This window comes from Polypterus senegalus, chromosome 5, assembly GCF_016835505.1.
Source record: "Polypterus senegalus isolate Bchr_013 chromosome 5, ASM1683550v1, whole genome shotgun sequence".
NCBI lineage: Eukaryota > Metazoa > Chordata > Cladistia > Polypteriformes > Polypteridae > Polypterus > Polypterus senegalus.
In genome coordinates, this window is record NC_053158.1 from 41624388 (window position 1) to 41696476 (window position 72089).

General features: G+C 38.6%; 1 protein-coding gene and 1 long non-coding RNA gene across 2 annotated transcripts; both read right to left on the bottom strand.

Moving 5' to 3' along the window:
* Positions 1–6792: 6792 nt before the first annotated feature.
* LOC120529965 lies at positions 6793–32415 on the bottom strand. Its single transcript, XR_005633835.1, has 3 exons — positions 32210–32415; positions 29738–29795; positions 6793–6865 (listed from the first exon to the last, which is right to left on the bottom strand). It is a non-coding gene; the product is annotated as an uncharacterized LOC120529965 (long non-coding RNA).
* A 3663-nt stretch (positions 32416–36078) lies between these two features.
* Positions 36079–51478, bottom strand: bpnt2 (3'(2'), 5'-bisphosphate nucleotidase 2). The gene is made up of 5 exons (XM_039754537.1): positions 50732–51478; positions 50151–50313; positions 45380–45475; positions 42967–43128; positions 36079–38337 (listed from the first exon to the last, which is right to left on the bottom strand). Exons 1-5 carry the CDS (start codon positions 51068–51070, stop codon positions 38072–38074), a joined length of 1026 nt encoding a protein of 341 aa, XP_039610471.1. The 5' UTR covers positions 51071–51478; the 3' UTR covers positions 36079–38071.
* Positions 51479–72089: the final 20611 nt, after the last annotated feature.

A 72089-nucleotide genomic window follows, 5' to 3' on the forward strand; every position in this document is an offset into this window, starting at 1 on the left:
TACAAGTTCTTTATATCTGTAACCATCTAGTCTGTTAAAAAGTATATTATAAAAGCCAATATCAATAGCCAACTTTTTAATGACTAACTTTGTCCCTAATTCCTTGTTATGTCCTTTGTTAAAGAAATCAGTGACACATAGAAATGTTCAGGAATTGTGCACTAATTCCAAATTTAAAGTGGTCATTTCACAGCCTAAAAGTTACGTTACAAAGCACAACACTTAATGACCCCTAAAACGCAGGAACAGACTCATCTAATGTCCTCATTATAATATGTTCAAATGTGCATTACAGTGGAAAGTAAATGGAGCATTTCTAAAGTCTTTAGTCAGCGCTGCATCAATCCTGATGTTTCTATAATTGTCTTGTTACATCAGGTATGCTGATTTGTGTTTTAACTGCTGTTTTGTTTTTTAGTACAGTCTTGTTTATCATGGCACCAGTGAGTGGTGATGTGTTGCATGTTGACTGGACGTACAAATAAGAAAAGTACTGTTTTCTGTTCATGTGACAATACTATTACTACTACTACATACCCACAATGCTAGGGTGTAACAGTGTACCACAGGTTAGTGTTTTATAATGATGAATGGTGGATGATGTAAAGAGACATATTCTAAAGAACTCAACATTTTTATATGACTAGTGTAGAGTAACTGTTTTAGCAGAATATATGAGGTTTAATGATGATCAGGATTCAGATGTTAGCCTACTGTTGATGGTATTAAACAGAGTGGATACATTTAAATATCTAGGATCAGCAGTAGCACAAGGTGGAAAATTAAATGCAGGGATAACCCACAGAGTGCAGTGTGGGTGGAACAATTGGATGAAGGTCCCAAGAGTATTGTGTGGTGAAAGAATTAAGGAGAATATAAAAAATGATGTATGGAGCTGAGACATGGAGAGTAAAGAGAGTGCAGGAGAAGAAGTTGGATGTGGCAGAAATGACAATGTTGAGATGGATGTGAGGAGTTACAAAAATGACAGAGTAAGAAATGAGGCAATCAGAGGTAAAACAAAAGTGGGAGAGAGAGAGAGATACTGTATCTAAGAAAATACAGGAAAGCAGTATGGATATGTTATGACCATGAATATGTGGGCAAAGGAGTGATGGGAATAGAAGTACAGGGGAAGACAAAGCAAGGGAGGCCTTCCCTTAATTGAGGTGGATGGATAATGTAAAAGAAGATCTGAAGGAAAACGGCTTGACTGGCGAGGAAGTGCAGGACCGAGCTGTGTGGAGAACATTGATCAAACACATTGACCTCACACAGAAGTGAGAAAAGATGGAGAGAAACAACAAGAAGTACAGAGGAAATGGTCAACTTGTCTTATAAGCCCACAATATCCCAAATTGTTCACACAAACATTTCTAATAAAAAATCACGTTCAATAAATCATTTAAATGAAAGTAAAGATATTATACAATGATCATTTTCAGCTATTTCATGTTGGAAATAAAGACTCTGCTTCTTTAATATACAGAACATTTATACTTACTGCCTCAGCTTTGTCTAAACATTTCAGCATCATAAAAAGAGAGCAACCTATAGGGCAAGTAATAAAATAAACATTACATTACAATCCTGTTACAGTATCTCTCTTTATTGAAGAAATTTGAACTTTAATATTAACAAAAAATCCTGTTAGTCCCATCTCCTCATCACATAATATGATTAAGCATTAGATTCAAGACAACTGAGTCACTCAGTTCACCTCAGTTTCACCCCTCTGCTTTTATCAAATGCAAAATAAAAATGTTTTTTTGATGTTCTTTCTACTTCAATATTTCATATTATTTCAGTTCAATTGTATATTACTTGATTCTGTTTGCACTATACTATATATCTTTTATTGTAAACTACACATTGATCTATTGCCTAAACCCACCCTTTCGAGGTACTGTAAACTTCTCCCTGCTCAGTTTTTGACAAATGACACTGTATGTAAATGAAACTAAATCAAATTATCTATTACAGAATTGGATTCTTTCTCTCATTGTGGTTTCTTTCAGCAAGAATTTCACAAGAGCCCAATGACAGTCACAGAATCAATGTACACAAGGCATATTTTTGTCTTTTATCAGGCTTTGAGGGTAGTTGACAAATTACAAGATAGTCCTCCAAAGAGTACATACCAACCAGACAGTTAAGGGTCAGTCAGAAACATATAATGCACTAATATGCAATTTACCAAATGGACATATACGAGCTTCAGTGAGGAATCCTGGAACAGTTCGGCTCCTAGCAGAATTCAGGTTTAAATTCTCAACTTTACACTTTAAACTGCTCTAAGGTTTAAGCTTTTGATAGTGAAAGCCAAGATCAGAAGCACTTAGTAGCCACACTCTCACTCTTTCTGCACACACACACACACACACACACACACACTGTATATATACTGTATATATATACAGTGGAACCTCGGTTCAAGACCATAATTCATTCCAAAACTCTGGTCGTAAACTGATGTGGTCGTGAACCGAAGCAATTTCCACCATAGGATTGTATGTAATGTGACAGGCGCCTGGCGTCCATGCCCAGTCGGGACGCCCCTGCACACTGTATTCAGGGGGAGCAGCCCTGGACAGTGCAATACCTCCCCCTGGACGCTAGTTGGCCGCCCCCCTGGGCTGGTGTAGTGCCTCAGTTTCCCACAGGGCTCCCTGGGAATTGGAGTTGGGGGCAGCCCTGTTGGGTCCCGCAGGTAGCGCCAGGGGGTGCTGTGTTTGGGACTCCTGAGCCCGTGTGGGCAACAGCTTCATCACACCTGGAAGTGCCGCCGGATCTTGGTGATCAAACACCTGGAGCACTTCCAGGTGACCTATAAAAGGGAGCCAGCAACCACCACTCATGGGCCACAGTCGGGTGGAGGAAGACAAGGTTGTGAGGGAGGAGTGTTTGTGATTGTGCTGCACTGGTGGTTACTGGTGCTTGGGACTGTGTTGTGGCTGGGGGGATTACGGGGAAGACGTGCCCTCCAGCTGAAGAAGAATAAAAAAGAATTTTATTTTACACGTGCCTCCAGTGTCCAATCTGTGTCGGGTCAGGCGCTATATAGATACAATAAATACAATAAATACAATTAATCCGTTAGTTATACCATAGAATGCACAGCGTAATAGTAAACTAAATGTAAAAACATTGAATTGCACTGAGAAAACCTTGAACAACAGAGAAAACTAACACTGCAATAGTTTGTGCTATAGTGCTAGGAACCGCTCGCTAAAAGCACTTTTTTTTAATGAGTTCTAAGCACAGGGAAAAAAAATGAACATTTAAAAAAACCGTAATTTAATAAACCACCAAGAAAATTAACATTGCCACAATGCACGCAATGAGCCAATCACTGTAAACAGAACTGAAAACAAAAACAAGCCTTTTCTACCTTATGCGTCCAGTCTTCCCTCTCTCGCTTGCTTGCTCGCTCGCTCTCTCTCTCTTTCGTGTGTGCGTGTGTCTCTTTCGCGAGCCTGGAGCGCCTGTGTGTGTGCCTCTGTCTCGCGTGCCTCTGTGTGTGTGTGTCTCTCTCGCGTGCACCTGTGTGTGTTGCGCTCTCTCTCTCTTGCTCGCTCACTCGCTGCACAGAAATTGCACAGGGAGAGGCTGAACATGTACAAACCTAAAGGGAAACTGGCTTGTTCGTATACCTAGTGTGTGGTCGTGAACCGAGGCAAATGTTCCACTGTGTATATATATATATATATATATATATTACATGAGGTGGCACCCAAAATAAAACAGTAACTGTACCTGGAACGCAATCTAGACTTACAGTAGCTGCAAATTTCACCGCTATGTGTAGCACACTTACAGTATTCTATGGCAGTCTGCCAAGTGGAGTTGCTCTGTATTGTTAGTATGCCATTCTGTGTCGGTAATGGGTGATCATAAAGAACAGCGGGAAAACAGCTGCTGAAACTGGAGTGAAGCTTGAAACTGCTTTTAAAGGGGGATCTCTAAGCAAAACTCAGGTCTACGAGTGATTTTCGTGTTTCAAATGAGGGGAAATGTCACTTGAAGACCAACCAAGTTGTGGCCAACCTTCCACAATTAGTAATGACGAAAATCTTGAAAAAGTTCGCAATACAATTTACAAAAATCATCATCAGACTATTAAAGAGATTTCTGAATTGACTTGTGTGTCTTGCTACCTTCTCTACTTGCCTGATCTTTGCTCCATGCTACTTTTTCTGTTCCCACATATGAAAAAAGAACTCAAAGGAAAGTGTTTTTGTACCGTGGAGAACGTCAAAGAAATATTGCCGCAGGCATTGGACAACGTTCCTCTTGTTTCCACCAGTGGGAAAACTGCTGGGACAAATGCATTCATTCACATGGAGAGTACTTTGATGGAGACTAAAGTTTCAGTAAGTAAAAATTATTAAAACTATTTTTTTTTCAATTCTGGTTATTTTTGGGTACCCCCTCGTGTGTGTGTGTATATATATATATATATATATATATAACAATGAAAACTTTGGAATCACCCAGAATTATATATTGTAATCATCATTTACAGTGCAATGAGAGTATACCAAACATTTCTCCAGCTAATGAATCATTTCAATTATGTGCATTTTCACTTTTGAATTAATCATAAGAATCATCCTTATTTTGTACAATATTTCATTTATTTTTTTCTGTGATGGCCAGTGTGATTTTCTATGTTGCAGTATGTTGTGCTGGTAACATCACTTGAAGAGAGGCCCACCAAATCAACATTCAGATTAAGAGAACAGCCTCCTTTATGAGACGGAATCTCGACCAACTGGAGGTAGTTCAAAAGGAGAGAATGAGGAAGAAACTGGTGGCCATTGTGAACAATGCTGCACATCCCCTGTCTGACTCACTGGCTGTGACTTATTTAGCTATCAAATTATTCAGCATGCCAAGAGATGCCACTGGAATTACTTCATACCTACAGCTGTACACTTCTACAGTGCATCACTAGGACACTTACCTTTAACTAAGTCTGAAGTTTATTTTGTTCTTTGTATTCAAAGAGGGTTGTTTTGTTATAATATTTATTGAGCTTCTGTAAAAAGTTACATTTCACACTTTGGACAAATACAATACTATCTGCTACAGATAAGACAAAAGTCACAACAACGGTTAAAGTCCTCTAGGATGCTCCATCTGATGTTGATGTCCAGCAGACAAAAGAAAGTACATCAATGTGCATCATAAACAAAGTAGCTTCCTACTGTGTCCTAGACTGAAGCTGATCCAAAAGTGAATGCTGACTTCTGGTTATTACTTCGATTATGTACTGGCTGGACCGGAAGCGGTAGGGATTAAGTGGAAGTGATATCAAAAGTCTTCCTGGATTACTTCTGCACTCTGTGGAAACAAGCAGAACAGATGTTAGTAACAGTATTACGCTCTTATTCTTCCCCTTATTTGAATTTTTCCAAAGCCTGTAAAATGTTCCCCACACTTGTGTGTCTATCCGTCAATCTATCTTTCTATCCATCTGAAACTCACAGAATGAAAAGGGGGGATTTACAATCGAGGATGAGCTGTTTCTTGATTTACAGAGAGCCCCCAAATGGTCACCTTATTTACAGCAAAGTAATAATTGCATTAAAGTAGATGACCAAACATCTTGTTACATGTAACCTAATACCAAGTTGCTATCCTCATATCTGCTTGTTTTTTTTGGCACATTAATTCAGTAAACTGTCATGTCTGCATCACATGGATGTTTGCCCGAGTCAATTATAATATGTCCTACTGTGATTTTAGATTAGCTGGTGACTGATATCTACCTAAAATATCTTGTTCTATCCAGTGCTACAGATGTTTAGTTAAAATGGGATCTAGTGAATGGAGTAGGCACTTTAATAGGATGTATTCATAGTCATCATTGTGGAAGAGTCCCAGAAAATGCCTAGCTCTGTGCATTGGAATATTATGCTACTGAAAAAGTCTTTTCACGGATGATTACACTGGTGTTATTAAAGATGAACCTGACCATCACTGATTTTCTTTGACAGTTACACATTACTTGACTAATATCAAATGGCCCAAAATGTATCAGGAAAAAAGTCATCTCCCTTTATTACACTTCCACCAAAGTCTGAATTGAAAACACCAGAAAACTGTAAAAAAAAAAAAAAGTCAGAATTGTAAAAATCTGAAGGTTAATCACGCCAAATGTTGTTTTTCCAAAATCAGAATCCTATATTTGCATTTCTTATAACATAGTGGTCATACCTTCTCTTCTTCTTCTCCTTTTCCCAGTTCTGTGTGGGGGATAGATAGATAGATAGATAGATAGATAGATAGATAGATAGATAGATAGATAGATAGATAGATAGATAGATAGATAGATAGATAGAACAAACAAACTGTATTTGTCCCCAGGGGGAAATTTTGCTTTTTCACAGAAGCTCTTGTTTTGTCTTGGTAGAGCTCTATTTTACTCTACTTTCCCCTTTTCTATTATTAATATGTAGCCTTTGTTAGAATGCCTCAAATCTCACAGACTTACCACTGTTTATAAGGTAATGTACCATATAATTCTCCACACTTTCCCTTCTACCTTTATAACCTTAGGCAACTGGGTGTAGGAAAAGACAAGCAGGAGTTAAGTTACACTTTGAATAATGTGTTATTGATAATATTCATAAATAATAACAATATGCAAAATACATTTGACTATTGGCAACCATACCACCTGATAAATGGTGATGTGTAGTTTCAAGCGGCACACACACTTGTTTGTTACTTAAAATGTCTTTAGTTAAATCCTCATTTTTGGTCAGCTTTCTTCTGAACAGGCTGCATGCCTGTCTCAATATGGCTGCCGAGTTGTATTTTCCTTTTCAGTTCATTGTGTGTTGAGATGGTTTTTCATCTGATGGTCAGAGAGAGAGAGAGAGAGAGAGAGAGAGAGAGAGGTAAAGCAAGCAAATGTATAGATTTTCTGTCCAACCCCTGGAGCCAATAGAGTGTCATGGTACTTAAAGGCTTCTGATACAAGTAAGTTCCAAACAGCCATACTTCAGACCAATGGGGCAGAAAATACCTTCACACCTGCCCCCAAAACTATTTGTTAAGGTGAAGCTTGCCAGTTAGGCAGCCTGGCTTTCCTGTGGGGGTGGACTGAGAGAGCACTGCAGAGAATCACTTGCCAAACTTGCTTGAGGGACTTCCTCCAACCAAAGGACTGGTTCTTAACCATTAAACCATTGCTATGCTTATCAATGATAGACATTAGTGTTATAAGTTATAAATAAAGACATACACAATTGGTATCAACTTATATGCAAAATTTCACATCATAACACTCTTTAAATAAATAAATACATAAACAGATAGGTAAGAGAATATACACCAGAATGACTCTAAAGCAAGAAAATTAAAATTAAAGAAAACGTGTGACTTGGCTGTCACAGTCACAGTGAGACTCCTAATTTGACTGACAATCAGTCATTCTGTTCCCTTTAAACAACTGTTGCTTTTGACCAATGGACTGGTGCTGGTGGGATGTTTTTAAGTGATGACCTGCTATTGGTTATTCTGTGAGACTATCAGTTGTGAAAAGCCCAGGTTTAGTGTTTCTTTTATCGTACACTTTATTGAAATAGTCTCAGGTTAAGTATTTTGAACTTTTCGTCCATGCATCCATTTTATCAATTTACATTTTCCAAGTCTGAGATATGGCAGGTTGGCCCCTTGCTGGTACCAGGGTTTACTAGACAGGGACCCTCCCAAAACACAATGATATTCCATCACAGGAGACACATGAAGCACACAGTCACATTTAGCAAATTTACAGTCTCTTTTTAAGATGGCAGGATACATTTACACAGTGGAAGGCAACCCAGATCCCTAATTCACTTGGACGTAAAAGCACCAGGTAGAAAGCAGCACCCTAGCCATGGTCCAGGTGCTGTAAAATGCCACTATGCTGCCCAGAGTATGAACTTGAAAACACACACTTAAAAAGTGCAGCTGCTACAAGATGCATGTATTTGGAAAGCAGTTTTAATGGAAGTTATTGCTAAGCAGAGAAAATAAACATGATGAAATGTCTTATCAGTTAAAAGAAAACTTAGTTTATGTACTACATTAAATTACTAAAGCATTCATACCTTGAAGAGAGCAGCTTATACAAGTTTTAGTTACTTAGTTTTGTGGTTAATATTAAAGGAACATTTTTCCTTGCTTTTTTATGTCTCCAGTCTTACATTATAATGTGCTCAGTGTAAACTAAGGAAACAGCAAGCAAGCCATACATCATGAGTATGCTTCAACAGGTTTTCAGCTGGTAGCACAAACTTGTTTTGTTGTTTATTCCTACTGACTGCACCTGAAAAGCATTTATCACAGAGTGAAATGGAAGAAGTGGCACCGCTTGCCTCCTTATTTATTCTGACATGTATGGGTTATTTGAGCCTTTTTTCAGTAATGATCACAGAAGTTGAAATGAAGTTGAAGTGGCAGCTTTTCTTTTGCATTCATTTTCATTTTGCATCTCAGGCTGCTCTTTGTCAATTGTCACTATTTGGATACATTTAAGGCAGGAGATTTAACAGAATAAAAAAAGTAAATTAAAGAAAAAAAAGAATCTATAAAAAAAAATTTGAATCAAATGTCACAGTACCTTTCTGACGGATAATGAGAGTAGAAGAAGGTCAGATGATTAAATAAGTAATTTAATTAACAACAGTAATACTAAATTGTATACAAAATATGAGAAATTTGGGAAACAAATTGATTTTGATGACCTACATTAGTTTGCTATGAACATTTCAACAATGCATATTGAGAGAAGTTTAATGCTTGTTTAATTTTTGCACAATAACACCTTTATTTGGAAAATGGGCTGGATAATGCCCTTCTCTTCTCTTAAAGGAATGTTGCACACAAAAATGATATATTTATATGTTTCTTACCCTATTTTGTTTGTAGTGCTGGCCGAGAAAAAAATTTTATATTACATTTTAATGGTGAAAGGACATAACAAAGTTTCTGATAAAATATGGGTCGATGGTGACCAACACTGGACAACAGCAATAGTCTCAAACACCCATGAAAAATCTTGCGTTACTTGTGTCTGATAGTCCACATGTCAAGTCATTTAGATGTATGCTTACAATGAGCAAAATGCACATATTATTTGCAAAAATATTGTTATAGTATTGTTACTTTGTTATAATATTGTTGTTTGGAAAAATATGGTTATAAATAAACGAAAGTATGTATTAACTCTTTATTTTTTTTTTCATTTTCTCCCAGGTCTGAATATTTTCCCCAAAAACTTAGTTTTCTAAAAAGCATACAAAGCAATGGGTTCACGTATAAATCAATATAAAAATAGTTATTTATGGCAAATGTCACTCAAATGTTCATGAGTCTCTACAGTATGTACATTTACATACTTATTACAGCTGCGTTTATTCAAAATTACCAAAGTTCTGCAGTTTTTTGTTTACTTCATAAGATGATTCAAGCACCAGTGTGACACGTGATCGAATAATTCCACAGACAACATATCCTCGGTTTAGAAGTTTTAATAAAATTTCAATGAAAAACAGTTCACACAAAAATAGATAAAAAATTAATATAACCATCTCCTATTTGCAAATATATCTAATGGCCCATGCTATCAGTAAGACTATTGTTGTGGAGAAATCTTCAGAAACAACGAGCAGAGTCTTTAGAAAGGCAGTCAGAATTTAAGACTTTACTGCATAGCATAGAAAACAATTGCAGAGGACGTAAAGCCTGTCTCAGTTCATGAGGTGAGCCCAGTGGCTTGGGTGTGGTTCATTTTATTTCAGTTCTAATCACAAAAAAAGTAATAATAATAATAACAATTCTCCTCATCCACTTTACATTTTATCTTCATAATAATGACCTTGTGCTGTACAGTACTTGTTTTCATAACAATTACCTCGCCTTGTAAACTTCTTTCTCCTAATAATAATCAATCTTTTCATAACAGTCATTAGTACTCGAAGGTTGTACTTGCCGCCTGACCCGGAGATAACCATCATCTGATCATGTTTTACATTGCTCACATTCCCAATCTTAAGCTAATAAAGATAAGAGGCCTTTTAATTGATCAACCCTCATCATTAAGTTGGAACCTGTGTGACCCACATATGATAAACTGAACTGTTAAATTAATAATTGCTGTTGCACCAGCATCCAGTAAGACTAAAGTCATAGGCAGTTGTGCTGGTTAGCACAACATGCAGCTTTACGGATAAGAGCTAAGCTGCTGCAGCTGGAAGCAAGCAAGGGGCCCTTGAGTCAGCAAGCACATTGCTAAAGCCTTTATTAATGAACCCTTAAATTGTTATATTGCTCAAAGCCAGCTGAAATAGTATGTGTTGTTTTACCTTGATTAATTAAGATATTGATTCATGAGGAAGTATTGACATAGGAACTTAAATGCTGTCTAGAATGTACAGTATGTATACAGGCCAATGTTACAGCCTGAGAGTAAAGGCAGCTGTGTCCATCAGCCAGTGAGGCATGGCCACATACGATCTGACTTACCTATACAGGGGTTAACCTTGATAATCCATTCTTAAAGCTTCTATATAATTCAACCTAACTAACACAATACAGCTTGCTTTTAATCTGATCATCTGAAATATTCATAAGCCTTAATATATACATTTAAATGCTAAAATATTTATATGTTTAAAGTGTTTATGTGCTAGTGTGTCAGTTTACTTAGGTTCCTTTAAGTTTGGGGGCATTGAAGGTTTTTCCAAAAACATGTTTAGACTCTGCAGAGTCAAAAGGCCCACTGAGTTGCCATGTCACAAAACAGAAACTTGTTTCCTCAGTTCTGTCAAAAAAACAAGGCAAGTGAAGAGGAAGCAAGCAGGCCACATTAAAGCCAAAAGCAGCGGCCCGTAATTAATAGTGCCTCACTAAGCCACTTAAAAAGATGTCAAGCAAATCCTTTTCATAATCAATAGTTCTAAAACCAATAACAAGGTATATAAACTTGAACGCTGGCTGAATTAAATATAAATGGGCATGCTAATAAAAGAGCCCAGCGCTGTTAAGTCATGGCACCCAGCTGTACAATGGTCTGACAGAGGCCAAGCCACTGCTTACGTCATGGCACATGTTCAGAAAAAACTTCCTAACTTTCGACAATCAGTTCTTAAACCCCTATAGTCCTCAAATTAACTAATATCATAATATATGGTGCAATATTTTAATCTTATTGCCTAAGTATTTAGAATACTACTAAATGCTGTTTGAGCGCTTATATGTTTTATGTGCTAGCCTGTGAGCTTGCCCCTCACTCACACAGGCAAAGGTCCTTGTTTGGTCTTCTATCAACACTTGCATCCTTGAAACAAAATACGCCTGCTTGCTTCCTCAAAGAACATGATGACCTTGGCTCACAGCTTGATTCACAGAAACTCAAAACAAAGCAAGAAAGAAGGACAAGTGGCCTCTCGAACAAAATAAATGGTGTCTTTTTAAAGTTGCTCCAGACCTAGGCTTTTCATATTTACGTAAAAGCACTAAAACTAATACTAAAGCATGTTGATCCTTGATCAAAATTCTCAACACTATTTCCCTAACTGTATTAATTAACACTCTTTTCTTCAGCTATAGCTAAGATAGTACAATCTCATATTAACTTACAGGAGGGTGAAATACTATAACATATCCTAGTAATTATGAGAATCTGACATTCTATACAAAATAAGCAAACACTATATGCATTTAACATTAAACATTAGCTTTCTAAGATTGACTCTTACATTTATTATATACTTATTACATACCTGTTTGTCTCCTCACTCATATTCTGAAAGGCACTTTCTGGAAAAAAAACAGCTACCTGTCTTTTGTTTTTGATTTCCAGATCACTTGCATCAAACTCGGAGTCTGATAAGTCAGAGTGTGATTCAGCAAAAATACGCAAAAAGCAAAAAAATAAATAAATAATGTGCACATCTACTTTGCTCTTTCGCCCGATGTCAATGCCATTCTAGACGTTGTTTACTCTACACTCCTCACACAAACACAGGGAATCAGTGTCCAGTCAATGAGTCTAAAAGTCCTCCTAGCAAAGAGGGTCTTCCCATAATGTGATGGTGAGTTTTGCCGACGTATACAGCTGATTATTGTCTTCTGCCCCTGGATGTCAAATAAAGTCAACATCCAACCTCAACCTCTGCTGTCGGAAAAAGTCGACATCTGCCCTTAAACAGTTAAAGTGCACATGGTATAGTGCAAGAAATCTTTGGCCTATTAAAAGTTAGCATCTAAAAGATTAATATAAGATAATACGTCTAGCTGTGGTTAGTGTTGCTGTCTGTTGTGAGTTGGCACTTCTCCCTGTTCATGTGGATTTTCTCTTAGCTACTCTGGGGTACTTCTCACATTCCACAAATATGAAATTGAGATGAATTGGTAATTGATAATTGCTTCTATTTGTGTGAGTGTGCCCAGTGATGAAGGCTGCCAACTCTAATCTGGTTTAATAAAGTCTGAAAAAGAACGGATGGACAATACAACATGAGACACAGTAGAAATACCATAATTTGTCTTAACTGTCAAAAAATTATTTTGCACAGAACATCACTTAAAGTGTTATAAATAAACATTATATTATTAGAAGTAAAGGAGCTCAGCCTCTTCAGGGATTCCGAATTTAATTGAAAATATTCTTCTGGTTGGCACCACAATGATCAACAAAACAACTGAGATACAACATTCCACGGCTGTTTCTTGAAGCTTTGCAGGATTTGCATTTTATTACCTAAATCAGTGGTGCAGTTGGGCAATTTTTGAGGTCTGTAATATCAAATGTTATTATTTACCTTACTTACCAAAGCATTTTATTTTCTTGGTAAGGAAGTGTCCTTACTGGGACTGATTCACAGAGTTTTGTTTGATTTGGATTTGGAGTGAGCAATCTCTGGGTCTGGTCCACTTTGAGGAGCTTGTGAGAGAATAAAGGGAACCATCATGGGGAAAGATAGCTTTTTGTAAATGAGATGTTCGAATGCAGTGCATATTAAAAAAGAAATATATAGCATTTGTCTTAGAAATAGCATGAAGAGACTAATGCAATGGTTGGGTAAACATAAAATGGCCTAGGAGACTTAAAAAGTGACTAAGTGTCGCAGGCACAGTAAGACTTGCCAATTGTCATGTACACAGTTTTCCATAAAAGAATAAGCGCTGAATTTAACTACCACATACTTTGGGGGTTAATGCACCACCAGATCTCAAATACTTTTTTGTTGCATTTTGTAAGGAAACGTCACAATTCACCAAGAAAAAGTTACATTTTAAGGGAACACATTTTATTCAGGCAAAGAGCATCACAATTACTGCAACACTGATTATTTTACACACTGCCAATCAACAGTAAAAACTATAAAAATACTACTGCAACAGTATATTATTATATGTACAAGGTGCAATTGACACCATTGATGAAATTCACTAAATCACTGAGCCAACTGCGCTTGAACTGGCTGCATGCAAGCACAAAGAGGTAAGCACTGATGCTTACAGGCTAGTCTAGTGCAGTGGCTGAATCCCAGGGACAGTGATGCTGATTCGCTAGGGGATGGCAGTGATCATGAGCTGACTGCTCAACGAATTTACGGCACTGACTGATGAGCCCTGGCTTGCTGGCAAATTGCTCTGTGAAGTGACTATAGCCGGTTACGGCATTCAACAAATGAATGTCGCTGAAGATAATTGGCTGTGGCATGCTGGCAAATTGCACTGGGAACCGAATATAGCCGTTTGTGTCGTTCAACGAATGTATGTCACCGAATATACCCAGCTCCGGCATGCTGGCAAATCGCATTGGGAACCGACTATAGCCGGTTGCGGCAGTTTAAGGGTTAAGAGATCTTTAAGGACAAGAATGTAGTAGAAATGAGACTTGTATTTGGGTATGTTTATTTAGGTATATAAGCCAATCAGAGGAAGCATTAATTCAGCACTGTTATACAAATTTAGTTACCCATAAGAATGACTCTATGTCTTTGTTCTGTGACCATTTTCTGACAACCTCTGCCTAGGGCACTGTCCCTTAATAGATTGCTGCAACTTGATCCTCCCTCTTCAGCATTTTTGCTGAAGAGAAATTAAAGATGAATGGACAAGTTTCCTCCTGCCTGGTTCCTGGCTCAAAGAGGTCCTAGTTGAGTACAAGATTTCTTTCTTTAATATATTTCCAATTTAATTTCTTCCACAAGCTCAATAAAGTTATATCATAATGTTTTTTGAAGGACACAAAGGCAGTCAGGCTATTTCTATCTTATTCCTATAACATATTTAAAATACATAAGATCTTTATTGAATTATTCCTAAGGTATTTTGTTTTAGGTGGTCAAATTAAACTATAAAGGTTTCAGTATAGTTATCTTACCATCAGCAGAGTGGTAGTTCTGAAGCTAGGGATCTGCACCAGCAATCAGAAGGTTGCCGGTTTGAATCCCATAAACGCCAGAAGTGACTCTGCTCAATTGGGCCCTTGAGCAAGGCCCTTAAACTGCAAATCCTTCATCCTGGGTATGATGTTAATCTGCATACAGCCCTGCAAGCAGGTCCTCCAGCTTAGAGGGAAAACTGGGTGGTTGGTGGCAAGATTGGCACTCCAGCTACTGTAAAAAATAACCTCACACTGTTCAGTGTGGTGCTAAGGTGTCACTGCTGCACTCGGATCCCAATCCAGATGATTCGTCATGTGACGGGTGTGGCAACGTGCTATGAGTGCATGCTCCCAACCGCTCTATCTTTCATCAATGTACAACACTACACTTTTAAGAGCTTTAATATGATATATTACCGTTTTATTTTAGATAATCTTTTTTGAGGTGTATATAATATTTCAGTTCCTTGCCTGCTTGTTCACACTGAGTACTGTATAATTTACCTTTTCAAGGTAATATATGGTCAGATTTTCTACTTCTGTGCAGAATATGTGAATGTTTACATTAGGAGACTGCCTTCTGCCATTTTGTGGTCTACAATCAACTCTTTAGCTTTTCCAGCTAGAGGCTGGATCTTGTTTTTTTTTAAAAGCAATATACTAACATCTTCACATATATGTGTAATTAATCCTTGAGTTTTGCAAATCCTTCATATTTGCAGTAAAATAAAGTCACTAGGATAAAGCAGTTGCTAAGTAATGCCGGATTTTTAGTAGATGAGACTTTCCATGTAGTGAGTTGTTCTGTGGAGTAGACGCTGCAATTAGGATAATGGTGTCTTTTGGTGTGTCTTCGTGTAGCTTTTCATATTTTTTTTAATATGTCCCCCTCCATTGTGATGTGAACGAGAGGCATAATACAACTGATTTTATCAGTGTGGTACAGATTACACGTTACGCAGCTGCAGAAAAAGAACGCAAGTAAACAGTGAAGTGTAAAAGTGGTTTTAGGACGCAATACTCTTTAATTTCCTCACCAAAAAACAATTTTTGTGAGTTTTGCATTTCACCATTACAAAATCACCGCAAAACAAATTTTTGTGTCAGTTTTGTGAAGCTGTATGTGAATCGAACCTTGCCTGTTTCACTCATCACTAATGTGGGCTGCTTGAAGCTGTTCAACAGTCTGTGGTCTTTTGCAATGGGAATGATGCTGATTGTACAGGCAAAAATAAAAGATGGAAGTTGGCATTTCTCAGAGTAAAATTAAAAATATATGAGAGAAACCCTGCCATAAGTATACACTGCACTCCTGTATACTGTATATGACAACAAACACTTTGCTCCAGGTTTAGTCACTGCCTTGTGTCCAGATCTGCAGCGATAGGCAACAGTTCATTTCTTTTCTATATGGAGCAAGTGGGAAGATAAATGGATGGAAGCTAAATCTTAATTCCAGTTCATTTGTTTTGCTAGGATTCAAAGTGACGGGCTTGTGTCTGGCTGATTCTACCTTATCTTTGAGTGGAGCAGTCAGCTGCCATTGATTTCTGTTGTTATTTCTATCTGGCGTAGTGAAGCAGCATTCCATCATGAAAAAACACAACACACGCATTACCAATTTAAAATGAATCCTGTCTTAAAAGGGAAAAACAGGTGTCACGTTTAAAAGAGAAAGCAATGACATACAAAAGTGGTAACAGGAAGCAAAAAAAAAAAAAAAATGAGATATAACAATAGGGAAGGTTTAATGAAAATGTCTTACACAAAACATAATGAAAATATGCCTTTGAAAAATATTTAAATAATCATTGGCCATCTCTACATAAATGAGGTGGAAAATATTGTAAAGGAAGTTCAACCCTTGCCCAAAACAAAAGAAAAATGCCAAGAACAAGATCTTTATCAAAAATAGTTGATTTTGTTATACAAGATAAATAAAATGCAGCTATAATTAGGGAGAAACACAGTATTATAATAAGCAGATAGAAAGCAAGACCTGGCTGACAAAAATAAGCATCACTATAGGAAGTTGGACCCTGTCTGTTCCTCGCACCATCTCTCATTTCATAAGTACTCATGTGGTGTACTTTTATTATACGCAAGCCGTGATGTTGTAATATAAAATATTGTAATCATTTTAAATTGTACATGTTTTCAATGTAATTTAATGCCATATTACTGAATAGTATGACACAGTCAAGGACTATCTGAAAATAAACCTGATCCACTTCTCCAGTGTTCATTCATCACTGGTCACATTTTCATCCACTGCAGGATTTGCACATGTATCACATTTCACTCCAGTTGTTGAATGTTCTGTGCAGATAAAGTCATTGCATGAAGAACATCTCATCATAGTCATACATATGTAAGTACATGCGCGGTGTAACAAATACACCATATGGAAGTTGTGACTGTGCCTCCACTGGATGGAATCCATTGCGACAGTGTACTTGTAGTGAGTCAAGCTGAGGATAGATGGCAGATGCTGCCGGTAGGTTCATGTAAAAGGACATGAAACAAAAATAACTGAGATTGTTGTACAAAATACACCAGTGTGAGTAGTTAAGGGTTAAGTTAAATTGGTCCTCCCAGCTCCCTTCCAGACTCTTCTACTCTGTTTGTCTCTCTCCCCAGATCTGTATTCAAAGGCCTTCTGGTCTTCTGCATGAATTTGTCAAGTGCTACTGACTGAGACTGTCTACTTAGCTAAGCCATTCTGTGCCATTTGTACCCCACTATTTACAAAGGGAATGATGAAATAATGACAATTAATACTTGTTTACAAGAAGTATTTATATATAAGAAGGCCCTCTTTAGATATAGATGTATGCCAAAGACATTTTAAAGTGTTTAAAGAGCTTTAGATAAGCAGAAGATAGAGTTGTGCTAAAGATTATACCATCTATCTGTATGCTGATTGGTGTAAAATGAGGTTCCTCTTGACTGTGTTATGCAAATTATTCTAACTTGCTTATCGTTGCTTTGCTCTCTTCTCCTGTCTTGTTATGTTGAACTAACTGGTGCACATGGCAGGCTCCCTCAAGCTTGTTGTCATAAAGGGCTTCCAGTGGATGCCTTCCGGTGGAGGCATTTACAACAGGTGATCTTGACTGTCCTTCGTTTAATTTCCTTGACTCTGGCTACACTTCAGAAACAATATGCCTACAGAGAATTTTGTGGCCTGACTTCCAGGGTTTCATTTAGAGGTTTCAGTGTGACTGAGATTAAGGAACAGGGGCCCCAAAGTGTGCATACACACAAAATGAGCCTCGAAGTGTTCGTACGCAACCGTCTCAACACAAACATCGGGATTTATAAGAGAACATTTGACAGGGGAACATGCATACTGTATATTTATGACAACTCTTAGGCCGGAGTTATACTTCACGCGACACATGCTGCAGCGGACGCTCCTGCTACGCAAGCGTTGTAGTGTTTATACTTGCACGCGTACTTTACATAAATCTGGAGGAATCCACCAGGTGGCAGTGCGAGATATTATCACGGTGAGAACATGTTCGGCTTCTCTGTGTTGTGAATTGCCTAGAACATCTATTAAATTCCGATAACACCTTACCGCAATATCGCTGAAAAAGAATGTTTATTGATTAAATCCGTCAATCCAGGGATGTGTCCATTCCAGCAAGCATTGGGCACGTATGGAAAAACAATCCCTGGACGAGGCCTCAGCTCATCGCAAGGTGAATACAAGAACACACATAGCATCATTACACTAGCGTCATTTTAGCGGCAACAAATCCCCAAAGCTGCATATCTTTGGAAGGAAACCGGAGCACAGTGTGGAATACAAGCAGGAAATACCAGCAACATAACTCCCTGCGAGACAGCAGTGCTATCGCTCCACCACTGTGTCACCCCCATGTGTGTAATTATTCCCCCATCTGTGTAATTATTAACAGTATTCATTATTTAAATGAAATTATATGTAAAATGTAACATACACACTTTAATGCATTTTATCATGAAAGTGATATCAAGTATAAATCTAAAGATTCTAAATGTGCAGAGAGTTGGAATATCATACATTTAATTTGTTCTGTGTGGTGATCTATTGCTGCTTGTGGCTGCTGTCAAGTCCAAGAAGCTCGTAGCGATTAAAAACTACGAGGTTTTCACCGTGTCCTTTATTTTTTCCCAGTGGCTCAAATACAGCGCTATACATTATGTTGCTGTTGTGAAGTTGCAAAAAAAGAAAGAAAGATGGCATGTGAGACTTTTAAAATGTATCGTGTCATTACGATCAGGATTATTTGACGCTTGAATATAAAAGCACCACGAATGCATCTGTATGTCAGCATTTTGCTTCACCACATTGAACCATTCATCAAACAGCGAAGCACGCACATCGATCCCCGTAGGATCTGCATAGAGGCTTTCTGTCACATGTAGATAGTAAACAGAGACTCTGACGTCACGTTCCGACTTTTAGCACACTGCACCCCCCGACTTTTTGCTAGTACTGCAACTCGCGCACGCGTTGCGTTAATTTCGGAGGACCTGCTCAGATGATACGTGAAATGAACGCTGGGAACGCGTGGCAGCCATGATGCGGGCACGTACGCGTTCTGAGCGTGAAGTATAAAACGGCCCTAACTCATGTGTACAAAACATTTTGGAGAAAGTGGGAAATGAAGACTCTTGTGATAAAGTAGGTGACTCATATCTTACACTACCGTGGCTGTCCGTTTGTCTGTCCAGAATTTTAAATCAACTGTAACTCGCAAACCGTTTGACCTATTCACTTGAAATCTGGTACACGTACTAAATACTACCTGACATCTACTATCTGCTTTTGGGGTGATGATTGACCTCCAAGGTTATTCCTCTTTTTATTTTTTTGTAGAATCAACTCTCAGCAGCGGGCAGCAGGGTGGTCGTGTGGCGCATGCGTATGGGCGCCGTTCTCATCCCTACCACTTTCGCCATCACATCTCCTACTTCTTCATATTTTAACTCATTCTTGAGGCAGATTGAAGACTTAAGTGCCAGCTTAATTAAAAAATTAAGGAAAATGTACTAAGTAATTGCAACACAAACACTGACTTAATCAGTTTTAACATGAAAAGATGCCGACAAAAGAAGTGAAGAAGCGGGCCGCTAGTGTGGAGAAAAGAAGAGCTGCTCAGGAAGCAGCACGTGCATCAACCTCTGAGCAAATGAATGCTAAACGTACAGAGAAAAAGTATGAAAACTATGCATGCTCAAGTCAAGTGTATTCACTGTATGTTATCATGCACTGCGCCATTACTGGTGCATAATAATTCATAATACCGATCCGTTTTTATGATGTGTGGTGATGTGACAAACATAGTTAAAAGTGATAATTATGATTTATAGGCTGCATTTTAGTTCTTTTTAAGAGGGCCAATGCTGCATTTTGGAATTAAGAACTTTTTTGGTTATTCATTAGTTTATATCGGCTACCTATTGTCACTTCTCTGGGAATTGGCCAACAAGTCAGGAATATCTCAGCCAAGCTTTTCTCCATTATGCCCGCTGTACTGGAAGCCATTTACTGAAATGCGAGGTGCTACATTGAGTTTTCATATGATGTGGGTGCACATGCATAAATCATAACATGCTTTTGTCAACATAAAAGGGAAGATTGCAGCAGTGTCCAGCTTTCCTAACGTAACTGGAGCAATTTACTGCACTCATATTGCACTAAAAGTATCTAGCGAGAATGAAGCTGCTTTTGTTAACAGTGAGCAGTGACATTCCATTAATGCACTCGTCATTTGTGATGCCAAGGTGAGACAGACAAACGTCATGACTCAGTGGCCTCAGTCAACCCATGATTAATTTTATTTTAACCCAAAGTAGCATTTGGCAGAAGTGGGGGTATTGTAAATGATGTCTGTCTTGTTAGTAAGGTAACTGGCCGAACCCTCCGTTTTCATATGGCCTGTACTATTCATTGTAACAGTAATCATATCATTACATGTGCCTGGTAATAGCGGCTACCTGCTCAAATGCTGGCACCTTGCACCTCTTCCTGACCCCCAGAACGCAGAGAAAAGGCACTTTAATGTCACACATGATCTTGCACTCTCAGTCTCAGAGTGCAGTTGCTGTTGAAAGCAGGGCACGGGGTCTCGATGTGTCAGGTGGGAGGTTGCTCTACCAGCCAATGAAGTTCTGTAGCATCATGAATGCATGTGTAGGAGGTTCATTAGCAGGGATGTTGCAGGACGTCATTCAGGGCGTGTTCACGTAGGCACATTTACAAGGTGAATGTGATCTACTGTATAAAGGATAAATTGTGTAGAAATGTGTAGAGGCAGGTTTTGTTAATCTGACTTTTTGTTCAGTGTGCACATTTTCTTGTTTTTTTTGGTGTGCACATATTTTCATGCTCAAATCCACAAAAATCTTTATGAAGGAGACCCATGGTCTGCCTCATAGTAATTTAACTTCCTGACCTTCCAAACATTGTGAAGACCACATCTACTGTATTCCAAAATGGAGTCCTTGGTAGAATCTTAGTGATCTGACAGCCTTATATTCATTATTTATGTCATTTCCAGCTGGTTAGTGCTCGTAAAACAGATACTCCAAGTGTGCAACCAAATCCAAATCAGACAACCTTCTTGTTGCCATCTGCCCACACCACAGATCTTATTCAGTAGAGTCTCAATAGTAAAGCAGGCTTCTCGGTTCTGATAACTGAAACTGCAGTAGAGCAATACAATACAATACAACACAATACATTACAATACAATGGTCCTTTGGCATGAGCAAACCTTTGGGTTTAAAGTCCAAAGTCTTAACTATTACACCACACTGCCTTTTTCTTTTATCCCTCGCATTGCCTTGCTATTGCAGTGCCATTTCACAATTTACATACCCTTCACACAATTAACTGTACTTCACTCTACTAAATCAGCTATCTCGTTCTCCTAAAGTTTTTCCCATATTCCTGTAGGGTCTCTATATTGGTTGGACACTTCCTCGCCTGACACTCTTAAGTCCCCTTTCACACAGTCCAGCCACTTTCTTTATGCTCATCCTTTTCTTTTCCATCCCAACTCCTCCACATCCATGATTCTTCTCCCCATGTTGTCTACCTCTCTTCTCATGACATGCTCATACCACTTTAACCTTCTGTCCTGTATTTTCTTTGAGATTTTCCTAACTTTAACCATGAGTCTGCTTCTCTCATTTCTGCATGAATTCTTATCAAGAATCGTTACTCCACACTTCCATCTCAACTCCCTCATTTTTGTAGCACCCGGTTTCCCTTCATGCAGCTTTTTAACTGTCCAGGTTTCTGATTCTTACAAAAATGCTGGAAACATCAACTATATTGTAAAATAATTTAACAATGTACAAATATCTAAATATATATTTAACTGCATATACTACAAGAAATCTCATTTCCTCCAATATAAACCCCACTTAATGTAGTATTGGGAACCTGCAAATGACCAGTATGTATGTTGCACAAGGAATGAAAAAAGGATACCATCATGCTGGCAGCATAACTCATTCTCTTAAACAATTAAAATTTTACATAACTTCTTTTTCATTTATAAATAAAAAAGCTATTTATTTGCTAATTAAAAGGCATCGTCCCAAATAAAATGTGCAAAATTCTGCATATGTGCAGTATATTTTTTAACCTCAAAATGTATCAAGAGTCTGCATTAATAAAACATTGTAGGAGATCCAGCTACATATGTGAGTAATGGCTGAGTCATGTGCAGTCGTACATTAGTACAGCTCTGTGTCATGGAGAAAGTTTAAGTATGCAACATAAAGGAACATTCTTATTTATAAAAAATTCAGTACTCACCATTTCTTTTACATTTTTAATTATTGTTTAAAGTTATAGGACTACATTAACAATAGGAAAATGATTCCTTCTAACCAATACTCATGCCTGACATTTTATTGTATGCCTGCTTTAAAATTTTATTCCTCATATTTCAACCTCTACTGCCAATGGAGCTTTACACTCGCTTTTCCGCAGCTCAGAAGTAGAAGTGTTTTGTATTATTGCACCCTCCAGTGGCCATTTCTCCTAATAGCAGTTATCTTATATTCGAAAATCTTAAAATTGTTATAAAACAGATACCAAATTCAGAATTAAATACCTGATATTACATTATGTGTCCTTCACAAATAGGAAGGTTATGAGAATTCTGCATTTCCCAGAATCTGACATGTTATTGGTTATTTTCTAATTTTACACAGAAGAGGGCATTTTGACACTCTTCTCCTTCTTCCTCTTTTAAGAGTCTTCCAGACATGGTAGGATTTCCTTCTTTCTCCAAACAAGGTAATCTTCTCATCTGCCAGCCTGCTCTTGTATCCACTGTAAGTAATGTAGGTATACCCAGAACATCCAGGAGTCTTTTGCGGATGTCTCTCAAAGATGCATGTGGTCTTAGTGGGTCTTTCTGAGACATGTCTCTGTAGGAGCTACAGTATACTCAGCCATTGATCCTGGGAAACAAAGCATTGCCTAAATCTTTGGGAGATCTGAACCATGTCCGTTTTTGTGTGCAAATTCTAGCTATCCCTTGTTAGAAGCTGCACACAAAAGTGTTTAATTTCACATTCCTTCAAGACCTCAGTTTTTACATACGGCTGGGTAGTTTCCTGCTATAATCAGAAACGAGTGTAGAATAAGTGGAACTTCATACTACTGTAGTATAAGTAAAATAGGCTGGAAAAAACTTCCAGTGGGTGCCTGTCCAAAGCAGTGACGGGGGTCAGAGGTTTAATGTGGAATAAGAAGAATGAACAAAATAATGAATATAAACAGTAGTGATGAGCAAACCCACTGAATTCACTTTGTCTCAAGTTCAGTGAAAACACAGAAAATGTAATGAATTTCAGTGAACTTAGTGAAATTCACTGAAGTCAATGGGGTAGGAGAAACCATATTAGTTTTGAGTGGATTATAATGGTGCAGTGCTCTTTAAGGGTCACTACTATGCTGAACCAATTATAGTGAGCAAAAATGTGACCGGAGCTGTGAGGCAGCAGTGCTAACCACTGCATTACCATTCGTCCCCAAGACAAAATTATACTTCCAATTCCACAATACTCTAGGTCTTAATCTCTTTCTGTGTCTCCTGAACATTTATCACTATGACTAACTAACATCTATAGAGCCTGTGATGCACATATACTCTGCCATCTGTCCCTGTGTCTACCCGATATGCACTACATAGTATGGAGCATGGCATGATTAATCCAGCAGAGAAGTCACAACATATAATGAATATACATTTTCATAATATTCTTACTATGGTCAGCACCTCTCACATTAAAACACTATGAATACTGATCAGCAGTAACATCATCATTTCTGCACACAGAGAGCAAATTAGGCAGTGTTGTAAAATGTAAGATGGAGGACACTTGCAGTATGCACACTTGAAAGTTGTGATCATGCACAACAAAAGTCTGGTCTCATAGTGACATCTCCAGTCAACATGGCTCCTACAGCTCTGTGATGTCACAGTGACCTTCCAAAGCATAATGGGGTGCTAAGGAAAAAAAAAAAAAAAAAGCTTGTCTAATCTGGTCGTATGGTGAATTTTCATGGAAAAATCCAGCAAATGAGGTCTCCAGTGAATCCTGAAAATTTTTTTTGTGGAAAAGGCTGTGAAAAATTTCACCAATTAACACTAAAAAACATTAACATTCAAAAATACAAGAGATCATACAAACTTGTATAATATAGCAAACTGAAATTTATTCAACTCCATTAATCCTGTTCATTATCCCAGTAGCGAAACTTTGAGATTTGCTGACCGGGCCACCCTCTCCTCAGCAGACACTCCTAAGTTAGCTGCATGCCCTTGGTCTGCCTATGGATCTTGCTCCGCTGGGTCAGACTTTGCATAACTGATATGAGATGAACCTAACTACATGTCCAAATTCTCCTCAGCAAGCTGCTCTATATTCAGAGAAGCAGCAATTCTTCTGCAAGGTCCTCACATATTATTGAACTCCACAACTTCTCACGATGATTTAAAGAATTAATCATTCATGCATTGAAATCTCATTTTGCCTGCTTGTATTTACCTTCTCATTGAGTGGTTGCTACAGAGATGTGTAAGTACAGATGTGGATTTAGAATGACTGGTAAATCATAAACTTTTTCCAAGCACCTTTCCTTCACTTTTCCACCACTATTCAAAACTGCTGTCATGACCACAGGGGATGCACAAACCAGTGTGTTTCTTTGTGCTGGTCCTTACCCTGGATAAATGGGGAGGGTTACGTCAGGAAGGGCATCCGGTGTAAAATTTTGCCAAATCAATATGGAGACAATACAAATTTCCATACTGGATCAGTTGAGCCCCAGGTTAACAACGACTGCCACCAGTACTGTTAGCCAACAAAATGCTAGCGAAAATTAGGCTACTGTTGGCCGAAGAAGGAGAAGAAGACGGGGGAGACATGTCCGGAGGCAGGAGGAGAAGAGGAAGGTAAAGAGAGTGGAACTGAGGGTAGGAACTTTGAATGTTGGCAGTATGATTGATAAGGGGAGAGAGGTAGCAGATATGATGGAGAGAAGGAAGGTTGATATATTGTGTGTGCAAGAGACTAAATGGAAGGGGAGTAAGGCCAGGTGGATTGAAGGTGGATTCAAATTGTTCTATCATGGTGTGGATGGGAGGAGAAATGGGGTAGGAGTTATTCTTAAGGAACAGAATGTGTTTTGGAGGTGAAAAGAGTGTCAGACAGAGTAATGATTATGAAGCTGGAAATTGGAGGTGTAATGATGTTGTTAGTGCATATGCACTGCAAGTTGGGTGTGCAATGAATGAGAAAGAAGACTTTTGGAGTGAGTTGGATAAAGTGATGAACAGTGTACCCAAGGGACAGAAAGTGGTGATTGGAGCGGATTTCAATGGACATGTTGGTGAAGGGAACAGAAGAGTCGAGGAGGTAATGGGTAAGTATGGTGTCAAGGAGAGGAATGAAGAAGGTCAGAAGATAGTGGATTTTTTCAAAAGGATGAACATGGCTGTGGTGAATACATATTTTAGAAGATGGAGGAACACAGGGTAACGTACAAGAGTGGAGGAAGATGCACACAGGTAGATTACATCCTATGCAGAAGAGTCAATCTAAGAAGATTGAAGACTGCAAAGTGGTGGCAGGGGAAAGTGTAGGTAAACAGCATAGGATGGTGGTCTGTAGGATGACGCTGGAGATCAAGAAGAGGAAAAGAGTGTGGGCAGAGCCAAGGATCAAATGGTGGAAGTTGAAAAAGGAAGACTGCAAGGTTGAGTTTAGGGAGAAGGTGAAACAGGCACTGGGTGGCAGTGAAGAGTTACCAGACAGTTTGGAAACTACTGCAGATGAAGTAAGGGTGACAGCAAGAAGGGTGCTTGGCGTGACATCAGGACAGAGGAAGTTGGAAATGGAAACCTGGTGGTGGAATGATGAAATACAGGAGAGTATACAGAGGAAGCGGATGCCAAAGAAGAAGTGGGATAGTCAGAGAGATGCAGAAAGTAGACAAGAGTACAAGGTGAAGAGAAAGGTGGCAAAGGCTAAAGAAAAGGCATATGATGAGTTGCATGAGAGGTTGGACACTAATGAGGGAGAAAAGGACCTGTACCGATTGGATAGACAGAGGGGCTGAGCTATTAAAGATGTGCAGCAGGTTAGGGTGATAATGAAAAAAACGGGAGAGACAGAAGGTTGGATGATGTGGAGATATTGAATCAGGAAGTGCAACAGATTAGCAAGGAGGAAATATGGACAGCTATGAAGAGGATGAAAAATGGAAAGCCCGTTGGTCCAGATGACATACCTATTGAAGCATGTGTTTAGGAAAGATGGCAGTGGAGTTTTTAACCAGATTGTGTAATGGAATCTTGGAAAGTGAAACAATGCCTGAGGAGTGGAGAAGAAGTGTACTGGTGCCGATATTTAAGAATAAGGGGGATGTGCAGGACTGCAGTAACTACAGGGGAATAAAATTCATGAGCCACAGTATGAAGTTATGGGAAAGAGTAGCGGAAGCTAGGTTAAGAAGTGAAATGATGATTAGTGAGCAGCAGTATGGTTGCATGCCAAGAAACAGCACCACAGATGCGATGTTTGCCCTGAGGGTGTTGATGGAGAAGTATAGAGAAGGCCAGAAGGAGTTGCATTGCATCTTTGTGGACCTAGAGAAAGCATATGACAGGGTGCCTCAAGAGGAGCTGTGGTATTGTATGAGGAAGTTTGGAGTGGCAGAGAAGTACATCAGAGTTGTACAGGATATGTGCGAGGGAAGTGTAACAGTGGTGAAAACTGCAGTAGGAATGATGGATGCATTCAAGGTGGAGGTGGGATTACATCAGGGATTGGCTCTGAGCCCTTTCTTATTTGCAATGGTGATGGACAGGAGACCCGTGGACTATGATGTTTGCTGATGACATTATGATCTGTAGTGATAGTAGGGAGCAGATTGAGGAGACCCTGGAGAGGTGGAGATATGCTCTAGAGAGGAGAGGAATGAAGGTCATTAGGAACCAGACATAATACAGTGGTGTGAAAAACTATTTGCCCCCTTCCTGATTTCTTATTCTTTTGCATGTTTGTCACACACAATGTTTCTGATCATCAAACACATTTAACCATTAGTCAAATATAACACAAGTAAACACAAAATGCAGTTTTTAAATGATGGTTTTTATTATTTAGGGAGAAAAAATCCAAACCTACATGGCCTTGTGTGAAAAGTAATTGCCCCTGAACCTAATAACTGGTTGGGCCACCCTTAGCAGCAATAACTGCAATCAAGCGCTTATGATAACTTGCAATGAGTCTTTTACAGCGCTCTGGAGGAATTTCGGCCCACTCATCTTTGCAGAATTGTTGTAATTCAGCTTTATTTGAGAGTTTTCTAGCATGAACCGCCTTTTTAAGGTCATGCCATAGCATCTCAATTGGATTCAGGTCAGGACTTTGACTAGGCCACTCCAAAGTCTTCATTTTGTTTTTCTTCAGCCATTCAGAGGTGGATTTGCTGGTGTGTTTTGGGTCATTGTCCTGTTGCAGCACCCAAGATCGCTTCAGCTTGAGTTGACGAACAGATTGCCGGACATTCTCCTTCAGGATTTTTTGGTAGACAGTAGAATTCATGGTTCCATCTATCACAGCAAGCCTTCCAGGTCCTGAAGCAGCAAAACAACCCCAGACCATCACACTACCACCACCATATTTTACTGTTGGTATGATGTTCATTTTCTGAAATGCTGTGTTCCTTTTACGCCAGATGTAACGGGACATTTGCCTTTCAAAAGTTCAACTTTTGTCTCATCAGTCCACAAGGTATTTTCCCAAAAGTCTTGGCAATCATTGAGATGTTTCTTAGCAAAATTGAGACGAGCCCTAATGTTCTTTTGCTTAACAGTGGTTTGCGTCTTGGAAATCTGCCATGCAGGCGTTTTGCCCAGTCTCTTTCTTATGGTGGAGTCGTGAACACTGACCTTAATTGAGGCAAGTGAGGCCTGCAGTTCTTTAGAAGTTGTCCTGGGGTCTTTTGTGACCTCTCGGATGAGTCGTCTCTGCGCTCTTGGGGTAATTTTGGTCGGCCGGCCACTCCTGGGAAGGTTCACCACTGTTCCATGTTTTTGCCATTTGTGGATAATGGCTCTCACTGTGGTTCGCTGGAGTCCCAAAGCTTTAGAAATGGCTTTATAACCTTTACCAGACTGATAGATCTCAATTACTTCTGTTCTCATTTGTTCCTGAATTTCTTTGGATCTTGGCATGATGTCTAGCTTTTGAGGTGCTTTTGGTCTACTTCTCTGTGTCAGGCAGCTCCTATTTAAGTGATTTCTTGATTGAAACAGGTGTGGCAGTAAATCAGGCCTGGGGGTGGCTACGGAAATTGAACTCAGGTGTGATACACCACAGTTAGGTTATTTTTGAACAAGGGGGCAATTACTTTTTCACACAGGGCCATGTAGGTTTGGATTTTTTTTCTTCCTTAATAATAAAAACCATCATTTAAAAACTACATTTTGTGTTTACTTGTGTTATATTTGACTAATGGTTAAATGTGTTTGATGATCAGAAACATTTTGTGTGACAAACATGCAAAAGAATAAGAAATCAGGAAGGGGGCAAATAGTTTTTCACACCACTGTACGTGTGTGAATGAGAGGGAGTTTAGTGGAATGGTGAGGATGCAAGGAGCAGAGTTGGCGAAGGTGGAGGAGTTTAAATACTTGGCATCAACAGTACAGAGTAATGGGGATTGTGGAAGAGAGGTGAAAAAGAGTGCAAGCAGGGTGGAGAAGAGTTTCAGGAGTGATTTGTGACAGATGGGTATCAGCAAGAGTGAAAGGGAAAGTCTACAGGACGGTAGTGAGACCAGCTATTTTATATGGGTTGGAGACAGTGGCACTGACCAGAAAGCAGGAGACAGAGCTGGAGGCAGCAGAGTTAAAGATGCTAAGATTTGCATTGGGTGTGACGAGGATGGACAGGATTAGAAATGAGTACATTAGAGGGTCAGCTCAAGTTGGGTGGTTGGGAGACAAAGTCAGAGAGGCGAGGTTGTGTTAGTTTGGACATGTGCAGAGGAGAGATGCTGAGTATATTGGAAGAAGGATGTTAAAGATAGAGCTGCCAGGTAAGAGGAAGGTCGTAGAGAATGTTTATGAATGTGGTGAGTGAAGACATGCAGGTGATGGGTGTACCAGAACAAGACAAAGAGGAAAGAAAGATATAGAAAAAGATGATCCGCTGTGGCAACTCCTAACAGGAGCAGCCGAAAGAAGAAGGTAAATCATAAACTTTTTCCAAGCACCTTTCCTTCACTTTTTTACCACTATTCAAAGCCAGTTGGTTGCCGTTATCACTTCATTCACTCATGACCAAGATGTCCTTGAATTCCTTCCTGAACTAAACAAACCACTCCTTTCCTTGCCACATCATACTAAAATGTAAATGGTTCCAAAGCACACTAGAGATCATACTCTGATGAAGCCAAGGGGACTTCCTTACAATCGGGGATGTCAGTCCTTAGGTTCTAAAATTGCATATATGTCCAGTCCTATTTTTATATATGTTCCTAGATACACTGTGTGATGCAATATTAAACCAGAAAGCAAAAGGGCTACAGAAATACAAGGTTTTACTCAATTATCTAAAATATAGGCTTCCCACAATTTAAGAAAATTTGTATATACAAAGAATCACATGACTTTTAAATGTATCAAATTAGAGCTAAAATCTGACGATTTATGCAGTCTTTCGAAATATACCTCGTTGAAGCCATCAGAACAGGGTGGGGCAGGACATTACTGACATGCAGGCCCAGTACACATGTTGTGGTTCACTCACCTTGTTAAGTGTGTTGCTCAAATGTTCTTCTCATATCACATTATCCTGGGCATCACACCTCCAAAACACAAAAATCACCATTCAGTTTTAACTAAGCAAATAGATGAGAGCCTTCCATTGAACAAGAACTGCAGTGATTAATACGTTTCAGCTTGTAACAAGTTATTTAACCCTAACTGATGCAGTGAGTAGCTTCTCGTTTCTTAAACCACCATGTCAGAAGACGTATTCTGTGGTTGTGGAAAAGATGTTACCCTGTTTCAGATGACTCAAATTATTGGCCTGCATCTACCAAAGAAAAAAACTAAGGACAATGCTGAAACTACTGAAATTGGGTTAAGAACTGTCCAGCACCTTATTAAAGCCTGGGAGGATAGTGGTGAACCATCACCTTTGAGGAAGAAATGTGGTTGGAAAATGACTGGACTGGAGATCACTGAAACATTCGGTGAAATCAAATCGTAAAACATCAACAGTACTGTAGAACATTTAACAGTGAAAGTTAGGAGCATTTCCACACTCACAATGTGAACAGAGTTCAAGGTATTGGGACTAAAGAGCTGTGTAGCCTTAAGAAAACCACTTATTAGTGAAACTAATTGGAAAAAGGGGCTTAATGTGCTAGGGAGCATAAGGATTGGATTCTGGAGCAATGGAAAAATGGTCATGTGGTCTGATAAGTCCAGATTTACCCTGTTCCAGAGTGATGGGCGCATCACAGTATGAAGGAGGTAGATGAAATGATGCACCCATCATACCTAGGGCCTAGTATACAAGCCAGTGGAGGCAGTGTTATAAACTGGGGTTGCTTCAGTTGGTCAGGTCTAGGTTAAGCAACATTATGTGTCCAAAAAGTGAGGTCAGCTGACTACCTTAAGATACTGAATGATCAGGTTTTTCCATCAGTGTATTTTTTTCCCCCCGTTTGCATGGGCATAATCCAAGTTGACAATGCCAGGATTCATCAGGCTCAAATTGTGACAGAGTGGCTGAGAGAGCATGATACATCATTTTCACACATGAATTGGCAACCACAGAGTTCAGACATTAACCCCATTCAGAATCTTTGGGATATGCTGGAGGAGACTTTATGCAGAGGCCTAACTCTCCCACCATCAATGAAAAATCTTGGCGATAAATTCATGGAACTTTGGGTGGAAATAAATGTTGTGACATTACATGAACTTATCAAAACCACACCACAGCGAATGTGTGATGTAATCAAGTTAAAGGCAGTCCAACAAAATAGTACAGTGTGACTCCCCAACCACCCCTTCCATGCTAAAAGTAGGCAGTCTGAATTATTTTACATTTTTTAAAATCATTTTTTGACAATAAATAAATCATGCTTAAGTACAGTATTCTTAATAGCATATACTTTCAAACTTCTACTTGACTATTCTGCTCATGGGCAAATTTTACTTTTACTTGAGACACTTGATAGCCAAAAAGCTATCTTTACTTTTAGTGAAGTACAGCTCTTTATGTACTTTATACAACACCAGAATGCAGTGATTGAATGGTGTGCAGCAGTAGCTGCCATTGAACTATATCCTCTAAAAGCACTGGCCACAACATGCTACAACATATTTTGTCTGAAGTTTTCTCCAACTCCAAAAAGCACTTGACTTCTCAAATATCCATTCATAGGTAAAAAGCTGGTCCACTTTTTACTGTTGTCCTCAGCTATGACTTTAGTCTGGTGGTGGTGATTGGGCTTGTGTGCCTCAATGATCCTTACATCTGCTTTGACACAAGTTCCTTATAGGGTTACCAATGGCAAATAAGTACAAGGAGATCAGCCAGACGATGAACAGTATTTAATGCTTCGCACACTACTCTTGATTGAATCATGGAGGAACTAGGACACTGAGACCTACATCTGGGGCCAAGGTGACCTAAGTAGCTCATTCCAAAAAGGCCATGTTCAATATGGGCTTACTCCCTCAAGTTAAAGGATGAGACTCAGGGGCAAAGACAGTATCTATAAGAAGTGTAAAGGATTCTAGCATACTAGCTTCTCTGTGGGAATGTAGGAACTTGTGAAAGATGTTGAAAAATGCTAGCTAGATACTGGCCTGCCACTATGCATAGCACTGGCATTTTGATCAACGGTGGACTGTCTCTTACTCTAAATCTGTACCATGGGAGATATTTAAACCCCCAGCTGGGAATAATGCATGTTCTGGTGGATGACAGGTCACCTCAACTTCACTTTGAGTTGCAGAGTGGAAAACACTGACTGCTGTTTACAGATGGTGCCTGAATATGTATTAATTCTGTGCTCCTACTAAGACATATAAATGCTCACGCAAGGAATGATGGAGATGGGGGTGATTCAGCGATACAGATTTCTGTATTAGTCATGGATTATCCATATGAACACCATGTGGACCAATGGTCCAATTCAAGGAAATAGCTTAACTTGGTGATGACATGGCAAAGAATGGATGATGCGCTTTTTATACAAACCTGGAAAACTTGAAGATGTACTTAATGTTTGCTGGTAAAGATTAGCAGAGGCTTTTGTTCACAATGAGTTGTACTCTAACCTCGAGAAGAGCTCAAGGTCAGGGACATAAAGTCTGAATGGACCATGTTTAAGATCTCCGCAAAGAAGGCAGCTGCAAGAAGCTGTGGCCAGATGGTTGTTGGTAACTCTCATGGTATATAAAGTAAGACCTGTTGGTAGATAAGGGCATTTGTCAAGCTTAAGTAAGAGAATTCCATACAATGTAACCAAGTGGGTCAGGCAACAGATCTGAGCAAGAGGCACCAGCAGTCCAAAAAGACAGAACCTGGTGAGACAGTCTGGATTAAACTAAAGAAAAGCGAAAGCCCATTTGTCAAAGGCGTTTGATGAGGGAATGGAGAATGCTTCTGGATGATCTTAAAGAGGTTCTGGCAAATTATTTGATGATCCAGGAATGGAAATTTGAACTTAACTGGGGATATTACCAAGACGCACGAGAAGCAGTTTGAAAAACTCATACACCTAGTGCAGGGGTGCCCGATGCGTCGATCGGAAAGGAAGTGCAGGCAGATCGTGTTGCATTCAAAAAAATTTTTTTTAAATGTTAGTCTATCATATATCCTCGCTATGGCATTTGCCACTTGATTGACATACAGGGCGGCCAGTCTGAGATCTCTTTTCTTCTAACACACTGGTCATCCCGCACGCACGATCAAACACGCGAGCTACTGCAAAACTCCGGCTATCTAAATGATCTAGTTAGCTTTCAACTAAAGAAGGGATTTAAAAAAAAAATGTTTTATATGGGCTGGATGTGGAATTGGAAGAGAATTTTTTTCTCTCACAAAGTCAAAATCGAAGTGCGTTTGTCTGATCTGTCAATCTATCATTGCTATTCCAAAGAAGGAAAATGTGGAAAGGCACTTTCGAACGGTTCATAAAAACTACGAAACTGACTTCCTTCTGAAAAGCTATCCGAGAAAGAGAAAGGACAGGGAACTAAAATCGCAGTTAATTGGACAGCCATCATTTTTCACTCGGCTGAATTCAAAAGCAAAGGCAGACACACTGAAGCATCATTCCAGGTGAGTCACTCGATCATTATGCATAAGAAGTCCTTCCAAGATGGAGAGATGATAAAAGATGCTTTCTTTGAGGCAGATGACTAGGCAGAAATTCCTACTGAGATTTCAAGACCCATGGCCGGAGAAAAAGGAGTTTCTCCTTGTCATTAAAAATGTAGAATACAAGCAACTTAATAATGATCAATGGCTGCTAGACTTGGCATTTTTTTCCCCGATCTGACCAACATATTGTATGAGCTTAATTTACAGCTGCAAGGAAAAGAGAAAACCATGGTCAATATGATTAGCTCAGTAAATGCTTTCAAATGGAAAATGCAACATCTGTCCTCAAAGCTGCGGTGCCTTGATTTGGGGAACATCCAAAACCTCGCATCAGACCTGGATACGCAATGGAAGGCGTGTGCACAACTTGACAGCATACGCTACAGAGCAGATTGAAAATTGTCTGTCAGAATTTATCTAATGGAAAAAAAGTAACGATTTGAGTGTTGCCCAATGTAGCAGAGTAAGAGTAGTGTTTCTTCTTCACAAATGTACTCAAGTAAAAGTAAAAAGTATGGTGAATAAAACTACTCTTAGAAGTAAAATTTTTTTTTAAAAATTACTCAAGTAAATGTAACGGAGAAAACGTAACTCGATACTACCCACCACCGATACTGATATTTTTATATTATATTAATTTTATTTATTTATATATAAATGTAGGTTGATCATTTTTGACATGGTCATTTTAAAAGTAGCTCGCAAGCCGAAAAAGTGTGGGCTGCCCTGACTTAGTGGATATGCCCTCCAGGCAGCAGTGTTTAAGGGAAATGTAATAATGGAAACTTTGGTCTAATGATAAATAGTTTAACATGTCAAAAGGTGAACCTGAACTGCAATATGAATGGGATAAGAAAAGACAGCAGTTGACAAAAACAGCTGAACTGCTTGAGAAAAAAATGGCATTTAAAGCAAGTATAGTCTGCCATGTCTGTGAAATTTCAGAGAATTTAGAGTGAAATGAAAACTGGTAGAAATCCAACACATTTTGCATGAAGATGAAACTAAGGGTTAATAAAGGAATACATAACTTTGCTAAATCTTAGATCAAAGCATTGCTAACTCTGGGAGGGTAAAATACAGTCATATGAAAAGTTTGTGAATCCCTCTCAGCCTACATAATAATTTACTGTACTTTCAACAAAAAAATATAACAGTGGTAGGTCTTTCATTTCCTAGGAACATCCGAGTACTGGGGTGTTTTCCAAACAAAGATTTTTTTAGTGTAGCAGTATTTAGTTGTATGAAATTAAATCAAATGTGAAAAACTGGCTGTGCAAAAATTTGGGTCCTTTTGTAATTTTGCTGTTTTGAGTGCATGTAACTGCTCAATACTGATTACTTTCACCACCAAATTAGTTGGATTAGCGCGATAAGCCTTGAACTTCATAGACAGGTGTGTCCAATCATGAGAAAAGGTATTTAAGGTGGTCAATTGCAAGTTGTGCTTCCCTTTGACTCTCCTCTGAAGAGTGACAGCATGGGATCCACAAAACAACTCTCAAAAGATCTGAACACAAAGATTGTTCGGTATCATGGTTTAGAGGAAGGCTACAAAAAGCTCTGTCAGAGGTTTAAACTGTCATTTTCAACTTTAAGGAATGTAATCAGGAAATGGAAGGCCATAGGCACAGTTGCTGTCAAACCCAGCAGGTCTGGCAGGCCAAGAAAAATACAGGAGCGGCATATGTGCAAGATTGTGAGAATGCTTACAGACAACCCACAGCCCTTTCTGCACTCACGCCACAAACAGAGTCACTTGTTGTATGCAAATGCTCATTTAGACAAGCCAGATTCATTTTGGAACAAAGTGCTTTGAACTGATGAGACAAAAATTGAGTTATTTGGTCAAAACAAAAAGTGCTTTGTATGATGGAAGAAGAAAACCGCATTCCAAGAAAAACACCGGCTACCTACTGTCAAATATTGGTGGAGGTTCCATCATTCTGTGGGGCTGGGGACCTTGTTAAAGTCGAGGGTTGGATGAATTCAACCCAATATCAACAAATTCTTCAAGATAATGTTCAAGCATCAGTCACAAAGTTGAAGTTATGCAGGAGTTGGATATTCCAACAAGACAATGACCCAAAGCACAGTTCGAAATCTACAAAGGCACAGTCCCCTGACTTGGATATCATCGAAGATCTATGGAATGATTTGAAGCAGGCTGTCCATACTTGGCAGCCATCAAATTTAACTGAACTGCAAAGATTTTGTATGGAAGAATTGTCAAAAATACCTCCATCCAGAATCCAGCCACTCATCAAAGGCTATAGGAGGCGCCTAGAGGCGGTTATATTTGCAAAAGGAGGCTCAACTAAGTATTGATGTAATATCTTTGTTGGGGTGCCCAAATTTATGCACCTGTCTAATTTTGTTATGATACATCTTGCATATTTTCTGTTAATCCAATAAACTTAATGTCACTGCTGAAATACTACTGTTTCCATAAGGCATGTCATATATTAAAAGTAAGTTGCTACTTTGAAAACTCAGCCAATGATAAACAAAAATCCAAAGAATTAAGAGGGGTTCCCAAACTTTCATATGACTGTATAATGACATTCTCTTTGACATGCATGGTTCAAAGACTGTTCACAGATTATAAAATATTGACAGGCACATTTAACAGCTGGTACCCAACAATTACTTTATGAACCATCAAATTCGGAATGCTTGCAACACTGGTAAAACGCAAATAAAATGGTAATACAAAATTAGCATCAGAAAAGGGCTCAAAATTATAGCTTTACGTTTTTAATGAAACTACGTAACAATAAGTTTGCCACGGTCTCGATTGCTGAAACTGTATACAACTCATGCTTATAATCAAATGTAACAAACTTTCAAGAATCCCGTTTATAATAACAGAAAGTCATACTGGTGTGTCAAATAATTTTACACATTACAGATTAGGAACAAATTATGATTTGTAAACTATGTACAGATAGTAATATTAAAATATGTTCCATTTATTTTAAAATTTAGCAGATGATATAGGAATATTGCTTGTACCATAACTCGAGAGATTTTACAAGACACTGTAAATATTTTAGGTTTGATTGAAACTGTAGTCAAATGACTTTTCAATTTTGAATTCAATAAATAAAAAAATGTTCAAACCAGTGAAGACAAATATACTTAGAGAGAAAAAAAAAATCTTTTATGAGTTTAAAAAACAAAACAAAACAAACAAAAAAAAAAAACACCAACAAGGTTGACCCCACATTGTAACAGCATACAATTTAATAATAAATGTTCTGAGGAATTATAAAACACTATGATTTCAAGATTTAAAGAGTGCTGCTTCCCAAGTACTCTCATTTTATCTCCACCTGAACAAATAATTTCAGCATTTTTTAAATATCATTAGAAAAGGTATTGCAAATAGACTGGTTTTGTATATACACACACACACATAATCCCAAATTATTACAAGGCATCGTCAATGCTTTAACTGGAATTAGCATTTTATGAAGATGTAACAGATACTTATTAATACTGTACATTTATATAGTAAATGTGTGACAGTAAATCAGCTAAGAATACTTAAAGATAATCTGAGCAGTTATTCAGATGGTAGGATGAAATATGGTGTCTGTCCGTTATAAATCGTGGGGTATAGTAAAGAGAAACCACACAAGACGTAATGTGGTTAAATGAGTGTTGTAAAAGATTGTAATACATTTGAGCTTCCTTGTCTGTTAACTTACTTTTTACATAAAACCCAAAAGAAACACTAAGCCTACTTATACAAAAATATCATAGTATGTACTGTATAATAACTATAATGATCACAGTGAATGCACATCATCAGTATTGCAGAAATATTTCTCATATTTTTTATATATATATATATATATATATATATATATATAGTATAATTTCAGTGAAAGAAAAATTATAAATATTTGACAAGTACAATTAATTACAACTAATTTCATCACATTTTTCTTGTAGGTGAATATAGGTTTCCAACTAATAAAAAATAAATAATCATGGAAAGTTATATAATATTTTCTTAAGTAATTATTTCCCACCTTGCTTTTGAACTGTGCAATGTAAACCCACAAGTATTACCAAAATTGTAAGACTCAAGTTTCCAAAAACACCTATACACAAAAACAAAACACAACTTATAGATTAATCTATATACAAATGTAAGAACAAATAAATTGTTACATTGTGTTATCTGCTTTAAATTCACTTTTACAGTACATAATGGTCACTTTACTAAAACATAATTAGCAAGCACTTAATCATATTGGCATAATGCTATAATAAATTAACAAAACATGTACACAGCAGGCATCCTTATTAGAAAGCCATATTGGCAAGTCACATATTCATCTAATATTCAGTAAGCTAATTTTAACTTTTACTATTTACTTTAATGCTATGATCACTTTTTTTCTTAACATATCCAATTCTAAACTTTCTGATCGTTTCTGAAATTGCTACAGTTAATGCTGGTTGCACAATTAAATGCTGTGGCCAAAATTGCACCATGTCAATCCAATCTTCACAATAATTTACTTGAAACGTATAATAAAAATTCTGTTTTGGCAACTAAATCTTTCCAAAAATGTAGTATATGGCAAGAAAACTCCAAATATAACACATCTTAACTAATGCAATGATGAAAAAACATATCCTTCTATTAGTCTTCTCCCCAAAACTCAAAAATCCTAAGGCTTGGTTTAAAAGAAAGAAAGAAAAAAAGTGGGTCTATATTTACGTAGACTCCTGCAGATCTGGCAGTTTTTCAACAAGCAGTTTGTGGTTAATGTTTATACTTGCCAGAAGACCTGCATCATTTCGTTCAGACCCAGAATAGTCAATTTCTTCACCTTTTAAGGTGGTCATATGACCACCTAGGGCTTTTAGCAGTGCATTGCCAGCACAGATGTCCCACTTTTTAATATAGGTCACATGAATATATACATCTGCTTTTTCATGGTTCTCATCAGGGATATCCAGAAGAGAAAGAACTTTGTAACCTGCAATTTTGTAAAAAGCAGAAAACAAAACAATTAGATAAAATACACTGTCCGCCTTACCCAATGAGACTTTAATTTAATAAAGTATATTTCAAAAGTTTCATAAAGTCGTTAAGAATAACACTATCTTTGGTTTTGATTAATTGCAAGAAATGCCCAAACACAAAGTTAAATGTAAAGACTGAATCGGCAGTGTTAAATAAAATGAAATATTATATAAACTTTTACTGTGCATATGCTGGCATTCAATTTAGATGGGAGAAATACATAATGACTGGAAGGTTGCAAATACCACTCTGATCCAGAAGTAAGACAAAACATATTAAAAATTATGAACCTAAAACATTTACTTCTATCATGTACAAAATTATAGAATTTATAATGACATTTTTATTATATATTTTTTTCGTAAAAGTAACAACTAGCATATTTTCATTAAAGAACAATCCTACTATATTCATGTTGGAAGAGCAGACAAAAGCAAAGTATACCAAATAATTTAATTTGGATTTTCAGAGTCCCTTTGATACAGTGATAATGATTAATTTTAGAACTAGAAGCCATTGGTATCCGAGGTAATTTACAAAACTATTTCATGTTGTTTTATAGTGCTGGGCAATAAAACGGTCTTGATTTTTTAATGAAAAATATTTATTTTGATGATGATAGGCTTATAGGTATAAAATTCGACAAAACTTTTTTTAACCAATAGTCTGGTCTTGTGGTCCATCACACACACTATATAGACATGGCAAAATGTTAAAACAGCTTGAAGAGGGTCAGGCAGTAATCAACACTACGGTCATGAGTGTGAGGAGAAACGATGTGCAAAAACAAACACCTGGTGAGTGAAGCAGAGCTGGAAAATGTGCTAGGTGCTCACAAAGCAATAATACCAAAGAAAGGGCACACATCATCAAAAGTTTGGAAGTAGTTTGGTTATCAAAAAAGACAAAACAATCACAGATAAACCCAGTATGCAAGCTATGCCGCTGCCCAGTACCTACAGAGACTGGTAATACAATAAATCTATTTCACCATCTCAAAAGATACCATCCAATCAAATACGATGATTTCCAGAAAGAACACTCAAGTCATGTGGCTAGCAAGCATTTGAGCAGTGGGGCTGTACCTAGACAGTAGTTTATTATGTCGACTTTTACAGCCATTACCCCATATAACAGAGCATCAAAAAGGCATCAAGAAAGCAAGAATACAGTCACAGTGAAAGACACAATGCCAGTGAGTGTTTCTAAAACAGAAGTCCTGGCTGAAAACATTTTTCTCAAACTGCACTGCTGCAGCTTTATGAAGAATGTCGGGCAAAGTTGGAGGCTACATTGAAAGACTTGAGATACTTTGCCACTACCACAGATTTGTGAGTCAGACATCAAAGTCATGCATAACATATAGTGGCAAGACACATGTGTCCTAGAATCTGTCCACAAGGCTCTAAATCCTACATTTAGTTTTACAGATGTGCGGTCAGAAGAATGCTTTGCCCCACATACTTAGTGTGGAGGATCTAAAGACAGAGGATGGAGACTCAGACCTATCAAAGAAAATTAAAAATACTGTCACAAGCTACTTGAATGACAAATATTTTGCTGCTGCTACCGATGAACTTTAGAAACAGCATCACATCTTGATCTTCAGTTCGAAACCCACTATATGAACCAGCAGCACATCAGCTGCAGGACTTCACAATTCTGTCAGTACAGCACGAGGGAGGTAAGGGAGAAGCACCTACACTAGCCAAAAAAAACAGCAGGTGAAAATACTGGGCAGTTTTTCAAGAAACCTTATTCTATCACAGCAGCTGGACTTGCAGATCAATAATCTATTAAAGAAGAACTTGATAACTATCTCCCAGTGACTCATGTGGACAGTGAAACCAGTCCACTGGAATGATGGAATATCCGCACAGGAGTATTTCCTAAAGTGAGCTTCCTGTATAGACACTACTTTTGTATACTCGCCACCCTCTCAAAGGGTTTTTCGCACAGGAGGTAACATTGTCACATGCAAGAGAGTATCAGCAAAGCCAGAGATGGTAAATAGAATAGTCTTTTAAGCAAAAAAAAAAAAAATTATAGTGTGTAATAGTAAATAATGTGTGTTGTTTTTATTGTTTAAGCCAGAAAAGATCCAAAATATATTTATTTTTTAATTACTTTATCTCAGATTTTTACATGAAAAGTTTTAGAGGATACAGCATCTTATCTTTTAGAGGACAAAACATCTTGCATCACCCCAGTCCCAAAGGTATCACGTCCTGGTGAGCTGAATGACTTCAGGCCTGTCGCCCTGACATCACATGTGATGAAGACCATGGGGCGGCTGCTGCTTCATCACCTGAGGCCACAGGTCCGCCACGCCCTCGACCCTCTGCAGTTCGCATAGCAGGAGAAGGTGGGAACAGAGGATGCCATCATCTACATGTTACACCGATCCCTCTCCCACTTGGACAGAGGCAGTGGTGCAGTAAGAATTATGTTCCTGGACTTCTCTAGCTCCTTCAACACCATCCAACCTCTGCTCTTTTGGGACAAGCTGACAGAGATTGGAGTAGATTCATTCCTGGTGGCATGGATTGTGGACTATCTTACAGACAGACCTCAGTATGTGCATCTCGGGAACTGCAGGTCTGACATTGTGGTCAGCAGCACAGGAGCACCGCAGCGGACTGTGCTTTCTCCGGTCTTTTTCAGCCTATATACATCGAACTTCCAATACAACTCTGAATCCTACCACGTGCAAAAGTTCGCTGATGACACTGCTATCTTGGGCTGCATCAAGAGGAGTATAGGAACCTAATCAAGAAATTTGTTAAATGGTGCGACTCAAACCACCTACAACTGAACACCAGAAAAACCAAAGAGCTGGTGGTGGATTTTAGGAGGCCCAGGCCCCTCACGGACCCCGTGATCATCAGAGGTGACTGTGTGCAGATAGTGCAGACCTATAAATACCTGGGGGTGTAGCTGGATGATAAATTGGGCTAGACTGCCAATACTGATGCTCTGTGCAAGAGACTATACTTCTTTAGAATGCTGGCGTCTTACAACATATGCAATAAGATGCTGCAGATGTTCCATCAGATGGTTGTGGCGAGCGCCCTCTTCTATTTGGTGGTGTGCTGGGGAGGCAGCATAAAGAAGAGGGACACCTCACGCCTGGACAAAGTGGTGAGGAAGGCAGGCTCTATTGTAGGCACGGAGCTGGACAGTTTGACATCTGTGGCAGAGCAACGGGCGCTGAGCAGGCTCCTGTCAATCATGGAGAATCCACTGAACAGTATCATCTCTAGACAGAAGAGCAGCTTCAGCGACAGACTGCTATCACTGTCCTGCTCCACTGACAGACTGAGGAGATCATCCCGCCCCAAACCCCCACTACTATGCGACTCTTCAATTCCACCCGGAATACAGCGTTATTGTCTGTTATACCTGCCTCGCTTGCACTGCATTTTTATCACTCTTTAATACTGTTTGGTTTTTATCAGTATGCTGCTGCTGGAGTATGTGAATTTCCCCTTGAGGATTAATAAAGTACCTATCTAGAATATTTATCAAGACCAGTAATGCAACTTTTACACTGTTACAGTAAGTAACTGCAATTATTTAATTGAAAATGTTTTCAGTTTTTGTATGTATATAGTTTGCATTTGTGTGTTTGTCGATAATATTGTACAATATAATAAGCATCTTATATTAAAGACATATACTGTTTAAAAACTTAAAAAGTAACACGAAGTTCTACATCATGATAAATAACAAGATAGATCAAAGTAAAAATTGTGATAATATTTTTGTCATACTGCCCAGTTCTATTGTGTAATGAGCTGAAGACAAAGAGTACATATAAGGTGAGAATACTCAAGAAACTGGGTGAAGTCATAAAATGAGTTCTTATGGCATGTGTGCTTGGATTAATATTCTTTTTAGTTTAGGATTAATGATGTATACTTTGATATAAGTAAGAAGCTTGTGAAATTCCCAGATAACAATGTGAAGAACAAGGAGACCTGTTTTGACTGGTTAGAAAAATGTTGTTTAAGTTCACCAGAATTTTATATTATAAAAGTTTACTTTTTAAAGATTATTTAATATAGAAGTTTAAATTTAATTTCTTTGTTCAAAAAAAGTTTACTGGAATATAATGGTTGCCTGTCGTTAGTGTTGATGTTCTGGATGCAAGCTGCAATGCAGCAATGTGAACTCCTTGGTCCGAGATATGGATTCAATCAGTAAACAAGTGCAGTAAGTAAATCTAGTTTTTAGAAAGAAAAAAAAAAAAAAGGACAAATGAATTTAAAACGGAAAACGGGAAGTACTTTTTCCATACAAAGGGTTGTAGGAAACTGGAAAACTTTCAAGTCATGTAGATGAAACAAAAAAACTTGATCATTGTTAAGAAATATTTTGGTGAAATATTAAGACAACTTTTAGATGATCAAATGACCTTTATGAACATAACACTGCAGCAATTAATTTCTTAATTACTCGTTTTACAAATGAATCATTGTACCGAGACAAACTACACAATGATTTTCTGTTTGAATTTAAGAGGAGGCAGAACTGAGACGTTACCTACGCCGAGTAGGGGAAAGTTCTATAAACAACATACCTGCCCCTGCTGCAGGGTGAATTTTGGTGTGATTTCCAAAGGCTTTCTGTGCAAAAGACGTCACCTTTCCAGCATGAGAACGAGAAACAATAATCTCCGGAGACTTTTCATTGTAAGATTTACGAGGTTTTACATTGGAACCTCCGGATACCATTGCCCAAGCTGAAACAAAGTAGACCAGTTTATTTTTTAGCAGATTAAGATGACTTTAACAGAAGGAAATATCAATATACACTTCTCTAGATACAGCTCATGTGAAAAACATTTTTTAATGATTGCTTTTGTTCCTAGGCTACTCTGTTATTCTACAGGGGTACACTGCTGAAGTCCTAACCACCTTTAATGGACCTCTTAGATCAATAGCAGTCTAAGATACATTTTATTATATATGATTCTTCAAGTCTTTCAGAGTTGTCACGTAAAAGGCAGTTTATTCACTTACCCTCTCTATACTCCTAACTAGCTTAGATTTCCAACCACACTTCAGCACTTGACAATTAAGAAGCTGGTAGTCTTAACTGTTTTCACTGTTTACTGTTACATAAAATAAACACAACTGAAATGTCCACTGACTAATTTAATATTTTTTTCCAACAATCATGGCAGTGTGAGGCACAAAACAGGCACAATCCCAGAAGGAAGTGCCAGTTCATTGCGAAGAGCACATTCGCAAAATGTTTCTCATTTCATGTCCAGTGCTACATCAATAGGATCCACCTCCCTGCCACTCTGATTTGTGATTTAATTAAAAAAAAATTACAAACTGCTAATATTCATAATTTTACAATCTGCAAATAATAAAATTTATTTTGCAAATGGGGAAAACAACAAATTATTTCAGAACTTCAAAAAAAAAAAAAAAAAAATAGTATACCAAGTTTTAAATGAGAAGAAGCAGCAAGGAAATGTCCCATAAAAGAGAAGAGTGTTTTATCATATAAAATTAATTACAAATATTTACGTTGCATTATATAAACTGCCTTGGGATGTTGTCAGAACAGAAAAAAATTAAGTGTATACAAAATTTTGCATTGAAGGTTCCAAATTAAAAGATACAATTCTTATCTTTAACAAAGTGCTATTTATTACCAAAAATGGATGTTTGTTGGTTTTTGTCTCCCATGACTACAAGTGACAAAGTCTCGTGAGTCTGCTTAGGTCTTCTACTTCTCTTCTCAACAGCTGTACTGATCTTGTCAATAGTCACTTTGATAGAATGCTAGTTGCCATCAAGCTGTAGTTTTAAGGATCCTGCTCATCTTTCAACAATACATTACAATCACATTTACAGTGTGCATACATTTCATGGGGAGATTTTGCTCCAGCTTGAACCCAAACTAAAGAACCTGAACCAAGAGTACAACAAACACTAAATGCCTGTCCTTTTCTATAAACAATCTTCAGGAAAACATCTTCTCGACAAATATTCTGAGCAAAGCAAAATCAGCTGATCACAATTTTCCAATTCAACACACCAGTCTAACTGTAAAACAAAAAAAGTTTCATTTTACAACTTACAAATTTGTAAACCAGCACTTTAGCATTCCAAACCACTTCAGCCAACCTTAATAATAAATCAGGTTACAAGCATAGAAAATGAATGACAACATATATATATTAATTTCTCAGGGCCTTGCAGGGCAGCAAAACTGCCGACTAAAATGTTTTAGTCACACAGCTTAGCTGAGCTCTGCTGGAAGTAGCATTTTGTAGTATTTGTGAATATTTGAAGTAGCACATGGATTTCTTTTTTATTTTTACAAACAAATTAAGTGCTAATTTTTCCAATTGCTGTTAAAAATTATTATCAGCAAGAATGATCTGTGCAATGTTTCTCTTAAATCTCCAAATGGAAAAATCATGTCAAACAATAAAAACAAAACTATAAGGCATACTATATAAATATATGATGTCCAAAAAACTCAACATGACATGTTATTCTGTGAAGTCCTAAACCTCTCTAAAACTTAAAGAAATAATGTTATACAATACCAATGTGAGCTATGGTGTGCAAATCAATTTATTTAATATGTTGGGTATAAATGAGATGTTTTTTTATTACATTTTCAAAAAAAGAAACACTGCTGCAGCAAGAAAGTACAAGCTGCAACAGAAACTGGACTGGTAACAGATTACAGGATTCTAAAACATAAGATTCCTTAGTCCTTGCTTACCTCCACTATGTTTTCAATATTAACATTATATTTTAAATATTGCTTGCACTACTTATACAAATGTACATTTTATTCATATCTAAATAATATATGCAAGCACAGACTTAAAAAACGTACAATAGCAGGTTTATTGTTAGAAATAAAATATTAGAAATATTTAAGCAGTATCTGCTCTTACCCAGTATATTTCTTCTTATGACAATTAAACTAGTTAACTTGGTTTATTATAAAGGCCTTACCAGTAAATGAAGAGAAAGGCTTGTGAATTACTCCAATGATTGGTACACCATCTACTGCGACACATACCATAGTGGTAACATATTCACGAAGGTCTTCTGCGTGAAAATAAAGGAATACAGATTACAAAATGCACAACTGCTCACCTCATTTTAATCTGAGAGATGTTATAAAGACTCCAAACGATAATATTAGTTTATTCAGATTGGGATGAATGAAGCAGAGGAGTCTGTCAAGATGCAGACAGAGGAGGAATGATACAAGCTGATTTCTGATTAAGACCAGAATAATACCTGTCAAACATTTCTTCACAAGAGCGATACTAACGTCAAATTTTAAAGGGAACTTTCTAAAGATAATCATTAAAACAGCAGAGGACTAAAGAATTGTATTTTTTAAAAGGAACCAATCAGGAACCCAGGAAATGTCTGGATTGCCCTTCCTTTCTTAACTAAGACAGGGTCCAAAACACTTCCTTGCTGAGAAACCATGTCACTCTCTAGAACTCTTTCAGCCCATTGGTGTAAGTACAGATTTAGAATTATGGGGCTACTGTCCCATTAAGACAGTTTAATCAAGCTGTTTTCTGGGAATATCACTCATTATCATCTTCATCCGTCAGTTGAGAACTTTTATTATGGTCAGCAGAAGGGTTTTTACAGTCTGGGAAACTACTCCTAGACCAACCAGGTGCCGGGAGGAAATGGTATTACTGAGCAGCACTATAAAGCTGCTTTTCCACTGCATAGTACGGCACGACACGGTTCAGTGCAGCTCACCTTGGTTCGGCTCAGTTCAGCTCGGTTTGCGTTTCGACTGCAGTTTAGTACCGCTTTAGAGTGGGCGGGATTATTCACGTGTCGTTCTAGTTGCCGCCTCTACTGCAGTGACACCGTGGAACTTTTACAACAACACGCAGACAACGACAACACTTTAGCTCGATGACGCGCAAGGTTAAGCATCTAAAAAAAGCACATCACTAGCTAACTTTTATCACTGTTGCAAAGCATAAAATGAACTTAACTGCCAGTGTAACATTAAAATGCTGATTCTGTATATTACAGATCTTCCACATTTTGCAAAAAAGTCGCCGCAACAGACCATCTGTTTGGACATTTAACCATGCTTCAGAGTGGTGGGATGTGATTGTTCCCGGTTCACTCAGTGGCTGGAGAACTTTCGAAACTTCCGTGTGTCTGTACCTTTAAAGAAAAGAACAGCCAGTGACGCAGTAATGACGATTTTCTCCGGCCAATCAGTGACCAGCAGAGTTTACACGCCACGCTTTGGTAACGGTTCGCACGCTTGGAACCTCGGCTGAGGTGGTACTAAAAAAAGGACCAGGTACCAGGTACTGTTCCCAGTGGAAAGCCCCGCAAAAGTGAGCTGAACTGAACCGTGTCGTGCCGTACTATGCAGTGGAAAAGCGGCTTATGATGGGGGTGATATCAAATTCAGCCACTGAGATAAGGTATGACTACTGTACCCTAATATACATCAACATATGCCTGTTTTTAACACTTTATTAATCAGACTAGTCAATTTCTAATCAGGGCTTTGTACATTCTCTCGCTCTCCCAGAAGAAAGAAAAAAAATAAAGTTATAGGCAGGATGTTTAGAATGACCCAGTGGGTAAGTAAACACATGACACTGGTTTATTTTTTCATTCCTGTTTAAGAATTACTTAATATATTAACACCTGCAATTATTATCAATAATTCATGAGCACTGGGTAGCTACCAAAAGAAAAAACATCTCAAATGCAAGAGGCCATAATGAATTTACCATGAAGGGTTGCTAGATGCATTCCCTACAACAGGGTAAAGAGCTCAGTGATGTGCAAAATCTTGGGAGTAGAATGGCATGCCTGGGTGTGTCTGCAGATTGACAGGGACCAGTTAAGCCAGTTTGAGCATGTAGCTGGAATGCTCAGTGCCTCGGACCCACCGGAGACTTAATATCTCTCAAAAGGACCCAGATTTGTCTGGGAGTCTCCCAGGAGGTGATCACAGACATTGTAAGAAAGTGCTAGTCGGGTCAACACTTTCACCATGTTGCAGTTGTGATCCAAGTGAAGAAAAGCAGAATGGAAATTACTAAATAAAGGGAAAGTAAAACTTGAAATCATGCATACACATTCTCACCTGGTCGTGAGTAAATCACAATACAAAAATGTCTAGTTAAATTAAATCAAACATCATTCTTTGCTATATCCACTGGAGCTCTATTTGATTAGGAAGTCTATATAAGCAACTGCATAGCTTAGAGATTATTAGATGCCAACTTGTACATGATTTCTAGTGTATTTCACGTCTAATTCACCTAAATGTATGTCACTCAATTGTATGATCGATTTTAAAATCAATACTCACACTAGTAATCTGAAGGAAAGGTTACCAGTCCCATAGCAACGTTCTTTTCAGCCTGGTTAAAAGTTTCTAATCGCTCTGGCATGTCTAATATGCAGGGGTGGGCAAAAGTAGGTTTACAGTTGTTCGTATGGAAAAAGACACAGGATATGATCATTACAGAAACTTTATTAATTTAAAAGAATGTCACAATGGCACAGCACACTTAGGTAAAATCTTGTAAGAGTTTAAATTACCTAAAAGATATGTTTTACGTAGTCACAACTGTAAACCTACCTTTGCCAACCACCATATATCAACTGTGCAAGATGCTGGAGGGCATCCTCACTACCTTTCCAAGCTACTACGCCAGAGCTGCCATCCCTTGATCAAGAGAACCTGCATTTCTACTTTAACAGCCACTCACATTACTAAGAATGAGAAGTATGTGTTTAACCAGTTTAGACAGTAACACATCCTTCCACTCAATCATTTTTATTACTGCTTTTCCCTGCCATAAAACCTTCCTGCAGTTGAGCTAAAAGGCAGGAGGCATTATTTAGTCCAATGCAATCCACTTACAAGCACACTTACACTCACTTATATTAAATTTATTTTAAGTCTGCAATCAAAATAGGAATATGTGGAGAAAAGGAAATACCACAAAACAAAGCAAAGTCCATTACAGCAATGTCCCTGTGCTGCTCACAGCATCAATATGCTCCTTATAATTAAAAACATAACAGGTTTTTGAAAACTGAAAGAGGTTGTTCAGTTCGGCCAAGACATGATGTTATTTCCAGATGGCACCACAAGACATTTTGCCATTATTGTACAAGCAAGAAAATCAATTGAAGTAAAAAGTTGAATAACCCAGTTGGTTGATTTAGTCCCATTGTGTTATAATTAAACCTCTGATCATTTCCTTTTTCATAAAAATTTGAAATAACAACGAATTTTAAAAAAAAAGACAAGGCGATCAATTACAGAGCATCTAACTAGATTAGCACCTATTATCAAGAAAGTAGTGGTCTTAAAAAACATGGAATAAATATGAAAGAACTATAGTCGAGAACTAAGCAATACTAATGACCTTTATGCAACAGTACTTTGTTCCCTGAAAAGTACCCACATAAATGAGAGCATGAATCACGTAAAATTCTCAAATGCAGTTAATCCAAATCAAGGTCTATAGCATCGGTTCTCAAGTTCAGCCCTGCGGCTGCAGGTTTTGCTCCAACCCAACTTTGCTTTAATGGACTTCGACCTTAATTACAGAAGGCATTATTTTGCAGTTTCTATAAAATTACAAAACTGCTAATTTACTAATTTTTTAACTACACTATATTAAAAATGAGCACATGTTCTTTTGGAGAGATTTTAGTTTAGTTTTTTTTTTTTTTAAATTTATCATCATCTTTGTACTTTTCCAAGGGATCTACTTATTTACGCAATTATTTGCTAATGAGAAGGCTTATGGATATGGCACTGAAGTAGCAGCAGCCTTTTGGCTTTCAGTGTTGCTTGCACTTATGTCCATCCCCTTTATTTTGTTCTGTCATTATTAGTATACCATTAAGAAAGTAGGCTCAAAAAAGGTGAATTAATAAAAAAAGAAAATAGAGCATTAAGAATTTAAAGCTATGACAAATATAAATACTAAAAAAAACTATATAAATGTACTGTAAATCTCACACCACCACATTTTTCGGAAAGCAGAATAACAGAATGCAAAAAGGCCAGCATGCCTTTGGTCATAGGTCCTCAACTGTGGTCCTGGAGGGCCAAAGCGGTTGCAGGTCACTCTAACCAGATTCATGATTACATGCCAGGCCTAGCAGATAATGAAACTTGGAATTTAATTATATGGTTTGTTAGTACTTTCATTCCTACAAGACAAACCTTTATCACATTATAGATTTTTTGTTTTCTGAGAACATTATCCATGTTTTGTGGTCCAGAACAGATTTGTACCACTTTGCCCTTCCCTTCTTTCTCATTTATTTCAAAACATTTTATCAGCACTGATACTTCGAGACGCACATAAGTTTAAATGGAAGCACATTAGCTGCAGTGCTGGGGGTTTGTTTGCACCTCATTATTAATAGATGGCAGGATAAGAAAAAGAGCAACAATTAAAATCTAAATGAGCGAGCTGTTTAAAACTTAAACAGGCAATTAAGGATTCAGAATTGTTACAAGCGAGGTAACTAAAACAAAGCCCAAAAAGCATACAGTACTGCTTTAGTAGTACCGGTAACTGAACAGATTCTACTTACAAGTTAAAGTGAAAACCTGTAGCCACCGAAGCCCCCTCAAGACATAATTGAGAAGCCCTGTTTTTAGATGTTTTAAGAATGATCAAAGGAACATCTTCCTTGCAACAAATGTCACTTTACATATGGAAAGCAATTTTACACAAACCTATGTACTCCTGAGTAGCATCCAGAGGATCAATCCACACAGTTATGCTATCTGCCATCACCTCTTTTGGCTCTTTAATTTTTTCGAGAATTTCATTAGGAATGACATGATTCCAAACATTATGTTCGACGGCCATAGCATGGTCGTGTTCCTCTGAGTTCACCTAGAAAACAAAGCGTTAATTCTGTTTAAAAAAAATACATGAGCAGAGTGACAGACTTGGGGGAAATCTTACAAAACTATTAAATCATGGAGTAATGACAGGCCTGTAATCTTGCAAATACAAGTTAAAAAAGGGACTTATTAAAATTTAACCAAGAAAACTAAAATTCTCACAGTATGGTTGTTTTCACAGAATGTACAGAAAAACATTTTGTTGCTTTTAATCACAGTAAATACGTATTGTAAACAATGGCCAGTAACGCGAGATCATAAATAGCTTTATATTAGTAAACACGAATTAAGAAATAATGAGCACCAACAGCAGAATGCCTTTTGACTTAACGCAGCACTCAACTGAGACCTGTCAAGACAGCACACACATCATTACCATTCCATTAGATGATGAAAGTAAAATATACCTTAATATAGGGAAACGTATTTTTGATGAGATGGTACATTTTGATATGTGAACGCAAGTCTCCGATGGTAAGCATTTCTTTCGCCCCCTCCTTCGTTTTCCCCTTCGCCTTCTCTTCCAGCGCATTCTCCTCTCGTATTCTCTTCACTTCGCGACCGCCCAGCACCGCAGCTTCCACCGACAGCGCCAGCAGTTCCCGCAAGTCCACGGTCTTCCCTTGTCTTAGAGCTGCCAGTCTGCTGGCTATTACACCCGAGTAAAGATGGTATATTACACCGAGCCCCAGCAGGCAAAATACGGCCACTCCGAGGGGAGACAGCCGAATACCCATCGGAGCCATTGCAAGCTGTTAAAACAACTACACAAGTGTACGCTGAAACCTAAGCAATCACAATTCCGAGAGTGACACTTTCAGAAGGGGGCCTGATGTTAATCTGACTGGTAACTTCAAAATAATTTATAAAGGTGCACAAGTAACTGCGCCCCGAGAACGACGCCCGTTCAATCCCATGTTATCGCCACTGACTGACACATGAATGAAGCCTGAGTAACGCGTGCTGATTTACAAGAAGCTTATCCGCTCCCAGGCGTGCCAATAGAAAACAACATCGACGTAATTTATTTTTTGACAAATCTCTTTCTTAATAATGAGGTGATGCCGTAACAGATCTCGATCAAAGGTGCACACAAAATTCTCCGGGTTACAGCTCCACGTCCAACACGCTTGGGTCAAAGAGCAAAGATTATGAGTTCCCTTTCCGGGTTAATAGTGCCACCTGTACTCTGCATCGTGTGAAGACCGCGTCCTTTTTGAAGAAATAGTTGCGTCTCTCTCTTTAGAAACATTTTATTTTAATAAGCTAACATAAATAGTGCCGTGCGGTGTGGTATTAAGATTTCTAATATATGTTGAACTAATATGCACAACGTGATATTTCATAACTACAGTGCCTGTGGCTGTAAATAGTACTCGCCCTTCTTGGGTGTTTTCAGTTTATTGTTTGACACTGAATCCCAACGGATTTAATTTGACTTTCCTGACACCAATCAACAGAAAAAAGACACTTTATTGTGACAGTGGAAACAGATCTCTGCATAGTGTTCTAATTTAAATAAAGATATAAAATACAAAATAACGGATCACATCGTCATCCCCTTTAATATCACCTGGTTTTATAAAGGCTCACTATTTTTTTGACTGGACTTCTTCAGTATGATACACCTGAATCATTACTGATGCAGCCGATTTGTTTTAGAAGTCACAGGATTAGTTCAGTAGAGATCATCTGTCTGTACTCAAGGGTTTCAACTATTTGTAGTATTAATGAACCCAGGGGCAGACTGGCCATTATTGCATTTGGGAATTATTTGCCCAGTGTGCTCCGGACTCTGGTCTGGTCATGGGCCGGCCGTTTCATGAAACCGGTGCTGCGGTTTATATAGTCCTATATAATATACCGTATTACATCATCAAATTGTTTTTGTTGTCAGTACACAACATTGCAGTGAAAAATTTAGTCAAAACTGCCTTTTGTCGATTTCTGTTCCGATACCGCTACATTTCGGTTAGCATATACATTACAAGGTGCTACTCTGGTTGAACCCCTTAATTGATGCTTACAAGAGCATTGGGCTTGCCTACAAGCTACTGCTAACACTGACTGTGTCGCAAGTGCAGTGTGAAAGATCATTCTCTGCATTGAAGAGAATCAAAAGCTGCCTTAGAAGCACAATGACGCAAGAACATCTGAGACGTCCATGTTGATGTCAGTGGAGAAAAGTATCCTAGCCAAACTTGACACTAACAGCATTGTTGATGATGTGGCTGGTAAAATCAGTGAACGGCATAAGCTATTAGCCTATAGGGTACTGGCACTTGGACATGACATTGACATTTGACTTGTGTTCTAATAATGTGTAAGCCGTGTTACTACATTTTTATTTTTCATTAAGTCATTTTTATGCATGTCATCAAATTTTAGGTTGAGTCTAAACAACACTGTACAGATTAAGTTTGGTAACAATTTAGATAAATTTAATATCATAGGCTCATAGCAAGTAGCGAGCCGCATACTCATCACAAATTTTAAGAAAATTACAATGAATAATGGGCCGAGTAGATCAACCTCATCACCTCACTCGTTGAAGGCCGGTTTTAAGACCCAATCTGCTCCTGAATTCACCTTATCTGCAGTTCATCATCAGCAAGACCAACAAACTGATCATTGACTTTTGCTGCACCAAATATCCTCTATGACTGGTTGCTTTTCAAAGACTGAATGTGGATATGGAGATGAATATGCAATATGTTTGTGGAGGAGGTGCACTGCTTCAGGCACGTGGGGGGCCCACTTCTGGGATAGGTTGGACTGGTCTTTTAACACAGAGGAACTATATAAGAAAGGTCAGAGCAAACTCTTTTTTCTTAGGAGACTGTTTCCCCTTAATGTGAGTGATGACATCCTTCACATCTTCTACAACTCTGTTATGGTCAGTGCAAATTTTATACACTGTGGAGTTCTGAACAATACTGCACATCTTCTCAACGACAGACTAGCACTGATGACTTTCAGCCAATTAATTCTTTAGCAGAAATGTGTCAAGTGATGCTGCTTCATACCAATGGCAATTCACCTTCATAATGCCTCACTGTGACTGTAACTACCAAATTAGAAGTATTTATGTTTCTTGCTTTCTTTTTAGTCATTCTGGTGTATATCTGAGAGGCGTTTATTATTTCTCCCTGAGAACAAATAAAGTTCAATATCTATCTATCTATCTATCTATCTATCTATCTATCTATCTATCTATCTATCTATCTAATCTGGAAGGTCCAACTGGTGGTGTATCATTATGGTGCCCTAACCTACTTAACGAAGACAAAAAACACTTCAACCAGCTCTGTGAAAAGGTGATTGAAAAGCAAAAGTAATGAGTCCATTGAAATCAATCTTTAAGAAATGGAAATATTATGGCACAGCTGCAAATCTGTGTTCAGCAGGCCATCCACAAAAACTGACTGGTCATGCATTCAAGAAGATGAGTGAGGGAAGCCACCAAGAGACCTATGATACATCTGAAGAAGTTATAAGCTACAGTGCCTGAGACTGGAGAGACTGTGCATGCAACAACTGTCACTTGTCAGAAGGAACATGGGAGATTGTAAAGTCAGATGTGGTCTTGTAAAACCAAAATTGAACTTTCTGACAATTAAACTAAATACAATTAAAGCTAAACACTGTGCGTTATCAAAAACACACCATCCCCACTGTGTGATGCTTGGTGGTGACAGCATTATGCTGTGGTGATGCTTCTCAACAGCAGTTCCTGGAAACCTGATAAAGTGTGCAAAAGAAAAAAATACGGTGCCTTGCGAGGTTTTTTTTTCCAGCAACACAATAACCCCAAGTATAAAGGACAAGACGGCAATGGAATGTCCTGGAGTGGCCAAGTCAGAGTCCAGATCCCAATCTAATTAATAATTTGTGACAGAACTTGAAAAAGGCAGTTCACTCACAATCTGCATGTAACCTGACAGAGCTTGAGCAGTTTTACAAAGAAGAATGGGGAACAATGACAGTGTTCAGATGTGCAAAGCTGATAGAGACCCGCACACTCAGACTCAAGGCTGCTATAGTTAACAAATGTAAATCTAGTAAATACTGACTTGAAGGGGGCATAAATACTTATGCCATAAATTATTTTGTGGTTTATATGTGTAATTCATTTATATCACTTTGCAGAGATCTGTTTTCATTTTAACATTAAAGAATCTTTATCTGCTGATCAGTGTCAAAAAGTCCAATTAATTTCTCTGTGATTCAATGTTATATAATAATAAATTATTAACATTTCCAAAGAAATTAATACTTTTTAGAAGCATTGTAATTAGATTTATATTTTATTAAATATACACCACAGAAAATATAAAGAAAGCAAAAATGTGTTTTTCTTCTGTATTACAAGAAGTGTGGGTATTTTTTTTTTGGTAATTAAAAAAAACTTTCAAACAACATATCCATCATACAAAGACCTTGACAACCGTATATACTCACATATAAGACCCAAAAAATTGTTTAAAATCCATCCATCCATTTTCCAACCCGCTGAATCCGAACACAGGGTCACGGGGGTCTGCTGGAGCCAATCCCAGCCAACAAAGGGCAGGAACCAATCCTGGGCAGGGCACCAACCCACCGCAGGACACACCAAGCACACACTAGGGCCAATTTAGAATCGCCAATCCACCTAACTGGCATGTCTTTGGACTGTGGGAGGAAACCCACGCAGACACGGGGAGAACATGCAAACTCCACCCAGGGAGGACCTGGGAAGCGAACCCGGGTCTCCTAACTGCGAGGCAGCAGCGCTACCACTGCGCCACCGTGCCACCCTGTTAAAAATACGACACTTAATTTTTTTTTTTTTTACATCTTCTTGCTTCCTCCAATTCCGCATCAGTTTCTCAGACACATAGAATTTTGTTGCAGCAGCGCAGTTACCAATTTCTTTTGCCACTTCAACGACTTTTAAAAAGTTCTGGTCGAACGCTCCATCGTAGATAAGGGATGCTCTTACAATAAAGGTGTATGAGGGTGTGAGATACAAAAAACACAAAACAGTGCAAATGTCACTTCTGAATAATTTGGGCATTACCGTGTGGTTACGTAGGCACAATACATAGAAATAAAGACAGTGTTCTCCGTGGTTACTCTCTCGGGTGGGTGTTAGCATATCATAATCTCTTGGATCAATAGCAAGAGTTTTCCACATTCAACTTATATGACTAACATTATAAAATACCAGAAATTATATGGTAAAATCAAGCCCTGAATTATCCATGGGACAACAAATGCAAGTATATATGGTATATTACAGTTGTTTTGCAGTTCCAGATACTCCTACCTTACAAATGTGTGTGTTAGGTTAATTGTAATTCTCTTGGGTGTGTTGGAGTGGGTCCTTTAAATGAATGCCCCCCTCCCCCCATGCTTTATGCTGACTCTATGGCTCATGTCTCCTGAAACATTGAACTGGATTACGTTGGTTTGACAATTTTATATTATGCTGTTTCCTAACAAACATACTTTATTTCTCCAAGGCTATTTTGTAAGCTTCAGATCATCTTCACTTGTTCTCCTACTGTGAAAAATGCTTTACTCATAATATTCCTGTCCTGTGAACATTTTGCAATTTTTTGATTTCCTTTAAAATCATCAATTACTATATCACCATCTAAAGCCACTTCTTTAATAGTACAGTATATACAGTAACTATAACACATCTGAAGGCAAGCGGGTGCCAGAGAGCTCTAAACCCCAAGCATGACTACATAAATCCAGTCCCAGGTTCAAACAAAAGGTTGTTTATTAAATAAATACCTCCAAAAGTATCAAAACATGCGTTTTCTCTTCTACAATCACCACCACTTTGCCCTCCTCCAGTCGAGTGTTGCCTTCCTTTCTCCCAGCTCCATCTCACCAGGGGCCTCATGTATAACGGCGTGCGTAAAACTCGCACTATAACATGGCGTAAGCACAAAAGCCAAAATGTGCTTACGCACAGAAAAATCCAGATGCAGGAATCTGTGCGTATTCCAACTTCCACGTTCTTCCACTACATAAATTCCTGATCAACGTGAAAAGTAACGCTTGTGCACGCGCTATATGTAACGCCCTGACTCCTCCCAGAATTACGCCTCTTTGAATATGCAAATCAATATAAATCGCCCTTAAGCTCAGCCTTCTGTGAAAAGACAATAGGAACAGCACGGGGGAAAATATAAGAATTTCAGCGAATACCAAGTGGAGGCAAAGGAAAAACATACTATTTGTTCAAATAAACTGTGGTATAATCAACAAAAGGAAGTTGATCGAGTGACATAGCGTGCTGGAGAAATTTGAAAGCTCACGTTCACAAAATCGCACAGTGCCGGAAATAAAAAAGAAGTCACATTTCAAAGTCACCGTGAAAAGCCAAGTCGTAGCCCACTGTCTGGGTGTCATATGAAAGCTTATTAGGGTACAGAGAAAAAAAGGCACACAGTGGGGAAAAAGCACGAAATGTCAACTTCAATCTCGACATTTCCACTTTAATCACGTAGTTTATTTTGTCATTAAAGTAGAACATCATAAACTTCATCTTAAAATCGTTTACTTAACCAGTTTCTCAAATCAATTCGTAATTAAAGTAGCACGTTAAATGCTTTGTTTTGTATTTGATCTTCTATGTGCTCTGTGTGTGTGAATCACTACGTGCTTCTTAAACCGGCTCTCTTCCTCCAATTCATTACATTCGTGATATTACAGCTCTCTGAATAATTTTAATACTGAGATGTATACGTGATATCATTTTCATGATGATAGGAGTTAAAGCACGTTATTAAACATGAGTTTCACGGTGCAGTGATTGTGTGCGACCTTCGATGAAATAATTTATTGCAGCAGTACTCAGGGGCGGCTCTAGGCTTGTGGTGGCACTGGGCAGAGGAAGAATTGGTGGCTCCTTAGCCCGCCAATGTCAGTAAGGTAGCTTATGCACGGTGGATGGCCACGTCCGTTGCAGACACTGCATAGCCACCTCGTGCTCATGACACAAGCATTTACCTTTTGCCGAAATTTGCCGCTGCATTTTTAGTTGTGTTGTTATTTTCTCTTTCTGTTTTATATTCAATATATATTGGCGTAGCCGCCACTGCAGTCCTTACTTTTCTTTTCCCAAATACCCAATCACCACACAATCAGCCCTGTAATAGAAGTTAAGCCATCTGTAAGCTTAGAGCGACGATTCTTCAAAACGGTTAAGGAACATTGAAATATCTTCGTAGTACATGTTTAATTATTCTATCCTTCACGACACTCCCAGTGAAGAATATAGATTATTTAAATGAAGTTAAAGTTTTATCTGTATAATATAATAAACATATTTTGCTGCATTTCACCTTAAAAATGATATTGTCATCATTTGTAAATACGCGCTATATAAAGTGGCTCAGGTTGTGCGATATTATAACTGTAGTGCAAGTTTACAGTGGGGTAATGGTACTTATAAGTACAGACAGTTCTACAAGGAGCACTTGATTGAGTGCGTTTAAAGTTCTTGGGATGAAACTGTTTCTGAACCGCGAGGTCCGTACAGGCTTTGAAACGTTTTGCCGTGGCTGAGACAGCGTGTCCTTGAAGCTGTATACTGATAATTCTCTTTCCGATCAGCTGCTGCTGTGATTCACACTCAGATACAGTGATATAAATACTCCGAGTGGGGCAGTGAGAGTAATATGGAAAAAGATGATCCGCTGTGGCAACTCCTAACGGGAGCAGCTGAAAGAAGAAGAAGAAGAAGGTGCAATGAGAGTAACAACGCTAAAGCAGTTATGGTATTTGGAATACTATGGCTATTCCCTGGACCATTATATTGTTACAAGTTAATTACAATCAGATGCGTTACACTAATCAACAATATGCGGTTAGTTTCAGTGTATTTATTAAGCCGCGTCAGGAAAATAAGGAGTAACCACACAGGAACAGTAGCATTGCTTTGACACTGGGTGCCGCCAGTCTGCAAAACCGAGCGGAGAACTTGCGTACGACAAGCTATGAGGTACCGTGGAAAAGTGCGTGGCTTTACGTCAAGTGTAGGTTTTATACATCGCGATTTGAACGTGGAAAATTTCTTACACAACATTTCTGTGCGTACGCACCATTTATACATGAGGCCCCTGGACAAGGGAGTGCGGTCCCTTTTATTGAGGACCCGGGAGTACTTCAAGTGCCAGGGCTTTATCAGTTGGAAACACTTCCGGGCCATATGGAAGTCCCAGATAGTACTGAGTGTAACTCCCTGCAGCACCCCCTTGTGGCACCTCCGGGCCCCAACAGGGCTGCATTCCTTTTGGGTGTCCAAATGGGTACTGATATCCAGGGCTGATGCTATCTAGTACACAGGGGGAGACAATAGGAAGGAATCATTGATCTCCTCTGTCCTTCCACTTTATGGGTATCCCATCCTGGTGTGGACCGCAAACCAGTTCTGGCTTCCACTTGTCCTTCCATTACTTTATACTGGCAGGTCACAAAAGTTTCTTTCTGTCCCGCCAGGCAATTTAACATTTTTTCCATCCTGAAAAATGCAAAACCTAATAAATAAGCGTTTACATAAACCAGGAATTTAATACAATTTACAAACCACTCTCTATTTAGGAAACTAGCAGTGGGTTAAAACTGTAGCTACTGTGGTCATCCAGGAGCATGTTTGTTTATCTGATATACACAATATGGCCAAAGGTTTGTGGACACCTGGCCATCACACCTATATGAGCTTGTTGGACATCCCATTTAAAAACAATGGGCATTAACATGGAGTTGCACCCCTAAAACACACCTTGGTTGTTATTACAGCCTCCATTCTTCTGGGAAGAGTGTTTCCAGGGAAATTTGTGCACATATATTGAAAAATGCATTTATGGGCTCAGGTACTGATGTTGGACCAGAAGACCTGGCTCACTATAGAGGTTCCATTTCATCCCAAAGGTGTTCAGTAGGGTCGAGGTCTTGGCTCTGTGCAGGCCACTCAAGTTCCTTCATACTAAACTTGTCAAAACCATGTTTTTAGGGAGATGGCTTTGTGCAGAGGGACATAGTCATGCTGGAACAGAAAAGAGTCTTCATCAAACAGTTGCCAAAAAGTTAAAAGTGTATAATTGTCTAGGAAGTCTTTGTATGATGTACCATTAACATTGAACTTCACTGATCTGAATTCTAAAGAATAGTCCTGCCCATTATCCCTTCCTCCTACAAACCTTACAATAGGCAAAGCCTAGATTCGTCCATCAGACTGCCAGATAGTGAAGTGAAATTCATTACTCCAGAGAACATATTTCCACTGCTCTATAGTCCAAAAGCGGCAGGCTTTACACCACTCCCACCAATATTTGCCATTGCGCATAGTGATCTTGCTTTGTGTGCAGCCTCTGAACCGTGGAAATCCATTTCTTGAAGCTCCCGACACAATTTTTGTGCTGATGCTACTTCCAGATGCAGCATGGAACTCTGTTGTGAGTGACGGAACTGAATAATGCACCTGAACTGAATGATTTTTACATGCTATGTGCTTTAGTACTTGGCGGCCCCAGTCTGTAAGTGTGTATGTGTGGTCTGCCACATCGTAGCTGAACTGTTGTTGCTCCTAGACACTTTCAGTTCACAATAATAGTGCTTACAGTTGACCAGGGCAGATCTAGCAGATCATAAATCTTACATAATGACTTGCAGCAGAGCAGGCATCCTATGACAGTGCCAGGTTTAAGGTGACTGAGCTCTGCAGTCTGCCGGTGTTGACAATGGAAATCACATAGCTTGATTTTACATACCTGCTAACAATGGTGTGACTAAAACACCTGAACTGAATCATTTGGAGTGGTTGTCACCTACTTTTGGCTATGTGCATGACTGCAGTATTTCCCGTACATGATCTCAAAAGCCAGGGACAAACCTGAGAATATAAAAGTTTTACGTATTATATTGTTTGCCATATGGAGTTAGAACTTAATAGAACTAAACAGTCTGCATAGAATTGACAAAAACAAATGTCTAAAAAAGCATCATTGTAAAAACAATGTATATATTCACACTAAGCTACATACTCTTGAAATTCATATTCAAGCTTGTTTCACTAAGTTGACTCTCCAGTACTCTCTAGGTGTTACTCTTTAGACTACCAGTAGATGTCACCGCCATCAAACATTTTGAATACCTTTACACTGTGAATTGTAAAAGCAGCGTTCTCCAAACATTTTCATAAAGGAGAACAGAATTATGACAATGTAACTTTTTATATAAGATATTGTAAAACAAAATTCTTCAAATGTAAAATTAACATTAATTTCCTGGTTGCACGGTTACATAGTTACTATTAACTCAATACCCCATGAATCTGAGTTATTTTCTTGAGTTCATTTCCCAGCTCTTTCAATGTTTATGTGTAATATTCAAAATACACCATGTAAGGGGTGGGGGTTGATTTGTTTTGAACCTATTTTTGTAAAACTTTATTTATTTTAGTGGAATGTTATTTAAAATTAATAAAATTTAAAAAAATCCACCATGTAATTTCCTCTGATATTTCAGTTTCTCTCAAATATATGCTGCATTAATTACTTAATGTAAACTGTGTAGTATGGTAGAGTATAACTGTTCTTTGTGATGGACTGGTATCTTGTCCAGAATTACTTCTCCCTTACACCAAATGCTGGTAGGCTAGGTTGCACCTTGCCTTTACTGAAAAATCTGTTCAGAAGTAGATGGAGTGATGAGTTTGGTTAATTAACAATTCGAAGCTGGCCCAGTGTAAGTGAGAAGCATGGGTGTGCCCATGAGCATGCCCTGTTTATAGTTGATTTTTACCTTCCTCCATTTTTAAACTTCCTCCACCTTTGACACAGTAATCCATCAGATCATTTTTGCCACCTTCTTTGATTTTGGCATCACTGGGACTGCTCTCAGATGATCTGAATCCTACCTTACGGGCAGATTCTACCATGATTCCTGGTGTGGAGCGATGTCAAGGGAGCATCAGGCAACCAAGGATTGGTACTGGGTCTTCTCCTCTTCTCTCTGTACACCACCTCGCTAGGCCCTATCATCCAGTCCTATGGTTCCTCGTGATATACAGCTGTACATGTTCTTCCCTCCAGGGGAGCATAGGTTATCGGCTACAATCTTGGCATGTATCAATGATAATCTCAGCATATCTCACTAAGGTCTCAACCTTGATGAATGCACTCCATCTCCAGCTCATGTTGACAAAGATGGACCCCCTTGTTATTCCTGCCAGTCCACCTATTTAACAGCCCATCTCTGTTAAGTTCAACACCTGCCAAGTCAGTTCTTTTATATAGCTCCCAGATTTTGGATCAACCTCTCTAAAGGAATTAGATCAGGCGATTCAACTCTTTCTTGAAAAAACAACTTAAAATCATTTTAATTGGAATATATTTACCTTACCCTGACTTTCTGATACTTCTTTCTGTTTACCCTCTCTTTCTAGATACCCAGGAAGATTTGTGTTTTTTGTGACACAAAGTATGTTATTTGTTGAGGGTTTTCTTGTAGTGTTCATATTTTTGCATTTTTTTCTGGTTTATTGTATCATATTCTATTTCAACACCTTTTATATTCTGTATTTATCTTTATTTAGTGTTTTTATATTATTTATATACAGTGTTTTATATGTCCTGTTATTTTTTCTGAATTTCTGTGAAGCACTTTGATCATGGGAAATGCCAATGGCTATACAAATAAAATATGTTATTATTGTTATTAACTTGGGGTGGTGATTGATGAGCAGCTATTCTTCACTGGCCATATTGCAAATGTCTCTCATTCTTCATTCTGAATAGCATCAGATGGTATCTGACAAAGTATACAGCGCTACTCCTGGGTCAGGCTTACTTCTTGTCACATCTGGATTACTACAGCTCTCTACTGGCAGGAGTACCTGTACTGTGTATGCTACTAAGCTGCTGCACATGATTCAAAATGCAATGGCAAGTCTGGTGTTCAATCAGCCGAGACAGGCACATGTCACTCCTCTTTTCAGGTTACTACACTGGTTTTGTGTAGCAACACACATTAAGTTGAAATCCTTGATACTTGCTTACAGAATACTCATTGGGTCAGTGACTATGTATATGGAGCCACTCATGAGGCCTGATGAGGCATTTAATCTCAACCCCGACTCTTTTCATGTGTTGCTCCTACCTGCTGGAATAAGCTGCCCACCTCCATCCCTCAATATGTATGAGAAACTTTTAAAGACTTGCATTCTCTGTGAATATCTGTCCAATTGATACGTTTGATTTGCTTTGATAAGTTTGGTAACTAAAGAAAGATGATCTAGTTTCGTTTTCTGTTTGGTTTGAAGCTCTTCACTTGTGATGATCAACTTTGTAACCTTGCCCTGTAACACTTGTCCCTAAACAGTCCCCCTGACTAATGTTTATTTAATTATGTTAACCTCTTTGGATGAAACCATCTGCTATGTGAATAAATGTAATATAAATGTTTTATTGGGATATTCAGTGGCTCCCCACAAATCTTGAAGTGGATAGATAGATAGATAGATAGATAGATAGATAGATAGATAGATAGATAGATAGATAGATAGATAGATAGATAGATACTTTATTAATCCCAAGGGGAAATTCATATAATCCAATAGCATCATACTGATACAAAAAACAAAAAAAAAATATTAAATTAAAAAGTAATAAAAATGCATGTAAAAACAGACAATAACTTTGAATAATGTTAGCATTTACTCCCCTGGGTGGAATTGAAGAGTCGCATAGTGTGGGAGAGGAACGATCTCCTCAGTCTATCAGTGGAGCAAGACAGTGACAAAAGTCTGTCACTGAAGCTACTCCTCTGCCTGGAGATGACAAGGTTAAGAGGATGCAGTGGATTCTTCATGATTGACAGAAGTTTGCTTAGTGCCCGTCGCTCTGCTACAGATGTTAAACTGTCCAGCTTCATTCCTACAATACAGCCTGCCTTCTTAACAAGTTTGTCCAGGAGTGAGACAACCTTCTTCTTTATGCTGCCTCCCCAGCACACCACCGTGTAGAAGAGGGCACTCGCCACAACCGTCTGGTAGAACATCTGCAGCATCTTATTGCAGATGTTGAAGGACGCCAACCTTCTAAGGAAGTATTGTCTCTTGCACAGAGCATCAGTATTGGCAGTTCAGTCCAATTTGTCATCCAGCTGCACTCCCAAGTATTTATAGGTTTGTACCCTCTGCACACAGTCTTCTCTGATGATCACAGGGTCCATGAGGGGCCTAGGCCTCCTAAAATCCACCACCAGTTCCTTGGTCTTGCTGGTGTTCAGGTGTAAGTGCTTTGAGTCACACCATTTAACAAAGTCTTTGATTAGCTTCCTGTACTCCTCCTCCTGCCCACTCCTGATGCAGCCCACAATAGCAGTGTCATCAGCGAACTTTTGCACGTGGCAGGACTCCGAATCGTATTGGAAGTCTGATGTATATAGGCTGAACAGGACCGGAGAAAGTACAGTCCCCTGCGGCGCTCCTGCGTTGCTGACCACAACGTCAGACCTGCAGTTCCCAAGACGCACATACTGAGGTCTGTCTGTAAGATAGTCCACGATCCATGCCACCAGGTGTGAGTCTACTCCCATCTCAGTCAGCTTGTCCCTAAGAAGCAGAGGTTGGATGGTGTTGAAGGTGCTAGAGAAGCCCAGAAACATAATTCTTACTGCACCACTGCCTCTGTCCAAGTGGGAGAGGGATCGGTGTAACATATAGATGATGGCATCCTCTGCTCCCACCTTCTCCTGGTATGCGAACTGCAGAGGGTCGATAGTGTGGTGGACCTGTTGCCTCAGGTGGTGAAAAAGCAGCTGCTCCATGGTCTTCATCACATGTGACATCAGAGCAACAGGCCAGAAGTCATTCAGCTCACTAGGATGTGATACCTTTGGGACTGGGGTGATACAAGATGTTTTCCAAAGCCTCGGGACTCACCCTTTGTTCCAGGCTCAGGTTGATGATGCGCTGTAGAGGACTCCCCAGTTCCAATGCGCAGGCCTTCAGCAGTCGTGGCGATACACCATCTGGACCCGCTGCTTTGCTGGCACGAAGTCTTTTCAGCTCTCTGCTCACATGGGCTGCTGTAATTGTGGGTGGGGATGTCTCACCTATGCTGGTATTAGCAGAAGGATGGTTGGAGGATGTAGTCCTCCGAGGTGAGAGTGGGTTAGGGTGGTCAAACCTGTTAAAGAAGTCAATGAGTCAATGGACGGATGCATGATAATAAAGTAGTTTTGGCTTACTATGACCTTGTAATGTATAAAAAGATCCAAAAAAATGGACAGACGGATATTACTAACACTACTACTTGTAATAATTATAATAACAATTACTATCAATATTATGATAAACCATGTTAATTTTCTCTCTGTTGTTGTTATTTTAAACATGCTACAGAAATTTGTGGTAGATTAATTATCAAGGCAGAATTTCCCAGGGATGTATGAGTGTGGCTGCATACATAAGATGGACTGACAATGAATGGCTCTGCCAATCTATTTTCCTAATCCTTCAATTTACAGTAAAGGGTTACAGTAGTCTGTAGTCTAAGTCAGCAGTAATAGGTGCTTGGCAGGAATGAAACTTCAATGAGATGCCAGTCAATCACAGAGAACATTTATACACACACACACACATACACACACCAGACCAATTTAGAGTTGTCATTTAACCTGAAATCCATGGCCTTGGGAGTAGGCGGAAGTTATGGTACCCACAGAAAAACCACACAAGTCTAGAGACAGCATGCAAAACCCCACACACACAATGTCCATGTTGGGAACTGAACCCATATCCTTTGTACTATGCATAGGGAATGCTAATTACTGTACTACTGTATTGCCTAATGGAAAATGGTGCTGTGCAAAGTCTTTATGTATAAATTATGACAAAGTGGAAAAATTCAATATTGCTAAAACTTGTGATAATAAGAGTATGTGGCGGAAAGCTTGGGCCTTTACCCGGCCAGGATGCCTCCATGCGGGGAGGACTGGTGAAGCCAGCCTAACCAGAATGTTACCTCCCCTGGAGCACTTGATGGCAGCCCCCCGGGTTGCAGCGGTGCCTAGGACTCCCACAGGGCTTCATGGGAGTTGGAGTTTGGTGCAGCCTTGTTGGGACCTGTGGGTGCCTCCAGGGGGTGCTGTAGCTGTTGCTGAGCCCAACAGAGCAGCTGTTCCTCCACACCTGGAACTGCTGCCAGCAATAGGTCCTCAAGCACTTCCGGGTGCATTATGAAAGGAGCCAGCAGCCACTACTCCGGAAGCCAGAGTCGGGAGGAGGGAGGTGATGCTTGACTAGAGCGTAAAGGAGAGAAAAGAGAGAGAAAGAAAGAGAGGAGAAAAGAATTGAATTGCATTGTGTTGTGCTTGTGTTTTGGGACAATGTTACACTTATGGGGAACGGGGAAGGCGTTGTCCACAAGCGAAAAGAAAATAAAAAGTCCTGTGCACTTGGAGTTGTGCCTCTGTGTCTGGCTGTGCCAGGTTGGGGTGGCAGTGCCCACCTTAGAGGTCCACAAGTGAATAATTTATAACCCGATGTGTTAAAGGTGGGGAGCCTGTGATTTAAAAAAATATCTCCTGTTCCCACTTCCAAAGCAGAATCTTTTGATTGACAGTTTCAAATGCTTGTAAATTCCACCTCATGTACTTTATGTTCTGATTTAAAACCACTCAAGTTTCTCTGGTTTCTTTTCACATCTCAAAGACATGCCTGGTGCGTTAATTGCTGACTTAAATTTGATTCTGTGTGTACATTATTGAGTGTGCTCTGCAGTAGACTGGCATCCGGTCCAGAACTGACTGCTTCCTTGCTGCCAAGATAGGTTTTGGTTTCCTGCAGCCTTGTACTGAAAATAAGTGGATTATGATAGTGGATGGAAGTACCATACTCTAGCAACTCTTAAATCATAATAAAAAACATTTTAAAAATAAACTGATTAAATCTGGCTTCTTCATTCCTTGTGTATGAATTCTTGGATGGGTTTAAATTACTTTACGCTCCATTGGTTGCTTAACATCTGCTTTCTGCCCATTTGTTATAATGTAAACTATTATAATCAGTGTGGAGGGGTACAGCCTCACAGTAAGGTGAGTGCCGAGTGAGAGATTGCCTGTTGTGTTCAGACACACTACCTGCTTGGCCAAGACCAGCAGCCTTGATTAGCTGAGGCTGATAAAAAGCTGTTCTGAGAGCCATTGTAATCCAGACAAAGTTTGCAGGTGGCCACTGGGCAACTGAGACAGCTCATGGTGTAAATCTACTGCAATACAATTTAGAAATTGTAGAATTCTCCTTGACCTCTAAAAATTATTCAGACCTTGTTTTGATGCTTGATATGTTTTTAACAATGTTGAAAGCAAGTGTTGTTTTCCTGCAATTAAATTTTTTTTTCTTATGAGTGCCACCATTTCGGGGAGTATTTGTAAAGGGTTGCTATGCCATTGCTAGGCTAGACAACAGGAAGTGCGCAGTCCATACTATATCAGGATAAAGGGTAGAAGGTCATGTCATTCACTTTCTAGGTGTCCTTGATTGGATTCAACCCAAACATAATGGTTTCATTTGTTTTGTTTTGTTTTTTGTTTTGTTTTTTTAAATACTTTTGGTTAAAGAATTCTGGCTCTACTTTTTGACTGTGATTTAAAATTAATGCTTTGGCTCTGGTTACTTATGTGGTTAATTGTTTTTGAATTCCTTCTCTTTTTATTTATATAAAATTTCTGTCAAACATAATGAGGCGTTAAGCAAAATGACACCTTTTATTGGCTAACAAGAAAGATTACAATATGCAAGCTTTTCGTGGCAACTCAGACCCCTTCTTCAGGCACTAAATCTATGATGGCTAACATGGTACAACACCCTAGCACTACTGTCAAACATATTAAACTTTGGCTTCCCAATTATGACCCGCCAATTTTTCCTTTGGCTACAATTCATCTCCCACTGCAGACAAAACAACTGGCCGTTCGCTTTGTTTACAAAGGAAACTTCAACATTAATTCCAAATGCAAACATTGATTTGTATTGATCTCAGATGCTAGCCTGCCTAAGATTTCAAGCATTAATAAAGTAAGAGTGGGAGGCCGAGCTTTTAGTTAGAGGCACCAAAGTTGTGGAACAGTCTGCCTGCTAATATAACAGATGCCCCTTTGGTCTCAGCTTTTAAATCCAGGACTGAAGACTCAATACTTTAGTCTAGCATACCCTGACACCAGCTGCTGATTACATGTGCATAATGCATCTTTGTTTGTTAGTCATTTGTACAAGATACATAAGTAATACAGTAATTTTCAACCTCCTCTATTCTGCTTTGCTTCTCTTTTTGTCTTGTTGTTGTGCTCAGAGCCAATGTTATATTGACAAGCTGTTCTCCTGTCCATGGAAAAGATAGATGAGATACTGAGAGCCTTGGAATCAACAGATGGAAAGGTCTGGTTGTCAGATTGGATAGCTCATCACAGAGTACTGTTGAAATTCCAAGAAACTCCAGTTGGCCGAGGTGTCCAGGGCTGTGATTGTGTCTGATTTTGTCTTTGACCTTCTCAGTTATTGTGGAAAGAGGTTTATTTTCTCCAGGGAGTTGTTTTGTTTTCCTCTCCTCCATTGTAAAGTGACCATAGTTCAATAATTAATCAATGGAAAGATAATGTTGGGCTCCATTTTTCTCATTTGGTTTCAAACTACTTTGTTTGTGTGTGTGTTTAAACAAATCTTCATGTTTATGTAGCAATTTGTAAAATTTATACTTGCATTTCCCTGAGAACTTGTCACTCAGTGAAGAGTGCTATACAAAAATAAACTGAATTGAATTGAACGTTGTTTTCAAGTTGAAACTAAAGGGGGCGGAATCCCTGAGAAAAATGCGAGAATATGTTTCTGGGCTGAGGGGACTAATTTCCATGTACAGTTTGCTGAGCTGTCCAACAATAAAGACAACTCCAGTCCAACTCCAGTCAGGAGTCTGATGGCACAGGAAGCAGAAGGATTACATTCAGAAGAATAAAGAGTGAGAGAGCGAGTAACAGAGTGAAAAGATGTCCTTTGGGAAAGGGGATTCACTTTTTTCACTTTTGAGAAGCCGCAATGATTATGTGGAAGTATTTATTTTCACTTTGTTCCTGTCAGTCAGTATTCTTTTTCACAGTGGCATCTCAACAAAACCCCAGTTTATTCTGATTTCCAATTTGCATTTTGCAGAAGACAACTTACTGACTAATTAGTGTAATTAGTAGTTCCCTGCAACATTAACTACTGAAAGTGATCAACTGATGGGAGTACGTGGCAGTATCCTAGTTGCCTTACGGTGACAATCTATCCCACAGTTACTCTCTGGCCAGATCGACAATGCTCCAGTTCACTGTATTAATTACATAATAAATCCTAGCAAACATATTATTGAAAATGATTGTTAATATGTCAAAGTTTTAATCTATAATTAATATAATGATGGTGATCAATTCCTGTAAAACATTAATTAATGGCTGTTTTTAATTTTATTTTCACATGTTTAATACATATACTATATTTTTAAAACTTGCTCTCCATTTCAACATCATTATCAAGCACCTTAAATTATCACAGTAAATAATTAAATCAAGACTTTGATATTAAAGTGTAAATGAGATTAACATTTCATTTTATGAAAATAGTTTATATTTCTTTTTACTCTGAAAATCCTTTTAATAAGATATTCTCACGGTAGCGCTGCAGTGCTTTATCGAGTACATTCATAAACATTTCATTTTTTTCAGGCTGTTGCTAAGGGTAATATCACATGGCAGCAGCCGAAAATAGTTGTCATGACAACTCTGGGGCCCTACTTTACGCCTCAGAAGCAGTTCATTCATCAGCCTCAGTAAGTGTGTCAGGAGTAGCTGCATCCTAATACCCACAACAGATGTTTGCTCATATTGTTCCAATGTGATTGACACTCCATTTGTAGAGTTCACTCCTCCCATATACCAAATAGCCCTAAAGAATTCAGAATAATGCATACATTTATTGAAAATAAGGGAGAAGTGAATAAGGAAAGCAAAACACACAGTTGCAAAATAAATAGACAACAGCACTTCCATCTCACCATCCATTCTCACACAGATTCTCCTTAGCTTTTCCACAGATTCCATTTGCTTCTAGACTAGACAGCCCTTTTTCCTTTTAATATTTTATTAATTTTCTGAATCACATTACAATGAAGTAGACTCAGAACAAACAAAAAGTTAATTTGGGAAATTCAAGCAATTGTATTTCATATCAAATGAAATCAATATCAGCACAGTTTAGACAGCTATGTGATCAAGAAGCTCATCTTTAAGAGACATCAAAAAGCTTAGCATCTTATCTTAACATTCTTTACAAATCCTAATATTCTTGTCTATTCCTCAAAGAGAAAACTTGATGTTTGCTACTTTTTAAATAGGACATCATTTTCAATCAGAGCTCTGATGGTTGCAATATCAATCTTCCAGTTGAGTAAGATAAGATCACAAATGAATAGTGTTATGTAAGATATCACAACATATTTGTCACCACATCAAGTTTTACTCCAAATCGTTAAATGATCTGCAGTAATTATAAACCCAAAACTATCTAACTATGGCTTGAACAAATCATCATTGTGCACAGCTGCAAAAAGTCCCTTGCCGTTAAAGAATTTCTAAAATAACACCCATTTTGAGTGATTGTAAGACCACTAGCTAACTAGTGGCATGGTGATATTTAGTAAGTACAGGAGCATAGATCACACAACACAAGGCATATTGTGAAGAGTTTGGAGAGGATTTCCATTCCAGGGCTAACTGGTCAAGTACATTTTTGTTAAATTTTCTCATCATCTTAAAGTACAAATACAGTATTTGTAACCCAGCAATAGAAAATTAGGCAATTCCATGCCCACTCTACTTCATGTAGACATTCTGTAGACAGAAGGCAAGAGAATACGTTAAAAGGGTTGGGTGCCATGAATTTATGTTGTTTATTTGAACCAAAGCCTCTGGGCTGGAGAATGACAATATAATAAATGTATACATGTTGTGTTCAAAACAAAATTTTTATGGACATGTCTGTTTTCAACTCTATCTAAAGCTTTTTCCTTAATCTAGAGATAGCAAGACCTCTGGAAACTCGAATGCGGATGTATCATTGATGGTTTCGGAATTGATATGATCTTGTGATTACATAGGATGGAGTGCTTGTTTAATTTTTTTTTTATAAAAACTTTTCCATGAATCTTGACAATGCTGCTCATTTGGGAGATTGGTTTATAAGATGTACACTCTAAGAGGTTTTTTATTCTTCTCTTGTTGCCTGGTATAGTGTGTTTAGTAATACGTTTTCTTCTTTAGCGTCCATAAATATAGCAAACATTAGCTGAGATAATTTAATGGATGGCTGCTGAAAAGCCTTCTGGGCCTGAGTCCTTATCACTTTGTAAGATATTTATAGCATCTTGGATTTCAGAGACCCTCAATTGCTTTTCCAGCTCATCTGTGCACAGTGCTTTGAGAGGCAACATTTCTGTTTTATCTATATATAGATATGTACGTACATTTCTTATAATGCATACATATATACAACGCATATACCATATATTTACATAGTTATGGTCTTACTTTAAAAACACACACTATTTAGGTTCAAATTCCATGCCTGTATATTGTCCATGTGGAGTTTGCACATTCTCACTGTGTTTATCAATACTCTGTTATTGTTTTCTCTCATTTTTTTTATTAACTTACTTTTTGCAACTGGAAGTTCACATGTATATTGGCCCAGGTACACAGGATTCCTCATAGAAATTAAAACAAATCAGAATTTCGCAGTGTTTTGACATCAATAATCTGTTCTAAATTTTAAATATTTATAACAGCTTTAATATTTAGTTTTAGAGACATTTTTTATGTATTTATTGTGGTGGATGGCTGGGGCCCTTGCCCCGTCGGGACGTCCCTGTAATGGAAGGATCAGGGGAGAGGGCATTTTCAGGGCAATATGAGTGGGCAACCCCCCCACACCCACCCCGACTCACAGTGGGGCCACGGGTTTGGAGCTTAGAAATTCAAACCTGCTGTGGCCCGTGACCACCGCCAGGGGGTGCCAGGACAGTTTCTGAGCCGTGGGTTACAGCACTTCCGCCACACCTGAGGATCTGGGAGCACTTCCAGGTGCCCTATTAAAGGGGCTGCCTCACTCCATTCGAGGAGCCAGAGTCGGGAGGAGGTGGACGAAGCATGCTGGGAGAGGAGTGAAGGTAGCAGAGAAAGAGAAAGGAAGAAAGGACTGTGATTTGGAAAGAAGGAAGAACTGTGCTGTAAGAGGGGGGAGCAAAGGGAAACGGCTTCCCCACGGGAATAAATGTGTTTGCTGGACTTGAAGTTGTGTGTGCCTGTCTGTGTTGGGTATGGCGGCTGATATGCCCCCTTGGTGGTCTACATTATTTATTTATGTTGGGTTTTTTTTCTTGAATCTAGCACAGTGATTTAATATGACATATGTAAGCAGAGAATGAAAGGAATATGACTGACAAGTGTCAAGGCTATTTTTTTTGTATGACTCTGTATTTAAACAATATTACCTTAACACACATTAAATGGTTTCACACATGGCAATGGTTTGTATTAATTGGAGGCTTTTTTGCTTTAAAGGTTTTCTTTTTTAGACTCTTATTCTCTTAACATCTAAGTTATGCTAGTTAGCTTGATTGACAATTCTATATTGGACCCTGTATGTGAGTGGGCTCTGTGATGGAC

Coding starts and splice junctions, on each gene's coding strand:
- bpnt2 (XM_039754537.1), bottom strand. CDS start 51,070: ATGGCTCCGATGGGTATTCGGCTGTCTCCCCTCGGAGTGGCCGTATTT. Junction 45,476..50,150: donor TGCTACTCAGGAGTACATAG/GTTTGTGTAAAA, acceptor ATTTTCACGCAG/AAGACCTTCGTGAATATGTT. Junction 38,338..42,966: donor TCACCCTGCAGCAGGGGCAG/GTATGTTGTTTA, acceptor ACAAAATTGCAG/GTTACAAAGTTCTTTCTCTT.